At 39.7% G+C, this 70307-nt stretch overlaps 1 pseudogene; it reads right to left on the bottom strand.

Moving 5' to 3' along the window:
• Positions 1-26760: 26760 nt before the first annotated feature.
• Positions 26761-55598, bottom strand: LOC118721700 (annotated as a pseudogene).
• Between the last annotated feature and the right edge of the window lie 14709 nt (positions 55599-70307).

Below are 70307 nucleotides of genomic sequence, written 5' to 3'. Positions count from 1 at the left end.
TTATTAGATAGGATGTCAGAGAATAATGTGATAACCTATTTCCAATAGCGTGTTAGAGAGGAACCACTAAGAAGGTGCTATCGAAGCAAGATCATATAAAATAAGAAACCAGTCCCATGGAGAGGGATGTGCTAGGCTCCTGGGACAGGGATGAGTTTGATGTGCTCCAACTGGTGATTTAGAGTACAGAGAGCAGCAGGAAATGAGTTGGAAGAAAAAGTTGAGGACCAGCTCCTGATGGGCCTTAGAAATGTGTTTTACTGGGAGGCCTCCAAAGAATTTTAAGCAGAGTGTGTCATGACACATTTTAAAAATCTCTCTGCCAGGCAGAAGATGCATTGTAAGAGTGAAAGCATGGAGATGCATGGCAGCTCCCAAATGAGAGTGGTAGCAATGGAGAGAAGATGGGATATGAGATTTTTGAAGTGGACCATACAGATGGGTAGGATACGGTGAAAGGGGAGAAGGATTAGGTCCAGATTTCTGTTTCCATTGACAATGTTTTTTTCTTTTTCAACTGTACAGCAGGAAAAATAATCATTAAAAATAATAATGTACAACACACACACACAGTAGAACAATCACATCCCATTTTTCAGGGACAATCTCTTTGATAGTTAAAGATATATTTGATAGTTGACTAAATATTTAACCTACTAAATAGTTGAATATATATACATTTTGGTGCTGGTGTATGTATAGTGAAAAGGAATGTTATTTGAAACAAAAACCAACTACCTCCCTTCCTTGGGCATCTTAAGTAAAGTGTTTTGCTTTAAAAAAAAAAAAATCACCAGTGGGTCTTTTTGTGAGCATCCCCCCAGAGGGCGGAAGGGAAACAACAGGAGAGGTGAATTACCAGGCATAAATGTGAGAGGCCTGCATACACATGGGGAGCCTGGGAGAGAGGTTTAGAAAATGAAAGATGGGGAACACCCACAGAGGGGGCATCCAGCAGGGGCCTGTGGAAATCCTTGGCATGTGGGATATTACCTGTGGTGGAGTGGTCAAGAAGCTTAAGGATGCAATGACTTATGTTCCTGTATGGTCTCAGTTTTGCCATGCTGCTGCCTACGTTTTTATTAGACTTCTGTTGCACACAACGGCTTTAAGTTGGTAGTGCTTTAGGCAATAAAAAGAAGATTGATGTTTAGTGTAGGCAGCAGTGTTTGAAGAGAGCAAGTACCAGAGTTGAGTCTGGTAGTCAGAGAGTTAGGCTGCAGAATGGTCTAGTGGAGGGGAATAGACTTCATTGTCTTTGCTTGTCCTATGGGTGGAACTTGGGTATATGTGCCATTTCATTTGGATAATTAAAAAACTTTCATTCCAAAAGGCTGATATCCTGGCAACAGAATCCAATTGTCTGTGTAATACATGAAATGTGTTCAACTGTACAGTTATCTGTAAATATGCTGGAGATGCATGAGAAAGCTGTATCTATAACTGTCTTTACCAATCTATATCTGAACACATTTCTGGAACATTCCTTAATAGGTCTCTAGAGATGGAATAAAATTCTCATGATAAATTTTGGGACTGTGAGTTATAGTTCCTTAATTATTTAAAATGCACTGGTATCCCCTGCATGATATGGCAGTACCCATAAGGAGCAGGGAGACTGAGATTTTAGGGTCTTGGGTGTCCCACAAGTACAAGTTGGCAAAATGGATGGCTTTTAAATTTAGGTTTTTAAATAACAGCTTCAGCATTTAATGATTCTGCATTTGAAAGGTCACTAGAAACCAAGAGTTTTAACAATGTGGAAACTGAAAAAATTTTTTTAATCAATTTCCATTCAAACCAAGATCCCTTCTTGCATTTTTTTTTCCCTTTGGTTATGGGTTAGAGAAGGTTGTGGGGAACAAGGCGGTTATTGTTTTTGTGAAACTTTGGTTTTTAACTCTGACCTTTATCTTATAGTAGAAGGTAGATGGTCTGTATTAAATGAAAGAAACCTGAAGTGAGGGAGCAGAGAAACAGTAGTTGGGGAAGCTGAGAGAAGGCCTTTCAGAGAGGGAGAGTTACTTAGCAATATATAAACTCAAAGCAAGACAATAGGGTGACTTACAGTTGTATCCTAAAGATCAGTTGTTTAGGGGCATTTCATAAACTTGAGAAATCTATTTGTCTTCCCAGCCTTGATCAATAGCACCCTTTCTCCTAGCTGAATTTATAACTCCTCTTGCTCACCATTTGGTTTAGGAAAACACTGGCATATTCAGATGTCTTCAAGAAAAAGAAACAGCTTCAAGTTCATTCTCAGCTACATTTTTCAAACATGGCTATTTCCATAAGACTCATGTCGTAAGAAGGTGGGAGGAATAGAGGAAGAGAGCTGTCATGCTTTAGATAAAATTCACCCTATTGTATTTGCCAGGTTTATAATATGCATCAGTTATAAAAGTGAGTTCTCTCCTAGGTTCTGTAGTTGACCTTGGAAAATTTCTGAAGAACCTAGGTGATTTTTGTAATGAAGTAGCCAGGGGCATTGTGAGGACTAAACTACTTAAAAGCTTTTCTGTAACATTAACTTGATACATCACTGTTGCATCTAACCTTTGTAGATTATGACCTAGGTTGTGACCTTGCAAATTTATTCAAGGGGATTATCCCAGCTAATTTTTGGTTTTTATGATTGTTCTTGTTTTGTTTGCAATTCGATTTGTCACTCTCTAGGGAGCTACAAAGAACATAATTGCCTTGGCGCAGCAAATTCTTCATGAAAGCTATGATATGGCAATTTTTCAGAAAGGAAAACCAAGTGACCAAATGAACAATCTGTTTTTCCCTTTCCTTCGATCTCTAACAAAAGATTCCACATCAAGCCTTCAGAAGGTGCTACCCCTAATGCCAGCTGGGGAATTCTTTGGTTCTTTCCAACATTTATGGTTTACCAAGAACTGTTCTCACTCTGGGCTGTAATTAGACAATCTATAATGCCATGCTTGCTCAAAAATTGTCTGCTCACTGTCTTATTTGCCTGCCAAATTATCCCGGAGTAGCCTAGAAGTGGAGAGCTCCTTGAGTATATTTTATTTATATATATATATATAAATGAAATATACATATATATATATATATATATTTATTTTCATTGTCCATCTAGGGCTTAGCACTCACTGCTGTGCCTGCTACAATGTATAAGGAAGACTACCTAGGATGCCCAGGAAGATTACTTTTGGATTCATCTAAGGATGGTGCTCCTCAAATGCGTTGTGCTTTGGGAACATTTTCCTGGTTCTGTAGTAGAGAACACTGACTTGAGATACCAGACCTTTTTTGGAGATAGACTCAGATCTGGGGCAGAGACTCTGAAATAGTGGGGTAGGGAAGTTACAGTTATAATAGTGGGGCTTATAGCTGCCTTGTAAGGGCTTATCTCTGGTAGGGGAAATGGCCCACTGCCAAGTGATCACACTTGTGTGGAGCAGAGCAACAACCTTAATGATGGAGCCCACAGTGAGAGAGGTCAGCATCCATTTAGAAGTACAGAAGATGCTGGGATGCCTCGGAAAGGATAAAAGTTGGGGGCTTTGAGCCCATGTCAACAAAGTTCAGGGGCTGAGGATATCCAGGACTCCGATTGTTCCTCACCTTGTGTAGAGGGAGCCTGGGTTACAACCAGATGACCACAATGGTCCTAGACCCCTTTGGTCAAACACTTGACACTTGATGAACAAATAGAAATAGCAATCAACTTTCTTAACAAGCATATGGGTTCACTCACCCTTTAAGTGAGAGCAAATAATTTGATAGTTCCCAAGGGAAAGTCATGCTCAGATGCCATTTTCCCATGAGGGAGCAAGTGTGGGGCAAGGGAGCAAGCTTGTGTTTGAGCAAGTGTGTTCTCTATGTGAAAGGCCTCTTCTGATGAGATGAGATGTGCTGTTGGGGTTTGCGTAGGGACAACCCACAGATGAGAGGCACCTCGCTGAGCTTTGTGTCTGAGTGGGCCGAGCAGCTAGGGGAGGCTGCAAGGAGCCCAGTAGGCCTTAGAACATCAGTTCTAGACCCAGGTGATTGGTTGGCTGGCTTCCCACCAGCTGCTCTGTCTCAACCTTTGAAAGTGTTCTCACACCAAATCCTGTTTATGTGAAAAGTCTGATCAAACACCCCCACAGTTGCACAGTGCTTTAATTACGTACTGGAAGGGTATCCTCTCAGCCCCGCCCATGACTCAGTACTCAGAGAAGAACTTTCTCTTTTGATCTTTTCACCTACTTAAGTCGTCCAGGAACTTCAGGGTTTACCTGGAGCAAAGAGGGACCCAGCACATTTTCAGTACTAGGTTTAGAGAGAAATGGACTCTGGTATACCAGCACTTGCCTACAACCACTATTATTGCTGCCAAAGATCAGTCCTGCATCGTATCTACCTCAGCAGTGATGCTGCTGGTGGTCCAGAGTCCTCCACTATCTGCAGTGGTTCTTCACCTACACTCAGTCCCTGTGGTTATGGATTTACATACATAGACATCCTGGAGCACAAGGTGACCAACACTGAGAAGTTAATTGCAAAGATCAGAGTCAATATTGCCCATCTTTTTGGTGATCATTACCATCTAAGTGGCACAGTCTTTTAAAGTTCAACATGTCTTGAATATGCTTGTGCTATAAAAATAGGGCTTCATTGTGGCAAGACAAAATGTAACCCTTCATAAATCCATTTTATTCTCCTCCTGGTCACATAGGAGAGCTTCTAGGTGGGGCCTGTGATGACATCTGCACAGAGAACATGGGCCCATGTCCAAATCTTTCCCATGCCTTTCCATAAAATATTTCCTGTGAGTTCTTCCTTGTGCTTTTTTCCTTATCCACATGGCTGGAAGTAAGGGATTCTAAAGTTGTCTCACATATAGATCCTGTCATGTAAGAAGTCTTACAAGATGGCAGAGCCATTGTTTAGAGGAAAGCCATCCAGGAAAATAGCTAATCTGCACTGGACCTTGTGAGCATGAGAGATAAGTTTTTATTTTGTGAATTCTTGAGATTTGGGTTTCTATCTGTTATTGCAGAAGAGCCTGTCCACCCTTAACTAATATACTTACTACTTATGGCAATATGCTCTCCCTGGACAACACAATTCAAGCTATCTTTGCACAACCAAGAGGGACCTTTTACATGTGTCCACTCTGAACAAAAAGGTTTGCTTCAAGTAGACCTGGTTACTGACTCCTAGACATTACAGAGGTTGTCATTTCTGTTACTGCACATGTATCAGTCAGTTTAGCTAAGTTATGTTGTGGTAATGAAAGGCTCAAGTTTCATTTCCTCCACTGGTCAAGTGAGACTGTGCTCCACACCATCTTCACTGTGGGACCCAGATGATAGTGTAGCCTCAATCTGGGCATTTCTAGGCTCATGGAAGAGGGAAATAGAACCCAGAAAACCACATGCTGGCTTTTAAAGCTGCTCTAAGTGACAAATACCACTCTGTTTATAATTAATGGACCAAAGCAAGTCACATGGTTAAACCTGGTGTCAAGGAGGGTCACATGTAACCCTGTAGAGACAGATACTACAGGAAGGGGAACTGAAATAATATTAGAAGAATAGTAATATCACACATAAAAAATCCTCAAAGGACATTCTTCTTAATTCCTGTTTTGACAGGGATCCTGCTATTTTAAAAAGGTACATGATAAGATGTTGGTGGAACCGTGATTAGTTTAAATTCTTTGAAAACAGTCCCACGTCTATTAATTTTCAAGTGAATTGTGAGGGCCTGCCATGTAGTAGGTGCAGGAGCATCACTAAGCTCATTGAAATGGCCCTTCAGGATGGCTCACAACCTTTTCTACCCATAAGCCTCAACTTGTGGCACTACCTCAGCGATGCTAAGGTGACTATGTTTGCATTTTATTTATTAGTAGAAAACTTGAAAGTGTGATGATTTCTGAAATTGGTAACAGAAACTTTAGGTGGATTCTAGTGGAAGACTCTTTTCTTCCCCACTCCATATTTATCAGTGGCCCATATGGAAAGGAAGTCCCACTAACCCTTCCATCCTTTCTGGGAAGTACCTGAGGGGGTTTCTGTGTTTCTTCCCACCTCTTACATGCTCCTCTCCAGGGGACAAGGAATAGCTAATCTTATGAGTGAGAGTATGATGTCCTCTGAGCTGAGTCCTGTATCTTAGAGAGTATGGTTTGTTTTAAAATCAGGGCCAATACTTCATGCTGTTTCTCTTGCAGTGACCATGGCATAGGTAGGTAAGGACAGTGTGCTCCCTCTTCTTCCTCCTTTTGTATAAGAGTTGAAGCTGGGCCAGGGCCGGAGTTTTCTTTCTGAAAGCAGGCCTGATGCCACTTGCACTCTACTGGGCTTTCTTGGCCTCTCTGTACTGCTGTTGGGCCTGTGGGCTAAGAATTCATGTTGTCTTTTTGCAGACTTGACTGTCCCAAACTCTGAATTTAGGAAAGTCCAAGTTGAGTGTTTTAGCAGGGTTCTCTGTAATATGGGAGTTATTTGAACTTCATTAGTAAATATTTGTCCCTATTTGGCTCATTTTGGATTTACTCTATAGTTAAAACCAGAGGAGAGTTGTGAACAGTGATCAGCCCATTCTGATCTGCAGCATTATGGATATAATGCCGGGTAACAAAGAGGACCTTTTAAGCATGGCACTAAAGTCAGAATCCACAGAGAGAAAGATGGCTATGTTATCTTTTAAATTAATAGCTAGAAAATAAATATCCCTGATATTCAAACCATTCTAAAAATAATACAAAAGAGAGAGAGAGAGAGAGAGAGAGAGAGAGAGAGAGAGAGAGAGAGAGAGAGAGAGAGAGAGAGAGATGGTCAAAAGAGTATTTTTTGTATGGGAAGGACATGGCCATGTTTATAGAAAATAGATTGAGGGATAGTTTTGTGGAGCAAACACAAGTGAATGACCATTGGAGTCCAGACCAAACTAAAATTTAAGGAGCCTTTCTTAGCCGGCTGGCGACTGCTCTGGCTTTCTCCTCACAGGGAGTCCAGAGAGCAGCCCTGACACTTTGTGCAAGACTGCTTTTAAACACATTTACCACATCTTGTTTTTGCAGAGCAAGCAATTTAAGACAAAACAGTTTTTCTTAAGTAATTTCAGGGTCATGTTATTGATGACCATGTTATTTACAGGGTCATCCTGTTCTTCAGAAAGCTAATAGTGTTCTATCTTGCAAGGCTATTTTGTGAGGTACAGCTTGGATTCAAGGCTAAGTCAACTAGGAGGAAGCATGCTCAAAAATTTCTACACTTTATAACAATAGTAGCAAGAGAATTTTAATATTCAATGGAATGAGGTCCCCACGGAGGGAGAAGAAACAGAAAGAGGAAGTTCTCCCCATTCCAGAGACTTGAGGAAAGGAAAGCAGGGAGTGCCATTGTAGACAATGGATAAGAGGTTGAGAAAGCACACGGGAACTCCAGTTCCTCAGACAAGAGCACATGCTTACTGTTTATCTTTGGTGCTAAAACAAAAGGTGCTGTCACCCAAATGCCCTCCCTGAAGAGCTCATGTCTGATCTTGCTTATGGAAAAGACCTTCCCTTATCATTATTACTACCATGGTCAAGGAGTCCTATGTAGGCTCTTTTGCCTTTAATCATCTGGTTTCCTTCAGATCTCTGCCTGGGAAACAGAGACTTGTCTTATATATTTATGTCTCCCCATTACTTTTCACAGAGTGGTGGCTATAAGTATTGCAGAGTGATTAGTGAGTCACAGCAACATTACAATCTGCCAACAATTGAGAAGTCAATGAATTGCATTATTATACCTTGACAGATCCTACTACCAGGGTATAATTACACAATTCAGTTTGTATACTTTCAGTGATGTCTTTTTTTTTTTTTAAATAAATCTTTATTATTACAGTTGTTCTTTTTTCCACCCATAGCTCCTCTCCACCCACTTCCAACCCCACCCTCTACCCTCCCTCCCTCTGTCCTCATCCATAGGTCTACGATTTTAGTCCAGTCTCTTCCCCCACTCCCCACACCTCTTTCTCCCTGAGAATTGTCAGTCTACACCCTTTCTATGCCCCTGATTCTATTATATTCACTAGTTTATTCTGTTCATAAGATTTTTTTATTCACTTGATTTTTAGATTCACTTGTTGATAGATATGTATTTGTTGTTCATGATTTTTATCTTTACCTTTTTCTTCTTCCTCTTCTTAAAGAATAATATACCTTTAAGCATTTAATATAATGCTGATTTGGTGGAGATGGACTCCTTTAGCTTTTTCTTACCTGTGAAGCTCTTTATCTGACTTTCAATTCTGAATGATAGCCTTGCTGGGTAAAGTAATCTTGGTTGTAGATTCTTTCTATTCATCACTTTGAGTATTTCTTGCCACACCCTTCTGACCTGCATAGTTTCTGTTGAGAAATCAGCTGACAGTCATATGGGTACTCCCTTGTAGGTAACTAACTGTTTTTCTCTTGCTGCTATTCTCTCTTTGTCTTTTGCTCTTGGCAGTTCAATTATGATGTGTCTTGGTGTAGTCCTCTTTGGATTCCCTTTGTTTGGGGTTCTCTGTGCTTCCTGGACTTGTAAGTCTATTTCTTTCACCAGGTGGGAGAAGTTTTCTGTCATTATTTCTTCAAATAGGTTTTCAGTGTCTTTCTTTCTCTCTTCTTCTGCATCCCCATAATTTGGATGTTGGTAGCTTGAAGTTGTCCCAGAGGCTCCTTACACTATCTTCATATTTTTGGATTCTTTTTTATTTTCTGGTTGAGTGTTTTTTGCTGCTTTGTATTTCAAATCTTTGACTTAATTCTTAAAATCCTCTAGTCTACTGTTGAATTTCTGTATATTATTCTTTATTTCAGTCAGTGTATGCTTAATTTCTAATTGGTCCTTTTTCATATTCTCCAGGGTCTCACTAAATTTATCGGCAGTTTCTATTATGTTGAAGTATGATCCTTCTATTCCCACCTTGCTGAGAGTTTTTATCAAGAAGGATGTTGGATTTTGTCAGATGCCTTTTCTTCATCAATTGATATGATTGTGTGATTTTTATATCTCAATTTGTTTATGTGATGTATCATGTTTATTGATTTGTGGATAATATCAGTGGATTCTAGAAGATTCTTAAAAAACCTTGTAACCATGGTTTTGTACTCTATATCCATTAGTTTGATTTCCTCCATTTCTGTCATTTGTGGCCTTTTTTTTTTTTTTTTTTTTTTCTCTGCATTTTGGCTACTTCCCTGTGTTGATAGAGTGGTTTTGTGTGCTAGGTGTCCTATAGAGCCCAGTAGCTCAGCCTCCCCAATTACCTGAGGTGGACACTCTTGGTACACACCTTTGTGGGCTGGGTGCACAATCTTGTTGTAGTTAAGCCTTGATTGTTGTTGGTATCACTGGGAGGAATTGGCCTCCAGGCCAATTGGCTGTGAGAATCAGCTGTAACTATGATGGGAGGACTTATGTGCTGGAGACATTCTTATGGAGCAAGACTTGCTTCAGTGGGACTTGGGTGCTCACTGAGTCTGCCCCTTGAGTGTGTCCCTATTGATCTGAGGAGTTGTTATCAGGATGGTCCCACTCTGACCACGGGGTGCACTGGCTCTTGGATCTCCAAGGAGGTGCAAATTTAGCTCTGCCTGAGGCCACCCAGCAGGAGCTATGGATAAATCTGCAGATACCTCTTCTTTGTTTGGGGTTTGGAGGTTCCCAGATGAGGCCCAGCTGTGAAGCAGTGCAAGCTGCTGTGGAGCCTTGGGCCTTCTTTGGAAGTTCTGGGGCTCTCTGACCCAGCTGCAGTTTTTAGGTAATTTTATATTGCAAAGGGCCAGGCCATCCATATGCAAAAGCCTCTGTGCATAGCTGCAGTGGGGTTCTAAATTGGGTGGGGTTGGGTATTAGGGAATCAACAGTGTGGAGAAAACAGCAATGGCTGACCTTCAGCCATGCCCTAAGAGGCCATGGGTTTCAGTGTCCCGAGGTAATCACTGCAAGCACCTCTGAGACAAAGCTGCTCTGGTGTTCCAGCCTGATGCCAGACAGACCAGTCCTCCTCCCACCCCCACCCCCTCTGTATGAGTCTGGGTCACCAGAGTCTTGCCTAAAATTGTAGTTCAGAAAAGTCAGGAACTTGTGTTTCCCTCCCAATTGAAAAAGACAACCGTGTACTCAGTTGCCAGCCCTTTCCGTGTGTGTGCCTCTGTACCTCTGCACTTCTGCACCTCCTCTGAGTCTCAGTGTGCTTTTCTCTTTTCTTCTAGTTGTAGAATTTCTACTTAGCCAGCCTTCCTGTGGTTATGGATGATATCAATTTTGTCTTTTAGTTGTAGTTTTGAAGTGGTTGTGCAAGGCAGCAATTTCAGGTGTTTACCTGTGCCACCATCTTGGTTTCTCCTCAGTGATGTCTTATACTGAGAATTCTCCATATCTGTTTCTCTCCATTCAGTTTTCATTTTCCATGCCATCTCAGTGGATGGTACCCTCCTTTTCTTTGCCTAGTTGTCGTCCCAAAGTATGTTGTTTTTATAGTTCTGTGTGGAAAGCATTTATTAGAGTGGGAGGTGAATAATTAAAGTTCAGTAAATGATAGCTATTATTACCATGCAAAGTTTTATATTTTTTAATTACCTGGATACAGCTGGCTCTAGTTTCTGAGATCCTCCACATTTTCTTTCCCAACTCTTTTTCTTTAATAACTATTTAATTCTTTTCATGTTCTCTCCTCCTTAATATTTTAATAATCAAATCTCTTATTTATACTTATGTATTTACTATACTTATTTGCTTAATATTAAAATTTATACTTAGACTTTTTTCCTTTCCAGTGTTTCTCTTAACTTCCATCTTATTTCACTGTAAGCTGTTCATGTCCAAAGTAACACACTTTTCTTTTTTCTTTTTTTTTAATTTATTATGGTCTCACATAATTGTCCTTATTCCCCTATTCCCATCCCAAACCCCTCCCTAGATATGCCCTCCCCTAACCCCCGTTGTCCATGGCCACTGGCTAGGCCCATATGTATCCACACAAGTCCTTTGGTTGATCTCTTTCCCTTACCCCCATCCTCCCTTACTTTCCCTCTGAGGTTTGAGAGTCTGATCGCTGGTTCTCTTTCTCTGGGTCTGTTTATGTTGTTCATTATTTCCTCTAGATGTGTGAGATCATGTAATCCAAGAAATACCCTTGTAAGAGCCTAAACTGCAACAAGCCATAATGGTCATGCTGAGAAGCAAATGAATCAGTCTGTAGTGAGTTCCTTTCTGGGCCAACAGTTCTTTTGAGTCCCAATTTCAATGCCAGATAGTTCCTTATGTGTACATGCCAGCCATGATATTTCAGATCTGGTTGGTAGACAAATGGTGGTAATGCAGATCCGTCCATCTCTGGTTTGGTCCTGGGCATCCTTCAGCAACCCGCAGCTGCTGTCTGCTGGTATGCTGAGATGTCGTCAGCATCTTCCATCTCTGATTTGTGTCTCTTCTGTCTTCATTGCTAGTGTGCTTCTGTCTATTCCTCTCTGTTACAGGATTCCACATGGTCTCAGAGTTGTTTTCTGAAAATATACAAACATATTCTCTACCAAAAGTTAATAAAGGGATATTTTCTTTAAATTTGATTTGGGATTCTTTTCCATCCCCCCCCCCCCCCCAAATGATTTTCCCCTGGCTTGTTTTGTCACCATGTGTGTATTTTCATGGGTATCTTGCTATTAGTGTTTGGAATGAAGGTTAATTTTCTAAAGCACAAATTTTTTTATATGTAAATTATTCTCAGGACATTTTTCCTTACATGATATTCTTCCACTGTCACCCCCTTTTTTACAAAGTAACACACTTTTATTCATTTCTCTTCCAACCTTCAGTTGCCAACTGGAAGCCTGAGTTTCACCTTAGCCCTGCCATGTAATCAACAAATATTTATTTGTTGGGCACTTATTATGCATCAACTATTCCAGGTACTAAAGATACAAACATGGTAATTAAAATCGTCAAAGTCTTTATGGAGTTTATGTTCTAGTGAAATATTAGGTAATAAGTTTGCAAATATTAGTTTCTTAGGTGACAGTAGAAAACTAACTGATTTATAAGGAATGTGTGGCTTGGGCTGGATGATTGAGCAAAAACTATTTGAGGAGCAAAGGTTATAGATAAGACAGCTCTATCTGAAATGCCACACTAAAGAGGGAAAGGAAGTTAATGGGGCCATATAACAAGGCAAGTCCATTGCAATTCACAAGGGGAAGACCCCATATTGCTTGTGTGAATGACATGGATAGATTTTCCAGTTGCAACTGTTTTGGTTGATTTCCCTGCTATTGTCTGAAAGCAGTCTATTTGAGTTATTGCTGCTGTCTAGGGACCTGGGTCTCTGCTTTCTTGAGGTATCAGTTGCAGAGGAAGACAGCCACAAAGCATACTCTGTGATTGGGAGTTTCTGTGTGTAGGTTGTCACTGTGTAGATGAAAGCAGTTCCTCCCTCATGGATGGCACACACCTCACTCTGTTTCAGAAGAACAAGTTGATTGGGAAAATAATTGATTCAGTTTATGGAACATCCAGTGTTTAGTGCCTATGATCAGCAAGAAAGGCCAGTTAGTTTCATGCATAGACCTCGAATTTAAGAGGAGACAGTATTTGGTATTGTCTCACCCAATAGAAATGGATGAGATTGCCCAGGAATAGAGTGCTACATTTTCTTTTAGTCCTCATCCAAGGATGTGTTCATTGATTGTAGGGAGAGGAGAGGGGAGAGAGATAGATAAAGAGAAATAGAAAGAAATGTATGTGTGAGAGAGAAATATCGATCACTTGACTCCTGTACATGCCCCAATTAGGGATCAATCTGCAACCTAGGTATGTGCCCTGACCAGGAATTGAATCCACAACCTTTTGTGTCCTGCATGACATTCCAACCAATTGAATGACCTCGTGAGGGCAGTGTGCTGCATTTTTAATATTTAAAGCGAGTGGCAGATGGGAAGGAAGAGAGACCGAAAGTACTGAATTGAAGAAAGTTGGAAGGGTCACTGGATTGGTGGATATGACAAGTATGAAACAAGTATAGGGCAGGCAGCTGAGTGAGTGAATTTGCAAGTTTTAATGATTTGATTTTAAATCTGGAGCAATTTTGAGTGACACAGCTGTGGAAACATTTGTTCTTCTAGAGTCAGTCACAGCTTTGCATAGGGTTCCTTTTTGAAGGCATATTAGTTGTGAGGATGTAGCCACTCAGATTTCTGTGGGTGTCCATTGCATTGTATCTGGGGTCATTTTTGTTGGTGTGAAAATTTACTGGGGCAACTAGTGGAGGTCTTTGATATGAGGGTCTATGCTCCAAGAGTTGTCTCAGTGCAATTTCCATGCACTATTAAGCAGGGAATAAATGAATATCAGTGACAAGGTTGGAGCCCAGTGAGGGGTCAGAAGTCACTCCAAAATTACTAAACCAAGGAGGTAAACTGGGAGGAGTAGCAGGTTACATGAGCATGCTCATATATGAAGTGGGTGAAAAATGAGGTCTAGTTATTAGGATGAAAGAAGTAGTCTGGTTATTTGTTGTATAGCATATGGTTGGTTTGGTATTAACACTGTGCTTCCTTTTTTGCAGAAAATAAACCAAAACATTGGTGTATTGCAGAATTAACTCTTAGCTGCTTCTAACCAGCAATGTGATTTTGCGCAATCTCTTAAAGTGTACAGCACTGTGTCTTCTATCTATAAAAATTAAGCTGTTGGGTTGGATGATCTCTGAAATTTTTCCCATTCCTATCTCCTTTATCCCCCTCAATCCACAGTGTGCCCTTTGGAACCTCAAATCACACTGAAACACCCACCATTTTCATGCAGGGCCAGCCTTGCATATTTGTTTTCTTTCTAACATTTAGGATTAGTAACTGCAGCTATTTGGAAAGGGACAACTTATTTTCTGTTGAATTTAATGAATGACCTAACTCAGTGGTCGGCAAACTCATTAGTCACCAGAGCCAAATGTCAACAATACAATGATTGAAATTTCTTTTGAGAGCCAAATTTTTAAAACTTAAACTTCTTCTAACGCCATTTCTTCAAAATAGACTTGCCCAGGCCATCTATTTTGAGGAAGAGCCACACTCAAGGGGCCAAAGAACCGCATGTAGCTCACTAGCCACAGTTTGCTGACCATGGACCTAACTTGTCTAGAATGGAAGATGATTGCACTGCTTATATTTTGTTTTGTTACCATTGCAATATGGACTCCATTGCAATATTTGTCAGTTGGTTTTGTACCTCTTCACAGTGGCCGAGAGACGAACCTGATGTCTGCTGAGAAGAGAGGAGGAGGCTAAAAGGAAGGCAAGAAATGAAGATGCGGATAGTACAAGATTATAGCAGTGGAGGACCTAGGGGGAGAGACTGTCATGGTGGTGCAGAGAAGGTCTAAAGACTTAACTTCCTGTTAAGAATCCAGCTTATGACTCTGCTTAGGACGTGGCTCCAGGAACAGCACTGTGCGGCCCCTTCGTAATGGTGAGCTGTATTAACAGTCTCATTTCTCTGATGGAAACGTCACACCCAGCAGACGTATTTTGTGAACATTTCCTGGTGGGAACAGGTCTCATCAAAGTGAGGGATTCCAAATAGTCTGGCAAAGAGGGTTGTACAGGAGGGCTAGTTACTTTTATTGGAGAGGCTGAGGTAGGACTTGGATGAGACTTTGAAAGACGTAGACTTTGTTTGACTTTAAAAATAGGGGAGTTGGCTTGAATCACGCTAACTAGTTTCCTCTCATTTATTTTTACCACAATGTTGACATGTATCAAAAAGCTGTTTTTTCTTTCTTTCCATTAGCTGGCTCAATATTGAAACCATATCCTCTTGGGAGGGGGAGTAGAACCATAAGCCAACTTAAAACATGACTGAAGGCCGTGATGGTTCTTTTTTTTTTTTTTTTTTTTTTAAAATATATTTTATTGATTTTGTACAGAGAGGAAGAGAGAGGGGTAGAGAGTTAGAAACATCGATGAGAGAGAGTCATCACCGATCAGCTGCCTCTTGCACATCCCCCACTGGGGATATGCCCGCAACCAAGGTACATGCCCTTGACTGGAATCGAGCCCGGAACCTTTCAGTCCCCAAGCCGACGCTCTATCCATTGAGCCAAACTGGTTTCGGCTCGTGATGGTTCTTAATGGCCATCTTATAATAGGTATTTCTCTACATGATCCAAACACACAATGCAACTCTCACTCAATACTTTATGCTAACCAAGTCACTATGTGGAAGAAAATTATGGATTTACTTCCCATTCTTCCTATTACACCATCCCTTTATTCTAAGAAGCCGAGTTGCATGTGAGGTAGTCAGGATAGCTTCCCCCTAATTTGTTATCTCTGAATCACATCTTATTTAAAAGAAGCAACTTCAAATTTAGACATCTACATGTAGAAACTAATAGCTTTCCGTGCTACCTTTATACATGTCATGGATGCAGATATAATAATCTCAGAAGTGCCTTCTGACTCTACGATTCTTAGATTCTGTGATTCTTTGGTGATTTTAAGGGGACTTTATTCTAGAAATGAAATGACTGGGAAATGAACATAATCTTCAAGGGTAGAGAGATCAGAGAAAAGAGGGATGTTGGCTTCACAGCCTTGGAAGATGCAGTGACTGGGAATATAGTTTAGAGTGTAGCTTGAATAGGGTTTTTCAGAATCTGGTGCCTTCTCCAGTTTTATTATTTTCCATCTATTCAGCATCATATCTAGTAAATTGTTAATAATTAGTGCTGTGTACTATCATTAAAAATAGCCAGAAGAAAACTTTTCTTCCATGTGGAAGTGGTTAATGAAATGGAAGAACTTAGTGACAGTTTTGCAAGAAATGACTGTTGGGTCAAGTTTGGCTACTTGAAAGTTATCCAAAAGGCATGAGAAAGATTAATTTAATTTCCATGTGTATCCATCAGAGAATGGGAAAAATTACTTAATCCCAGATAAATTCAGTACAGTTTGACAGTATAGTCATGAGCTAAATTTCATGTTGTATACACACTTTTCCATTTAATAATTTATGCCAGTAATTTAATAAATTACTTTAAGATTGGTACAGTGGGTTAGTAATCAGAATATCTGAAATTTGAATAAATAAGACGGATACAACAAAGTGTCTACAACTATCATAAAGACAGTTTTTAAGAAAATTGTTTATTTTACTCAGCTACTTAAAAGCCATTACTGTTCTCAAAATTAAAAAAAAAAAAATCCCTTCCACTCCCTCCTCTACTTTTTTTCTGGCTTTTCTTATGCCTGAATCTAAAATGGGTCAGTGACAACTTGGGCAATAGTCTTTCTGGACACAAAAACATTGTGCCTTCAAGTATGGAAGCCAATCCTAGTGCAGTGGGAATGGAATCCAACTTGGACTTCAAAATGCTGAAGGAAGTCCTAGAGTTGCCCCTTACTGGTTTGTGACTGTAGGTGAAACAGTTCACTTTTCTGAGTTTCATTTCATCATCTGTAAAACAAGGCAATCATACTACCTCCACAAAGTTCTTATGAGGATTATAGAAGGTGTTTGTGAAAAATACTTTACACAGTAGTTTGCTGCTCAGTTCTTAATCAATCACATTTAGAAACTGAACTAGACATGTAGTCACTCATGGGTCTTCTACAGTAGAGCTCACATTTACAAATTCTCCTGAAATGCTCTGGATTGCCTGACATGACAAAGTTCTCTTATGTGTAAATACTAGCTGTGGGTGCAATCACTTGTTAAGATCTACTTACTTTCTTTGTTAGTATTTTCTGGTTAAACCTGGAAGGGAAAATTTTTCTATCTTCCTGGCAGCATTTTTTTCCTGTTATTTTGATGGTTTTTCTCATACCTGTCAGATACTTTTTCCCCTAAGAGCTGACATTTATGCTAATGTGGCAATAAGATGATGCAGAGACTAGAGCTCTGCCAGGTAGAAAACTCAGGTTCTCAGGCTGCCATGGTATTTGAGACAACAGGCTCTGTGGCAGCTGATGGGGCTTATAGGCACTGTAGAATAAGACTGAACTACTGGAAAACCTAATACAACACTATTTACCAAGAGTATAAAGTATCTGCGGAGGCATTAGAAACTACTACATTTATTGCTCCTAGTCATCCCCTAAGATCTCAGTTATCAAGAAAAAGATTGCCGAAACAGGTTTGGCTCAGTGGATAGAGCATCAGCCTGTGGACTGAGAGGTCCCAGGTTCGGTTCCGGTCAAGGGCATGTACCTTGGTTTCCAGCACATCCCCAGTAAGGGGTGTGCAAGAGGCAGCTGGTCGATGATTCTCTCTCATCAATGTTTCCAACTCTCTATTCCTCTCTCTTCCTCTCTGTAAGAAATCAATAAAATATATTAAAAAAAAGAAAAAAGAAAAAGATCAAGGTCAGAGCCCAGATGGTGCGTGCACTTGTCAGGCAGAAGCTCTGGCACCAGAATAGAGACATCAAGGAAACTTTGCTTAAGTGGGAAGAGGCCAAGCTATGCATCTAGAAAAAGGGGTACCACCCTGAGATGCATTCCAGATTTTTTTTTATCTGAAGGTTCTCAGGACAGATCAGTCTCAGTTGCCAACACTGATAACCTACTTGTCAGTTAATACAACTTTTGTATTGGCTTTCCCTTTTCCTTGTCTTATTTTCTTCACTTTTTGGAGATCATTTCCCAAATAAACTCCCTGTACCCAACTGCTGCTTTTGTTTTCATAACCCAGACTGAGACAAAACTGTTAAAAAATAACTCTGTGAGATGAAAATCCAACAAAAAAATGTGTTGCTACTGCTTGAAAACAAAAAGATACACATTTTTGTAGGAAGAGAAACTATAAACAAGGCAAAAACCAAATAAACCCAACAATTGTTTCTTTCTTTCTCTCTCTCCTCTCTCTCTCCATTTCCTCCTCCCCCCCAACCCCCCCCCCGCCATACACATATCCTATACTCAGATTGATCTAAACAAATGGAAAATAACTTGATTAAAAGGAACTTTCTGAAACACAAAGCCAAAAAATAGAAATTATAAATAAGATGGAGATAATAAGTTAAAAGTAGTTGTAAACCATAGTCAAGGATAACACTGAGGAAAAGAAATAAGATGTATTGGAATCTGGGGAGATTAATGTAACCAGAATGTGCTAACATAATTAGACTTTGATTTGTATAATGAGGTAATGTATTAGGTCTAGTAATAATAAATGTCGTTTCCTAATACTTTTTAAAATCGAATTTATTTAAACAATACAACAAAATTTAATCAACAATATAGTTGCCGTTGTTTTCTACTACTTGTGCCCAACGCTCAGGAAGCATTTTAATCCCTCTGTTGTAAAATTCTTGTGATTTTGATGCAAAAAATTCGGTCAATGCATTTTTGAGGCATTCTTCATTATTAAATTTTTTTCCAGGAAGAAAGTTTTGCAAAGAACGAAACAAATGGTAATCGGAAGGGGCAATATCAGGAGACTATGCAGGTTGAGGGAGAACTTCCCATTCCAACTGGCGCAGTTTTTCAGCAGTGATTCTTGCAGTATGCGGTCGTGCGTTATCGTGGTGAAGAATTACGCCCTTCCGATTAATCAGCGCGGGTTCTTTTTCTCTTAAAGCTTGGGCTAACCTTTCCAATTGGGCACTATACACTGCACTTGTAATGGTTTGGTTAGATGGTAAAAGTTCATAATGAAGAATTCCTTTAAAATTCCACCAAACACACAACATCACTTTTTTCGCATGCAAGTCAGGTTTTGGCGTGGGCTGCGGAGCCTCATTTTTGTCCAACCATTGAGGCCGGCTTTTCAAATTAACATACAGCACCCATTCTTCATCTCCGGTAACAATTTGCTCTAAAAACGGCAAACGGTTTTGACGAGAGAGGAGCGAACTGCAAATTGTGACTCTGATTATGGTTGTTGTCGGTCAACTCATGAGGAACCCATTTTCCAAACTTTTGGACTTTGCCAAGTGCACGCAATTGATTGGAAATTGTTTTTTGTGAACAATTTAAAGTTGTCGCAAGCTCTTGTTGGGTAATTTGAGGATTTTGCACCAAAAGAGCTTGAAGAGCTTCTTGATCAAAATTGGACACACGGCCTGGACCACTCTTGTCATCTAATGAAAAATTTCCCTTGCGAAATTTCTCAAACCAACGCTGGCATTTTCTGGCGCTAACTGCATCTTGACCAAGAGCACTACAGATGTTTTTTGCAGCCTCACTTGCTTTTCTTCCTAATTGGAACTCGTAAAGCATGCAGTGCCGAATATGCTCTTCATCCGCCATCTTCTTAGCCCTAGTTTTGCAACAAAAACCAAACCAAACACAAACTTTTTCAAGCAAAACTTGTTAATTGCACTTCACACATTCTGTAGATACCACGTGTTTGAAGGTAATGTCAATACAAGTCAACGCCAAGCAAGATTTTAAACGAATGTTTAAAAACGACATTAATTATTACTAGACCCGATAGAACAAATGTTTCAGGGTCTTTGATCTTTAAGGGAATCATTCCTTGAATTTACCTGAACTGGCACAAATGCAGCTTCTTTAATACACACACACATACACCACACAAGCCACATACAACACATATCCCCCACACTACACACATACACCACACAGACAACAGTCACACATACACACAAAACACCATACATATACCACAGATCCCACACACTCCACACACACATACCATACAGACCACACACATATTCATACACACCACACACACACACACACACACACACACACACACACTATATTCTTGCATCTTACATGATTGACCCTTTCTTCCTTAAAAAGAATACCTGAAAAATCTTTATTTTTCCTAGGGAATTACAGAATAATGACTTGGCCTGATTACTTATATACCTGGGAAAAATGTATCCCCCTTAACTCCCCCTCATTTTCTCTTTCTGTCCCCATGTCAGGAGCAGAAGGGCAGGGAAATCTGTTGCAGGGAACAGGAGGGAAGGGAAAGAGGACCAAAGCTGACCTAGCACATATCCCCTCTTTTCACAGTGACTACTAGCAAGACTGCCTACATAATTATAGGGCTCCCTACTTTAAATTCATTAAGAATTTCAAGACAGTGACATTAGAGCATTAAACCAGGCACAGGGCTCTCTGTAGCTATACAGGCTGCAGACTGCAGAGCTGATTCTGGAACCAGCCCTGGGGTGGCACAGGGTGAGCATCTGAAGCTCCTTCTGTTTTGGTCTGAGCCACCTTGTCTGTTCCTTCCATCTTTGAACCTGATAAGCTACCTGCGTTCGCTCCAATGGCTCCCTGGGAACTGGGAGCCTGGGAATGAGGTGTCAGAGACATCCCCATCCCCACTTCTGAGGGGAGGTGGAGAGGAATTGGGTTAGAATGATCTTACCCAATCAATTTATCAGTTCTTAGGAAATCCTCAGAATTGTTGGAGAGGTTAACCACAGCACGCACACACACAAAATTACATTAACACTGGTTATGGAGGATATTTTTGGGCAGGACTGTGTGTGGGTGGTGTGGCCTGTAATGTTGCAAAATGTTTACTTTTATGGTCTAAGTATCAGTCAATTCTTATGCTTAACAAAACATTAATCTTTTAAGAGGACTAATTCACCCCTTAGAGAAGTGAAATTTGGCCTCCCTTCTCTTTTTGTTAGATACCACTCCTATTATGTTGAGGGGTTTAGGAGGAAGATGGAATGAGTGTAGAAAATAAACTTAAGTCTTCAGGAGCCAACACTGCCTATTAAAGTGTTACTTGCTATTTTTATCCATTCTATCTAATAAAAGAGTAATATACAAATTTACCATCATTTCACTATACCCACAAGCCTTGCCCACCAGCCATTAGGAGAGAGTATGCAAATTAACCCAACCAAGATGGCTGTGGCTTTGATTTTTTCAGCAATGGAGGAAGCCAAGCTTTCTGCACACCTGGCGGGCCCTGGCTTCCACTCAAGGCTACAAAGTTTCAATTATAGAAGATAAATAAATCCCAACAAAAATGATGGTAGCCATGGATCTGGAGAGAGCAGGAGGCTTGAATTGCCCCCAGTGATGGAGGAAGTCAAGCTTTTTGCAGCCCTGGCCTGCCTTGGCCTCCGCTTAAGGCTACAAAGTTTCAAATATAGAAGATAAATAAATCCCAGATCTCAGGGCTTCCACTTGGGTTGCCAGGGGCATGGACAGCCTGAAAACCAGCACAGGCCCCTCGCCCAGGCCACCCCACGCCCAAAGGGAACCCCCACCCTGATCTGGAACACCCTTCAGGGCAAACTAGCTGGCCCCCACCCCTGCACCAGGCCTCTATCCTATCTAATAAAAGAATAATATGCAGATTGACCATCACTGCAACACACAGGATGGCTGCACCTATGTGGACACAGGATGGCTGCCCCTATGTGTACACAAGATGGCCGCCACAAGATGGCCATCAGGTGAGGGCAGTTGGGAAGGTCCAGGCCTGCAAGGGAGGGCAGTTGGGAGCGATCAAGCCTGCAGGCGAGGGCAGTTGAGGGGGACCAGGTCTGCAGAGGAGGGAAGTTGGAGGTGACCAGACCTGCAGGGGAGGGAAGTTAGGGTGACCAGGCCTGCAGCAGAGGGCATTTAGGGGCAATCAGGCTGACAGGGGAGCAGCTGGCATTAATCAGGGTGTCAGGGGAGTGGTTAGGGGGTGATCAAGCTGGCAGGTAGAAATGGTTAGGAGCAATCAGGAAGGCAGGCAGGCGAGCAGTTGGGAGCCAGCAGTCCTGGATTGTGAGAGGGATGTCCAAATGCCCGTTTAGGCCCCATCCGGTCTGGTAGGATCGGGCCTAAATGGGCAGTCAGACATCCCTCTAGGAGTCCCAGATTGAAGAGGTTGCAGGCTGGACTGAGGAATAACCCCTCCTACCCCCTAGTTATATATAAAATAATATCCATTTTATCCTTATATAAATTTGGTGATGGGCTTTAATTCTTTGGGAGACTGTCACATTACTCCATCCACCAAAATATTCCTGTTCAGTGGCTGGAGGTGGGAGGAAGGGCCCCAGGGGATGTAGTCACAAAGACACTTAGAAGGGATATGGGGGTCCATGGGGGAGAGAGAAGGAGGTTATGAGAAAAGCTGCTAGCTTTAGAAGGAACAAGGTGGTTAGGGTGAGTAGAGGAGAGGTTGCAGAAGAGGACAATGTGATAGGGGACTGGGGAGAGTGGGAGAGAGAATGGGAAGAAGAAAGCCTAGGTTGAAAGCATCTGAAGTTAAGCTGTGGGTTAGGAAGGCCCAGGGAAGGAGGGGAATCCCAGAGTTTGAGAACCTGTTACAGCCACCCTTTCCCCTCTTAGGATAGAAAACCCCAAGAGGCCTTAGAGAGGCCCCTGATCCCTGTAGATCCCCAGCCTGGAGCTCACTCCTCCTCCCTGGGTTGGTCCCTTCTCCGGAGGATGCAGTGTTCATATGCAAAGCAAGAGGCGCAGCCCAGAGCTTTCTGATTGCAGTGAGAGAGGGGGAGGGGAAAGGCCAGAGAGGAAGGAAAGCCCAGCTAGAGAGGAGAAAGGAGGGAAAGGAGGGTGCTCAGAGTATTGCACTGGACTGTGTGGATCAAAGTGAAGGGTGGCCATTTTTGCCAGTTGTACATTTTCTAATTAGCTTTTCAATAACAATTTTAATCAGATATTTAAATACCACCAAGTATACTTTTAAAGTGTACAATTCAGTGGTTTTTAGTAGACTTATAGAGCTTTGTAACTGTCACCGCTATCTGATTCCAGAATATTTTTATTGCCTTCAAAGTAATGACCTATTAGCAGTCACTTCCCATTCTCTCGTTGCCCTCAGTTCCTGGAAACCACACATTTGCCTTATTTGTTGAAAAAAACTTATTCTGCCTTATTTTGTTGTTTCAATTTACAAGTCTTGTGCTTCTTTTGTTAAATATATTCTTTCCCCTTAGTTGTCATTATACCTTTGTAAAAAAAAATCAGTTGATCACAAATGTAAAAGTTTATTTCTGGACACTTAACTTTATTTCATTGATTTATATGTCTATTCTAATGCAAATACACTGCCTTGGTTACTGTAGATTTGTAGGAAGTTTTGAAATTATGAAGTGTGAGTCCTCCAGCTTTGTTCTTCTTTTTGTCTTCTTTTTGATGATTGCATTGGCTAGTCTAGTTCATTTTCATTTCCACATGAATTTCCTGAATTAATTTATTCATTTCTGTAAAAAAGCTGTGTTTTTGATAGATATTGTATTGAATCTTTAGATCAGTTAAGGAATCTGTAGATCAACTTGGTTATCAAGAGTCCATTTCTGTCCTTTGTACTGAATTAAATCTTCTGATCCATGAACATGGGCTCCTTTCTACTGTGTCTTTCAACAATGTTTTATTGTTTCAATGTACAAGTCTTGCACTTTTGTTAAATATACTTATAACAGTTTACTCTTTTGATACTACTATAAATAGAATTATTTCTTAATTTCTTTTTCAGATTCTTTATTGTTAGTGTATAGAAATGCAGTTGATATTTGTATATTTATCTTGTATCCTGCAAATTTTTTGAACTTGTTTATAAATTCTAGTAACTTTAAAAAAAATATATCTATTTTTTATTCTTTACAGAGAGGAAAGGAGAGAGATAGAAAGTTAGAAACATCAATCAGCTGCCTCCTGGCACACCTCCTAGTGGGTATGTGCCCACAATCAAGGTACATCCCCTTCACTGGAATCGAACCTGGGACCTTTTAGTTCACAGGCTCTATCCACTGAGCCAAACAAGTTTGGGCAAATTCTGGTAGCTTTTTCAGGGGCTCCTTAGGATTACCTATAAACAAGATTATGTCACCTGCAAATAGACAGCTTTACTCTTTCCTTTCTAATTTGGGTTCCTATTATTTCTTTTTCTTTTCCAATTGCCAGGATAGAACCTCTAGTGTAAGGCAGGGTAGAAGTGGTGAGAGCACATCTTTGTTTTGTTCCTGATTGTAGGTATAAAGCACTCAACATTTTACCATTAATTATAATGTTACCTGTGGATTTTTTATGGACTTTTAAAAAATATATGTTTTTATTGATTTTTTTTTTTTTTTTTTTTTTTTTTTTTTTTTTTTTTTTAGAGAGAAAGGAAGGGAGAGGGATAGAAAGACAGAAACATGGATGAGAGAGAAACATCAAGTGGCTGTCTCCTGCATGCCCCCTACTGAAGATCCAGTCCAAAACGCAGGCATATTGCCATGACCTGGAATCGAACAGGAGATCTTCTGGTTCATGGATAAATGCTCAACCATTGAGCCACACTGGCTGGGCCTTGGATGTTTTTGTTTGTTTATTTGTTTGTTTATTATTGTTTTTATCAGATCAAGGAAGTTCTATTTATAGTGTGTTGAATATTTTGATTAGGAATGGGTTTTGGATTTTTTCAAATGTGTTTTCTGTATGAAGTGACATGATCATCTAGTTTTTGCCTTAATTTTATTAATATGAAATAATACATTATTATGCTAAACTAACCTTGAGTACATAAATACCACTTGCATTGGTATGTAATTCTCTTTATTTGTTGTCGAAGTTGTTTTGCTAGCATTATGTTGAATATTTTTGAATTTCTATTACTGAAGGATATTAGTCCAATTTTTTTCTTCTTGTGATGTTTTATTCTGGATTTGCTTTCAGGGTTACATAGCCTTAAAGAACGAGATGGAAACTGTTTCCTCTTTTTCTATCTTTAAGGAAGAGTTTATGAATGTTTGGTATTAATCATTCCTTAAACCTTTTGTGAATTTCACCAGTAAAGCCATCTTGGCTTGGATCATTCATGTTATCAATTTCTTCTGAGTCAATCTCTGTAGTTTCTATATTTCTAAGAATTTATCCATTTCATTTACGTTATCTAATGTGTAAGCTTATAATTGTTTCCTTATTATCTTTTTACTTCTCTACATTTGATAGTGATATTTTTTCTTTAATTCCTTATTTTAATAATTTAATCTTGTCTTTTTTTTTCTTTGTTAGTCTAGCTAAATGTTTGCCAATTTTGTTGGTCTTTTCAAAGAGTCAGCTTTTGGTTTCATTGAGTTTTTCCTAATCTTTTTCCTAGTTATTTTTCTAGTCTCTATTTTGCTTATTTATATTCTGATTTTTACTATTTTATTTCTTTGGTGTGCTTTGGATATAATTTGCTTTAACTTTCCTAGTTTCTTAAGGTGGAAAGTTAGAATACTGATGCTTTATTATTTTAATTTAGACATTTGCATCTATAAATTTCCCCCAGGCACTACTTCAGCTGCATTCCATAAGTGTTAGTATATTGTTTTTCATTTTCACTCCATCTTCAACTATTCTCTAATTACCTTTGTATTTCCTTTTTTTGACCCATTATTTATTTAGGAAAGCATTGTTTAATTTCTACATATTGTCATTTTTTTTTTCAAATTTCCTTCTATTATTGGTTTCTAATTTTAGTCTATTATGGTCTGAACACATACTTGGTATGATTTAAACCTGTTAAATTTATTGATACTTGGTGTGTTTTTTTTTCTTTTTTTTTTTCTTTTTACCAATCTTATGGTGTATCCTATAGACTGCTCTATGTTTGCTTGAGAAAAGTATGTATTTTCTTCTGTTGATGGTAAGGTGGAGAAGGAGTATTCTATAGATATTTGATAGGTCTACATGGTTTATAGTTTTATTCAAGATTTCTAATTTCTTGTTGTTTGTATCTGTTGCTATACCCATTACTGAAAGGTGGGTATTGAAGACTTGCAGTAGCTATCTTTCTTTTATTTAAATTGCATTGGGCACATTCTTAAATTATTTTATAACCTTTTATCCATTCAGAAAATCTGTATATCAACAAACACAGGAACTTGGCTATTGGAATCATAAGTGATGTATTTTGAAGAGATTATATTTGCAACTAGGTGCAAATATTTATGAAGAATATTAATATCTTATTAATTATAATTTTTAAAGAAATACTTTGATCTCTCTTTACTTCTAGAAAAAAGTTAAAACAAGTATCTCAGTGTTCATTTTATGGGTGAGATTGTCCCACTTAGTGTATTTCCTATGTGTCTCCAAATTATAGTTGTTTTACCTTGCAACTTTCTTGAACATAAATTAAATGTATATGTAACTGTGGATGCTTATTAATACCTTCACTTAAACCTCCCATGCCAGAGTCATTAATTTGCTAAAAGAAAAGTGCTAAAGTAGCTCTTTGCCTGCAATCAGTTCTGAGATGGATTAGTTTGGTAGCATCTAGATTCTTCTTTCAATCTCTATGGCCCTCTGAAGATACACAGGCTCTGATGGTAACCTGGCAACCTAGGTGAACACCCAGCCAAGTGCAAGTGTTTGAAGATGCAGTTTGGCTGCCATTGTGGTGGTGAAAAGAAATAATTCAGTCACATGTAATTCAGTAAAAGAATAAAAACCAATTTAACTGGAAATTCAAAGTGATACCACATATGGGAGTCATGAATGTAGTTACATAACTGGGCACATGATTTTGTGTCTGTGTGTTTTTAACAGTCTTCTCCACGTGATGCTGAGGCATGTGTAACCATCAGAACGTATCTAGGAATATGTTTTTAATTTGAGTTGGGGAGGTGGCAGGGACTGGAGATGTGAAGCTGCTACAGGTTTGTGGTGGATGACTCTGTATTAACTGTAACAGGCAACCAGGCTTAATTTCTTCTGTAATATTTCTTTCCTCTCTGATAAGGTAAATATGGACAAACTCTGGAAAGTTATACAGAGTCTGTCTTAGGCTGTAAGTTTGTGATTTAGCTCCATTTGTCATGGATCTTTTTTAGATTCTATTGTACTGTAAGTAGAGACATGAATTTACCATGTAGGGCTGCCGAAGAAAGGGAGTCATGTCACCCTTCTAGAGATATTTTCTTATAATATCTGACCTCTTGAAGACATTATGGAGTCTCTTTGAAAGCTGTTCAAGTACAGAATACAGATTTTTCAGCTGGAAATATTTTGGATAAACCAAATCTCTGGGACAAAGTGGATAAAAGCCTCATTACACAGCTTCTAACCTGGGACATCTGTGAAAGTTTCTCCAAGGCAGATAAATAGAAATTGAGTCCTAAGTCCTTAAGATGCATTAATACCTTAAAACAACACTCTCGATCTTTATCTTCTTCCAACCTATGAGGCCAGACATGTGTATATGTTTTTGTTGATCATCAACTCCACCCAAAGTGTCTAATGGATTTTGTTTATTTTTCCCATGATGGGAAATTATCTTTAATTATCTGATAGGTTAAACATTAAAAATTTTTTAAATTATAGTTGACATGCAATATTAGTTTTAGGTGTATAACATAGTAATTCAACATTTATATAACTTTTGAGTTTACCCATTTAACACCATGCAATATTGTAATTACAATGCTATCGACTGTATTTCCTATGCTGTACATATTTTCAGTTATTCATTAGCTACCCAGGTTTTCTTTTGTGAAGCATCCCAGGGTCTGGACTCTGTCTCAACATTCTTTAGTACATTCTCAGCACCTCTCTCTTCCTGTTGGAAAGGGAGAACCAGGAATGGAGCACCACTGCCTTTTCCTTTAAGGCTTTGTATCTTCTGTAAATGGGTTGTTTTTATGCTTCAGCCTGAATCTGCTCACATTGGGAAATCTGATAAAAAAGTTAGTTGGGTCTGATATGGTTTCCAGATTATTAGGTCTATGATCAGCAATCAGCTTCATAAATTTCCCAAAGGAAGTAAGAAATTACTCCATGTTAAAAACGGAGTTGAATGCCACCACATTAGCTACCAGGCATGAGATACATTAGCCATATCTATATTGGGAATCTCTTCCTAGATATTTCTTGACAGCATATACCAATTGCTTTACATGGAAGTGTTTCTTGGCATGTATTTTAATTTTTTGGTGAATATTAGACATTTAAAATAATATAAAGTAGCAATTATGGAAATTAGACTCCCTTATCCTTTAGTTTTTAGTTGTTATTTTGTTTCTGTTTGTTGCTGCTGCTGCAATTTGCTTATTAACTTTACTGACTTAATTATATAAAGCCTGTATTCTTTGTTGTGTGAGGTCAACGATGTCTCTGTTACTTAGCTTAATAATCAACTAAGATTTAGATGTAAATTTTCTTTTTTTAAAATATTTTATTGATTTTTTACAGAGCAGAAGAGAGAGGGATAGTTAGAAATATCGATGAAAGAGAATCACCAATCAGCTGCCTCTTGCACACCCCCTACTGTGAATGTGCCCACAACCAAGGTACATGCCCTTGACCGGATTCGAACCTGGGACCTTTCAGTCCCCAAGCCGACGCTCTATCCACTGAGCCAAGCTGGTTTCAGCTAGATGTAACATTTTTTACATTCATTGAATCAATATGTCTCTTACCCTTCACTGAGAGGTTCTGTGTGTGTCTTGGGGCAGGCCTTAAGCACTCTGGAACTTTTCAACTCTGCCATAGCCCTTTCTTCCTGCTTATGCAGAGCTTCCAGTGGAGAATTGAGAGATTAGAACTTTTAAAAAATGTCTTTCTTTGACATGCACATAGCCCTCAAATGTGAGTGTCTTTCTAGACCCTTAGGAACATGTTGGAAATTTTCAAAGCCCCCTACTGATACTTAATTCCCCAGATTTTCTGACCAGCTTCTTATTTGCTCCAGCTGGTATCACTGCCACAGACCCCTGCAATGTTAAACAATTAACAGTTACCAGATTGTTTTCAGCAAATGCCCCAAGAATAGTGCTTTCATTGTGAAATGAGCACATTGAGTCAGGTAAAATAATAACAAACCTTGGGAGTCAGATGGATGTTTTTTAAAATATGTTTTTATTGGTGAACCCAAGATGGCAGCATCGGTAAACACCCAAACTGCTGCCTTGCATAAAATTTCAAAACTATAATTAAAAGACAAAACATTTATCACCCAGAGCCACAGGAGGGCTGGCTGACCAGAAGTTCTACAACTAGAATGAAAAAGAAAAGAGCACTTAGGGCACAAATGCTGAAAAGCTGAGGCACAGGGGCTCGCGATCTGGGCTGGCGGTGGGTGTTGCTTTCTTCAACCTGAAGGGAGACAAGCTCCCAATTTCTCTGAAATCCAGTTTTGGGGGAGATCCGTGGGACCCAAACTCCTTCAGGAAGAAGCCAGACTGTCTGCCATTGGGTTGGAAAGTGTGGGTGGCTTGCTTGCAGAGCTGCCCGCAGGAACAATTACTAGCTGCACTGGGGCACCAGACGCGGTTGAGGCATGGGGTTGGCTGGCTGCCAGCCATTGCTGTTTGCCAATCCCTAGCCTGGTAACACCCTGAGACCCCGCCCCGCACAACCTACAGACCCACCCAAGCTCCAAGCAGTGGCTTTTGCATATGAATGCTTTTCCAATGGCAGCTTAATCTAGCAAACTTGCAACCTGGTACAGATAGCTCCAAAACCTCCAAATCCCAAGCAAAGAGGAGAAAACTGTAGTTCTCTCTGTAGTTCCTGCAGGATGGCCTCAGACAGTAGCTGACCTGCACCCCATTGGAGATCCAGAAGCCAGTGTACATAATGGTCAGTGTGAGACATCAGATTTCAACTCTTCACATCCATAAGTGACACATTCAAGAGGCAGACTCAGTGAGCACCAAAGCCCCACTGAAACAAGTCCATAAGCATGTCTCCAGCGCAGCAGTTCTTCCATTATAAACACAGCAGGGCCCACAGCCAATTTGCCTAGAGGACAATTCCTTCCAGTGTACCAAAAGCAATCAAGGCTTATTACACCAAGACTTTGCACTCAGCCCACAAAAGGGTGTCCAAGAGCATCCACCTCAGGTGATTGGGGAGGCTGAGCTACTGGCCCCTATAGGTCACCTACCACACAAAGCCGCTCCATCAACATGGGGAAGCAGCCAAAATGCAGAGACACAGAAACATGTCATGAATGAAAGAAATGGAGGAAAGCAAACTATGGGATGACATAGAGTTCAAAACCACATTTATAAGGTTACTCAAGAATCTTCTAAAAACTGCTGAGAAACTTGATGAGAACTTCAAGGACCTTAATGAGAATGCCAAAAAAATGGAAAAGGACCAGTCAGAAATTAACTATACACTGTCTGAAATAAAGAATATACAGAAACTCAACTATAGATCAACGTACCCCAAGAATCAAACCAAAGATCTGAAATATGAGGAAACAAAAAACACCTAACCAGAAAAACAAAAACAAAAAAGGATCCAAAATTATGAAGATAGTGTAAGGAGCCTCTGGGACAACTTTAAGCATACCAACATCCAAATTTTTGGGGGGCCAGAAGAAGAGAGAGAGCAAAATATTGAAAACCTATTAGAAGAAATAATAGGTTTCTTCCTCCACCTGGTGTAAGAAATAGACTTACAAGTTCAGGAAGTACACAGAACCCCAAACAAGAGGAACCCAAAGAGGACCACACCAAGACACATAATTAAAATGCCAAGAGCATAAGACAAAGAAAGAATCTTGAAAGCACCAAGAGTAAAACAGTTACCTACAAGGGAGTACCCATATAATTGTCAGCTGATTTCTCAACAGAAACTATGCAGGCCAGAAGGCAGTGGCAAGAAATACTCAGTGATGAACAGCAAGAACCTACAACCAAGATTATTCAGCAAAGCTACATTCAGAATTGAAGGTCAGATAAAGAGCTTCACAGACATGAAAAAGCTAAAGGAGTTCATCACCACCAAACCAGGATTACATGAAATGCTGATGGGTATTCTTTAAGGAGAGGAAGATGAAAAGGCAAAGATAAAAATTATGAACAACAAAAAGATAGCAAATACATACAAGTGAATCTAAAAATCAAGTGAATAAAAAGTCTGAAGAACAGAATGGAGTGGTGAATATAATGGAATCAGGGACATAGAAAGAGAGTAGACTGACAGTTCTCAGGGGGAAGGGGGTTTGAGGGGTGTGGGAAGAGATTGGACAAAAGTCTTACACATATGGATGAAGACAATGGAGGGGGGTAAAAGAATGGGGTGGGGTGGGGAATCAGGTGGAGGGGAGCCATGGGGGGAAAAAAGAGGAACACTGTAATTAAAAAAAAATAAAAATAAATAAAATATGTTTTTATTGATTTCAGAGAGAGGAAGGAAGAGAAGAGAGATAGAAACATTCACAGAAGCAAAACATTGATCAGCTGTCTCCTGCACATCCCCTACTGGAGAAGGAGCCTGCAAGCTGGGCATGCGCCCTGACCAGGAATCGAATCAGCAATCTCCTGGTGCATGGAGTGACACTTATCCTATATAATAAAAGGGTAATATGCAAATGGACCTAATGGCAGAACAACTGGTTGTTATGATGTGCACTTACCATCAGGGGGCAGGTTCTCAGTGCAGGAGCTGACCCCTGGTGGTCAGTGCACTCACACAGGGGAGCACTGCTCAGCCACAAGCTGGACTGACAGCTGGTGAGTGCAACAGTGTTGGTGGAGCCTCTCCCACCTTTGCGGCAGTGCTAAGGATGTTGGACTGTAGCTCCGGCCCCAGGAGTGGGGCCTAAGCCACAGTCGGACATACTCCCAAGGGCTTCCGGACTGCTAAAGGACACAGGCTGGGCTGAAGGACACCCTTCCCCAAAGGCTGGATAATAGTGTATATAGGTTATAATAGTGGTGATTCTCTGGTGATGGGTGTCCCTTCTAACCTACCAGGGCTTATGTGTGTTCCTTAAGATAAAGTTTGCAGGTGAAGAAAAGGAGCTTGAAACCAGGAGATTTTGCTATGCATTAATTTGGTCTATAAAATCTCTAGAAGAAACCCAAAAGGATTTTAGATAAAATCCAAGGATATGAGTAGTGGAAATTTACAAATTACAGCATTTTCCTTCTAAATAAGAATGTAGAAGCCAAACTTTATATAATTTGAGGAGGGCAAAAGAGTAAGAGTAACACAAAGAAAAGAACAAGGAAGTGCAATTGTAGAAGGAGCAAAGGTTACCAAAAGGGAGGGAGGTGGGAAGAAGATGGAAAGAAGAAAGTAAGAACAAATATGAGTAATTCCATAAGAAAAGCACGTACAAAAGTCAAATTGGGTGAGTAAGAATGAGTGTTTGAAGTAAAGATGAACAAACAGGAGAATGGGGAATATACAGGATAGGAGGAAAAAGGGGGCCTTGAAAAGGCTAGAAAGGAGAAAAGTGTAATAGTATTCCATTGTGAAGGAAAGGTTGAGGCAACTCTAGGTCAAATGATGGTAAGGGTGAAGATGAGGGAGATGGGAAGGAACAATCACTGGGAGTTGGCTACATGCTAGAGATCCCTGATTTGAAGTGCCAAGGAGTTCATGAAAACACACAAAAAATCACAAAGCAAGAAAACCTACAGATTCTTCCCAAAGCTCATTCATGGGGATCATCTCTGCATCTCTATTTATATAAAGGTAAAAACCTTGACCAAGCTATAAGTGATTTGTTACATATCTTACCTCCTAGGGGAAGACTACTTTAGTTTCATTCAATAGCAAGAAATGATTTAACACATATTTATTTTATTATATGCCCCATACATACTCTTAAGTACTGTGGATCTGTTCAGTGAGTAATAGGAGGATAGAGTCCATCTTTGTCTTCTAATTCATATCTCTCTGCTTGTGTATTCAGTTTGGGGACGAGGAAGGGAATTGTGGCGGTACTGGTGGTGGTGAAGATGACAGGATTATTGACTGCATGGTATGAATGAGGCCCACACTTGACAAAATTCCAATAGCAGCTAGAGCTTTGCTATCCTTCAAGTCCCAGGTTTGGTTTGCCATGTTTGGGGTGCATGAGGCCAGAGCTGTGTTGACTCAAAGCAGCAGCAGAAGGGGACATGCAAGTAGCACCCTCCTTGATTGTGGCTGCCCTTGATGTTTGTTTAAATGAGATAAAGTATTTTTGTTGTTGTTGTTGTAGTAGTTGTTGTTGTTGTTGTTGTGTGTGTGTGTGTGTGTGTTTAAAAAAAAAAAACTTATGCTAAGTGAAATAAGCCAGACAGAAAAAAATGAAGAACCATATGATTTTACTCAGGTGTGGTATATAAAACTGAAAGCAACAAATGAACAAATAAGAAAAACAAACAAAAACTCATAAGAATAGACACAGTATAGTGGTTACCAGAGAAAAGGGGAGTAAGGATAGTAAAGGATAAAGGGGATCAAATATATGGTGATGGAAGATTTTACTTTGGGTGGTAAACACACAATGCAATACACAGATGATGTATCATAGAATTGTACACTTAAAACCTATATAATCTTATTAATCATTGTCACCCCAATAAATTTATTTTATAGAACCACCTTAGCATGATCCTGGCACCATGGGATGCTTAATTACGGTGCCTGTGACAGTACCCCAGGGCCTTTGTGGTGTGACTTCCACCACCCCTATGTACTCGGTGGGCCTTCTCCCTCCCAAGCCTTAGCTGAGGAATCACCCAACTGTAAGAGATTTGTTTTCTCTGACATTTGTTATTTGTTGCTGGCTCACTGTTTCAGTGGGGGATATCACACTAACATTTGTAGGGGCAGCAGACCATGCACTTTTTGGCACTATTACTCATCTCTCTCATGAAGAATGTCACCCAGTGTCACTTCCCCTATTTTTTGTTTCTTTTTTCTCTCCCCCCCCCCCCCATGTCTATCAGAGCTGCCCAAGTCCGCACTGTCACTCATGCAGCAAGTGGCAGACTAAGTAAGAAAGTGAGCAGGGGCCATCTTGCCGTCTGTCCCCTTCTTTTCTGTGCTTCTGTGTCCATGTGAGCCTTAGCCTGCCATATCTATGAGTCTGACAGACTCATTTTGTACATCAGCTTTGTGGTGGGAACCCTCACTTATTCTAGATCATCTGATAACATTGGTTGGCCATAGGGCTCTGGCAGGAGACCTCTTTCATAAAAATATCTGTTGGCTTCAGTTTTTGCTGTTATTCTGTGAAACTAAGGCCCAGGGTAAAGTCTTAGTGTGTGTGTGTGTGTGTGCGTGTCTGTCTGTCTCTCTCTCTCTCTCTCTCTCTCTCTCTCTCTCTCTCTCTCTCAGGGTTTGTTATCCTCCACAACATTTTAATACAACAGATAGAGGGCTTTCTTTTCTAAACAAAAATGTGAGCTTGCATTGAAACTATGTTTTCTCATTTGATTAAGAGGAGTTTTGAAAACACCATTCATTTCCTGCCTGCATGCAGTGCTACCTAAGCCTCAGTGCTGCAGACCCACTGTCCCCACAGGTCAGGTGGCCTCTGTGGTAGACTATGTCCAAGCTACATTGGAATAAAGAAGATTGCACAGTTTTCTCTGAAATTCTCTCAACACATGTGCATGATGGAGCCCTCCCATGCACCAGCCATAGGGTGGATCTTGCAGACATGGAGCCTCCATGCCTATAGGACCCCCAGTTTTTCTTTGTGGTAACTTTTGGGCCTGGGGTGCCGAGAAGCACATTTTTGGAAAGGCTGTCTAACTCAAAGAAGTTCATATCTATTATTTAGAACCCCAGTAAGTTCTCCAGAAGTTCACATCTATTGTATTATTTAAAACCCTGCTATGTTTTTCTATGTTCTATTCATGGAGCGTTGTTTGGCAGGCTTCCTGCCTGATTTTTATAAAGTTCAGGTTGGGCCTGCTCATCGAGGCAGCATGGAAGGCAGGTGAAGGGTGCTAATATGTCCCCAACTGTCACTCTGGACCTCTATTTCCCCTTGTAATCCTAAGCTGTCAGATGTCTGAGAGCAAATATGAGAGGCACAGAAGCATGGGGGCTAAGGAACCAATCTCAGGAATACCTGGTCCAAGTTAAAAAATACCTGCCTCAAATAAGAGCTATGTCCCTGGACAAATGATCCCTGTCAGCCTCAGTTTGGCCTCAAAGGGTTGTTTGCCAGGATTAAATGAGATAAAACATTTTAAAATTGAGCACTATGCTTAGCATATAGGCAGTGTTCAATAAATACCAGTTACTATTATAGAGTGTCACCTTCCTAAGAATAGTCTTTGACTGCACTCCTTGGCTCAATTGGGACCGTTATCACTTTCATTTTCTCTTTTTTCCTCTTCTTCCTCTATGTCATCATCACAATTTACTGACTACTTGTTACACCAAGAGAGAGGTGCAGGAGGAGCATTAATTTGCATTGTGTCACATTGTCCCTACCTCACTCCTTAAAGTTTTTGCTCAATTGTTTTCTTATGACTTAAGCCATTTTAATACTGTTATTTAAAATTGCAATCTGGCCGGAACCGGTTTGGCTCAGTGGATAGAGCGTCGGCCTGCGGACTGAAAGGTCCCGGGTTCGATTCCGGGCAAGGGCATGTACCTGGTTGTGGGCACATCCCCAGTAGGGGATGTGCAAGAGGCAGCTGATCGATGATTCTCTCTCATCGATGTTTCTAACTCTCTATCCCTCTCTCTTCCTCTCTGTGAATAAATCAATAAAATATATTTAAAAAAAATAAAAAATAAATAAAATTGCAATCTGTTATAGGGGAAGATGGCTGCTGACAGGAAGGCAGACTGCAAGATATTGCGTGAGTGAGAGAATGAAGGGACAGTATATGGACCCATGGGGAGTGTTCGTTTGTGAATTGAGGGACAGCTATACTCCAGGGAACTGTGGGATATTGGTGGATGGGGTTCCTCTGACCAGGCAGCCTCCACTGCTGCTGGGATCCCTCCCAGAGCAACCAGCTCTGAAGTGGAAACTGCATCATCTTGAAGGGAAAAGTGGATATTGTCAGAAATCTGAAATTCCTGGGAATATACAACAACTGCACCCAGCAAACAGCTGTGAACCCTATAATACTGGCCTCCAAGTGGCACGAGTACACGGATTCAAAGGATCTCAGCGCCTCCTCATGGAAAGATCAGCTTTTTCCTGGGATAAAGAGAGAGAGAACTATATACCAGACACCCAGAGAAGAGAGATCATGGGGAGACAAAGAAATAACCCACATATGAAAGAAAAGCAGGCATCACCAGAAAAGGATGTAAATGAAATGGAGGCTAGCAACCTGTCAGAGAATTCAGAGAAATGGTCATAAGGTGGATGAAAAGAATGGAAAACAAATTCGACAATGTGTAAGAACAAAGAGGAAATGAAGAAGAACCAAGGAGAAATGCTGCTGTAAAAAACTTAATAAAAAGCATCAAGTGTAGACTAGAAGAAGCAGAGGACCACATCAGTGAGCTAGAAGACAAGATAGGAAAAAATAGCCAAGTAGAGCAGCTTCTAGACAAACAAAAAGCAGGAGGAGAGCCTAAGGGAACTTTGAGACAACACGGAACAAAACAATATCCGCATGATAGGTGTGCCAGAAGGAGAGAAAACTGAGCAAGGAATAGAAAACCTGTTTGAAGAAATAATGACAAAAAACTTCCCTGATATAGGGAAGAAAAAACTCATACAAATCCAAGAAGTTCACAGAGTCCCAAGCAAAACGAACCCCAAAAGACCAATGCCAAGGCATATTATAATTAAATTGGCAAGCACCAATGGCAAAGTAAGAATCTGAAAGGCAGCCAGAGAGAGACAGAAAATTAACTAAAAAGGATTTCCCATTAGACTAGCAACTGATTTCTCAACAGAAACACATCAGGCAAGAAGGGAATGGAATGAAATATACAAAGTCATGCAAAGGAAGGGTCTAAATCCAAGAACACTGTACCCAATAAAAATTGAGGGTGAAATCAGGAGCTTCACAGACAAAAAAGGACTAAGGGAGTTTATTACCACCAAACAAGCAATACAAGAAATGCTAAAGGATCTGCTATAAAAAGAAGAAATAGGAAGCGAAGTAGGAACACAAGGGTAAAGAATAAAACTGGGGACAAACAAGTACCTATCAATAATAACTTTAAATGTACCTGGTTTAAATGCCCCAATCAAAAGAGATAGGGTAACTGAGTGAATAAGAAAACATGACCCATGTATCTTCTGTCTACAGGAAACCAACCTCAGAAAAAAGGAAACACACATACTGAGGGTGAAGGAATGGAAAAATGTTTTTCAGGCGAATGAAAATGAAAAAAAAAAAAAAAGTGAAAAAAAAAGCTGATGCAGCAATAATTATATCTGACAAATTAGATCTCAAAATGAAGGACATAACAAGAGATAAGGAGGGGCACTTCATAATATTAAAGGGAGCAATCCAACAAGAAGAAATAACTGGTAAACATACATGCATCCAATACAGGAGCACCCAAATACATAAAAATAATTTCTGGAGGATATCAAGGGAGATATTAACAGCAATACAATCATAGCAGGGGACTTTAATATCCCACTATCTCTATTGGACAAATCCTCTAAAGAAACATCAATCCTATATGACTCACTAGATCAGATTAAATTAATTGGCATATTCAGAAAATTTCACCTCAAAGCCACAGAATATACATTCTTCTCAAGTGCACATGGATCATTTTCAAAGATAGGCAAAGTCTCTTCAAACTCAAGAAGATGGAAATCATATTAAGACTCTTCTCAGATCACAGTGGCATAAAACTGGAAACCAACTACAATAAAAACAATCCAAAAAAAAAAAAAATCAAACACATGGAGACTAAATAGCATGCTTTTAAACAATGACTAGGTTGCCAGAGAGAGCAAAGAAGAAATGAAAAACATCTTGGCAACAAATGACAATGAAAACACAATAACCCAAATCTATGGGACACAGCGAAAGCAGTCCAGAGAGGCAAGTTCATAGCTCTACAAGCCTACTCCAAAAAACAAGAAACAATGGTAATAAATTACCTAACCCTACAACTCAAAGAGTTAGAAAGAGAGCAACAAGAAAAGCCAAGTGTAAGCAGAACGTAGGAAATAATAAAGATCAGAGTGGAGATAAACAACATAGAGACAAAAACAAACAAACAAAAAAGACAATACAAAACATCAACAAAATCAAGAGCTGGCTCTTTGAAAGGATAAACAAGATTGATGAACCTTTAGCCAGGCTCACCAAGAAGCAAAGAGAGAGGACCCAAATAAACAAATCAGAAATGAAAGAGAAGAAATAACAGACCCCACAGAAATACAAAGGATTGTTAAAAAATACTATGAGCAACTCTATTCCAACAAACTGGGCAACCTGGAGGAAAAGGACATATTCCTAGAAAAAGACAACCTTCCAAAAAAGAATCTAAAATAGAATCTAAACATCTCAATAGGCTGAAAGAAATTGAAGCAGTCATCAAAAAGCTTCCAGCAAACAAAAGCCCCGGGCCAGACAGCTTCACAGGGGAGTTTTACCAAACATTCAAGGAAGAACTAAAAGCTATCATCCTCAGACTATTCCAAAATATTTAAGAGGAAGGAACACTTCAAAGCTCATTCTATGAAGTCAGCATCACCCTACTACCAAAACCAGATAAAGACAACACAATGAAAGAGAATTACAGGCCAATATCCCTCATGAACATAGATGCCAAAATCCTCAACAAAATTCTAGCAAAAAGGATCCAGTACTATATCAGAAAGATCACACACTCTGACTAAGTAGGATTTATCCCAGGAATGCAAGGATGGTACAATATCTATAAGTCAATAATCATGATACATCACAGAAACAAATTGAGAGATAAAAATCACATAGTCATATCAATTGGTGCAGAAATAGCATTTGACAAAATCCAACACCCATTTTTGATAAAAGCTCTCTGCAAGGTGGGAATAGAAGGATCATACCTCAACATAATAAAAGACATATATGACAAATACTCAGCCAACATCATACCCAATGGGCAAAACTAAAACAATTTCCCCTACAAACAGGAAAAAGACAGGAATGCCCACTCTCACCACTCCTGTTTGAGATAGAACTGGAAGTACTAACCATTGTGATTAGATAAGAAGAAGAAATAAAAGGCACCCAGATTGGAAAAGAAGTAATATACTGTCCTTATTTACAGATGTCATAATATTGTACATAAAAACCAGTAAGACTCCATCAAAAAACTAATAGATTTAATAAGTGAATTCAGCAAAGTAGCAGGATACAAAATTAATGCCAAGAAATCTATGGCATTTCTATACACCAATAGTGAACTTGCAGAAAGAGAGACTAAAACAATTCCATTTCCATTGCACCAAAAAAAATTAAGATACCTAGAAATAAACTTAACTAAGTAGGTAAAAGACCTATACACAGAAAAGTACAGGACACTGAAAAAAGAGATAGAGGAAGACATAAACAGATGAAAGAACATACCATGTTCATGGATTGGTAGAATCAACATAATTAGAACGTCCGTACTACCCAAAGCAATCTATAGATTCAGTGCACTCCCATTAAAATATCAATGACATATTTCACAGACCTAGAAAGAACTCTCCAAATATTCATCTGGAATAAAAAAGACTCAGAATAGTCACAGCAATCCTGAGAAAAGAACAAAGTAGGTGGGATCTCAATACCAGATTTCAAGCTGTATTACAAAGCCACCGTACAGCTTGGTACTGGCACAAGAATGGACATAGAGACCAATGGAATAGAATAGAGAACCCAGATATCAACCCAAACCACTATGCTCAATTAATATTTGACAAAGGAGTAATGAACATTCAGTTGAGTCAATACAGTCTCTCCAATAAATAGTCTTGGGAAAATTGGACAAACACATGCAAAAAAACAAACAAACAAACAAAAAAACCTGAAACTAGACCACCATCTTAAACCATACACAAAAATAAACTCAAAATGGCTAATGGACCTAAATATAAGACAGGAAACCATACAAATACTAGAGGAATCCACAGGCAGCGAAATCTCAGGCATATGCTGAAGCAATTTCTTCACAGATACTGCTCCTAGAGCAATGGAAACTAAAGGAAAAATAAACAAATGGGACTACATCAAAATAAAAAAGCTTTTGCACAGCAAAAGAAACCATCAACAAAAAAGAAATCCCACTGTATGGGAGAACATATTTGCAAATATTATCACTGGTAAAGGTTTAATCTCCAACATTTACAGGGAACTTATAGATCTTTATAATAAAAGGAAGATAAATGATCCAATAAAAAAGTGGGCAATGGACCTAAATAGAATCTTTTCAAAAGAAGACAGAAGGAAAGCCAAGAGACATATGAAAACATACAAAAAGTCACTAATTATCTGAGAGATGCAAATCAAAATGACAATGTGGTACCATCTCACACCTGTTAGAATGGCAATCATCAACAAATCAACAAATGACAAATGCTGGAGAGGATGCGGAGAAAAAGGAACCCTCGTGCTCTGCCCGTGGGAATGCAGACTGGTGCAGCCACTGAGGAGAACAGTATAGAGTTTTCTCAAAAAACTAAAAATGGAACACCCATTTGACTCAGTAATCCCACTTCTAGGAATGTATCCAAGAAATTAGAAACACCAGTCAGAAAGGATAGATACACATCCCTATGTTCATAGCAATGCAATTCACCATAGCTAAGATTTGTAAGCAGCCTAAATGTCCATTGTCAGATGAGTGTATTAAAAAACCGTGGTACATCTGCAGCATGGAATACTATGCTGCTAACAAAAAGAAGGAATTCTTACCATCTGTAGCATCTTGGATGGAACTGGAGAGCATTATGCTAAGTGAAATATGCTAGCCAATGAAAGAAAAATACCACATGATCTCACTCATTTATGGAAAATAAAAATCATTATAATCTGGTGAACAAAAGATACAGAGGCAGCAAGCATCGAGCAGACTTTCAAATTACAATGGGTAGGCTTGGGAGTATTGGGTGGGATAGGGGGAAGATCAGTTGAAGGACTTGTATGCATGCATATAAGCACAACCAATGGACATAAGATACTGGGAGTTGGGTTGGGATTCCAACTTCCTGCCTGGAGTGTAAGGTAGGAAGTTGGAATTAAGCCAGCTAGAATTCTTGAAGCTCATAGGGCAAGATGGCAAGAGTTTATTGCATTCAGTGTTTACGCTGCACAGTTCCTCATTCATGTTTTTGAATCAGGCACCTGCTGGTCTGCAGAGCAGAATTCCTCATTTACCCCTCTTTCAGAGGATCATAAACTCTCAAATTTCTGCCAAGGTGGGCGAAGAGGAATGGAAAAGCTGAGGGAATCTGGATATTTTAAATGCTTTTGAAGCATTATTCACCCAGCCTTCCTCTCTCACAGCCTTTTCATCCCATCTTCCAGAGAGTTTGGGGCTTCCAGCTCCTGAGCCCTTTGAATATTCTGTATGTTGATCGTGTTGGTTCTTGCCAGCTTTGTCTGCTTTCCATATGCTACTCAGATTTCTTAGACCCAATAAGTAGTTATTACTTGTCCATCCCTTTCCATCTCACAGATTGTGATATTCTGGTCTTGTCTTCTGTTCTCCCTTTCTTGTGGAATTGTTACTTTTGAAAGCTTCCTTTTCTATAGTTCTGGTTTTAGGGAAGAATGAAAATCTCTCTATTTAAATGAGAGATTTAAATGATTAGTAAATGAGAAGTTTATAAAGCACTTATGTCATGAGATCCTCCTAAATGATATGATGACCATTACTGATACTAATCTTATTCATGTTTCTTTCAGAGGGAGTCCAAGTGTTCTAGCTTTGCTGATTTAGGATGCTCCCTTTCCAAATGATTTATTGAAATCATGGGCAGATCAAAAGATGCACGTGGATGGTCTGGCTAAAGACACCACCTTGGACAAAGGTTGTCTAATCTTTGTCAGCTTTGCTCTGCTTTAACTGACATTTGTTGAAAGTCCCACAGTTAGCCGCAACCAGTTTGGCTCAGCAGTAGAGGTTCGGCCTGTGGACTGAAAGGTCCCAAGTTCGATTCCAGTCAAGGGCATGTACATTGGTTGCAGGCACTTCCCAGGTAGGGGGTGTGCAAAAGGCAGCTGGTCTATGTTTCTCTCTCATCGACGTTTCTAGCTCTCTATCTCTCTCCCTTCCTCTCTGTAAAAAAATCAATAAAATATATATTAAAAAAAAAAGTAAGTCCCATAGTTAGTGACTGTTTTGGTTAAATGAGCTTAAAATAAAAAGTAAAGGAATTTCTGTAAATATAACCTCCCCCTTTTTTTACTCACAGCTAAATCTGTGGGCCAAATATAAAAACTAGTTTGATATTTTTAATTTAAAGCATTTGGAAGGGATTGGAAGTGCTAAAATATTAAGAAAGATTATTATTGGGTTATAGGATTTTGAGTGATTTTTATATACTCCTCTTCCCAAAAATCTCCAAGTTTTCTTTATGACATCTGTCCTTTTAATTTACTGGAAAAAATTGTAAAGAGAATAGCAAAAGAATGGAAAGATAATAGAACTGATTTTTATATCTTAAAATTATAAACACATTCTACTAACCACTTAGATTATATCCTCAGTAGACATGTTTTTTATTTTGACATTTCATTTGAGCTTACATACATTAAAAAACATAATATGAAATAGCTCTACTTATACTAAATATTCTTTTAAAAATATATTTTATTGATATTTTTACAGAGAGGAAGGGAGAGGGATAGAGAGTTAGAAATATTGATGAGAGAGAAACATTGACCAGAGGTACATGCCCTTGACCAGAATCAAACCTGGGACCTTTCAGTCCACAGGCCGACGCTCTATCCACTGAGCAAAACCGGTTTTGGCTATACTAAATATTCTGTTAACATTATGGCAATATGGGTGTTGCTAAAAATTAGTTTAGGAACAACAATCTGTATGTATTGTTGCATTTCATCAACATTTTGCACTTAAAACAGAATCTAATAGGAACACTAACCTTGAGTTTAAATGAAAATGTACAAATTTTATAGGTGATAACATTTTGTTGTCTGTCTTTTATAAATGTAATCCCTCCTCTATGCACAGGATATCCACATGCAAGTTAAAGTAAAAAGACAATTTGAAAAATTTGGCAAGTCACCTCTGCTATCTTTATCTCTTCCCCATGGAGAGGGGTGCTAAGTTCTCTTTTTGCTGTAGAATTCTTTTGTGATTCAACCCACAATCCACCAGTGGGAGGAAGCTAAGAGAAATGCTGTTCCCATGGCTGGCCACTTGGGGGTGTAGTGACTCCTTCCAGTAATGGTGGGTGCTGCACTTTCCTGAAAGCACAATATCTATACCCAAAATTGAGTTATTCCAGAAGATGCCTGACCAGTCTGATATGTTTCTGGCAAGAGCAGAAACTTAATAATTTTCCTGCACACAAAAATTTGAGGATTCTGCCAAAGCAGGCAACTATTTCTCTTCTAGTTTGCGATTGAAATAAGTATTGGGTACTGAACTCCATATTGTAAACTATTTTTTCTTGTTCTCTTTGAAACAATGAATTGGATAACAGCCACTAGTTTATTGGCTATCTCTTTCATCACTCTCTTTCGCCTTAGTTAGCTGTTTCTTAGCCCCGCACGCCTTCTAATTGTGCCCTGACTCCATTCTTTCCGTGACTTTGCACCTCATGTCTATAATTCATCCACCCTTCAGCTCATCACAGCTTAGAGCCTATGCAATCTTCCAAAGGTCACTGGCAAACTTCCTATTGCCTAGGCCAAGGATGCCTTCTCTGTCTTTAACACCCCATCTTAAAAACCTCTGGCCTTTACTTCCTTGACTCCTATCTGTTCTGGCAGACCTCCTTCTTCTTTGATCATTCCTTTTTTATCTCTATGGATGTTTCCCTTTCTGAGTATCCACTAACAACAGGTACACCTTAGGATTCTATCCAAGTCTTTATTTCTCTCTGAACATACTTGGCTTCGGGAGTCTTACCAATGTCGTTTTATCTGTCGTGAAATGCTAATGCCAAATTTTTACATTTAGTTTTGACTTACGTGATTTTTAATTTCATATATTCTACTAGAGGCCCAGTGCATGAAATTTGTGCATGTGCAGGGTCCCCAGCAGCTGCAAGCTGCCAGCCAGATGAGGAGGATTTGGCCAGATGGCAGCTATAAGCGGGGAGGAGGGAAAGGAAAGAATGAATTTTTGAGCCATTAGAGAAAAAAGTAACAGATTGATGGCATGTGGTGATAACAAAGAAGGAAGACTAGATGTTTTCAGTGAAACAGCAGAAGTTGGGGAGATAACAAAAAGGGAAATTGGAATGTAAGGATGGTTTGTGGGCAGTAGGTGACTTTGGTTTGCAATCTTTGAATTTGAGATGATGAAACTTCATGATGCTTCATATTTGCTGGGCATACTGAAGAGGTGCTGTGTGCATTTGAGGGGGTGGGCAAGCAAACAAAATCTTAAGGAAAGGGTACATCAGGCAAATGAAACCATGCTGCTGGCTGATAGGTAGACTGAATCAGAATTATTAGCTTAGTGTTGTGAAACTACTGGGGTACATGAAATTCTGAAGAAAGAGATAGGGGCAGAAAAAGGCAAAGGGCCCAAATATGATTTTTGGGAGACTTTCTCTTCAAAGTAAACAAGAGCCATTAAAGACCAATGAATGTGTAGAGTCAACTACATACAGATTTGTTGCTCTGAGCCTAACTAGACTATACTATACCTCAGTTCATGTTTCCAACTAGACCAGAGTTGTTTGAACCAATCAAAAAACAAGTTTCCAATCATGAAAAAACAAGTTTCCAATCATAAAAACATAATTTTTAATGTACATGACCTACAAGTAGCCAGATTATATGAAAACTTTTGGAGGTCAATAAGAGCAGAATGAATATTTCTATAGAAAAATGAGCAGGAGACATAAGCAGGAAATTTCTAAAACAAATAATAAGTCCAAGAAACATACAAGGAAAGTATTCACCTGCACTGGAAATAAGATATAAAATAATATGATATAATTTTGTTTCTTAGCAAGTTGGAAACATTCTACTGTAATTGAAAAACAATACCTAGAGTTAACCAAAGTGTGGGAAACAGGCACTTAGTGGAAAGTAAAATCACATACCTTCTGTGATTTGTCTGACTCAGTGGTTTGAGTCAGTGAGTTTTTCAAATGTAAAAAATAATTGTTTGGCACCAATCTATAAATGTTAATGTTCAACTCAGCTTTGCTTACTAGTTATACAAAGTATAACAAAGTATTTCTAGCTGATTTAATAGTTGTTGACATTATTGCATATGTTGTTCTTAACTTTTTTTTCTGAATATCTGGCATTACAGTTCTCTAATTGTAACTTATTTCTTACATGACGGTCTCGCACATTATCTTCTATTGATTAACTTGTGGCATTTAGTTCTGCTCATTTATAATTGTACTTCTCCTTCAAAATTTTCTGCCAGCCTCATTGTTGTGGAGTCTCATTTGGATGTGGTAGACATCTGGCCACCTTCACTGTTTTGTGGACGTATCTTTTACACCAGACTATCTTATACACCTATTTGACTGCACATAAATTAATACTTTTTATGCTTCTTAAATTTCTTCAAAAACTGAAAAAGTAATCAGTGGTTCAGAAATGCTTAAAACACTATCACAGTCAGAAATGCACTCAATTTTTGCAAGCCTTTTCATGCTCTAAATTAAGTTTCAAATAGATGATTTTACATGTTGTGCAAATTCTAGATCTAGTTTCTAAAAAATAGGAAGGAAATACAGACTTAGAGGCTTGTACAGTTCCTTATAAGTGGTGCATGATACCACCAACTGCCATGGTCAATATTTATAGAGAAATTAGTTAACACTAAAATGCTAGTATTTTCCTTTTCTGGGGTTATCATGTGCCACCCATTGCCTCCTGATCATTGGGAAGTTAACCTAAGTATTTTCTATATAATGATAAATATTTTATATATATGTATACCAGTGGTCAGCAAACTCATTAGTCAACAGAGCCAAATCTCAACAGTACAACTATTGAAATTCCTTTTGAGAGCCAAATTTTTTAAACTTCTTCTAATACCACTTCAAAATAGGCTTGCCCAGGCTGTGGTATTTTGTGAAAGAGCTGCATGTGGCTTGCTTGCCAGCCGAAGTTTGCCGACCACAGATATTCATGTACACACACACACACACACACACAGACACCACACACACACACGGGTAGACAGATGGGTGGATGGATGGATGAATGGATGGATGAATGGCAAGCTGGTATTTGTATTCATTGGGAGATTGGTTAAATAAATTCTAAATACATAATCAATTAAATTATTTTACTTTTCTAACAAATACAAAATGTGGTAAGTCACTGTAGTTATAAGTTCTTTGATATTGCCAATAACTAGGAGGGGAACAGGAGAAGCCCAATTATTAGTCATTTAGACATAGTTGAACTGGTTAAGTGTTCAGGTTCAATTTTAGTTTATACTGAAGTCTCATACTGTTGCCCAGTCTTACTAAACTGGTTTCTTCTCTGTCAGGCAATGACATGTAGTTAGCATCCTGCCAAATGCATCTTGAAAATATGGAGCAGCTTGATTTCACATTAGCATTGGGGAGAGTGGGAGTATGTAGCTTATTTATAAATCTCATTGGAGTAACTTACAAAATATGTTGTTTCTCACAGGTGTGCTGGGAAAAGATTGTGAAACACTGATCTAATGTCACATGGACAATTCACTGGACAACCCTAGCTATAAGAGACCCGAGAGAACTTGTTCCTGACCTATTCTGCCCTTATCATAGGAACAGAGGTAAACATCTTCATTCTATAGTTTATCAGTTTTCTTATTGGTAAAATGACATGTTATTTTTGTTGTGTTTGTCATGTGGATAATGCTGGTATTTGGCCAGAGATTCATGGTTGCAAATACTTGGGTTCTGTGTGGCTACAGCCAATTCCTTGGGATAGTCTTAAAAGAAACATACCTACAGAGGTCCAGGTGAGGGGAAGCACATTCTGCATTTCTATAGAGCTGTTGGTCCAAACCCCAGTGGTATAACTTGTTGGGCTAATTAGATTCATCTTAGTCCTTCCCCTTCCCTTGCCCCATCCATCCTTGGCTTTTGTGCCATTCCATTCTCAAGATCAAAGAAAGCCAATCCAAGGAGGTACAAAGCAGAGAATGTGTTCTTGGTATCTAGCATATCTTAGTTTAAGCTGCAAGTCCCAGGGGAGCATCCTTAGCTATGTAGGGGAAGTCACCTGATGCAGGAGGCTTTCATCTTATATTAAGAGCTTTTAATGCCTGGTACTTGAGGACTGTTAATTTATTTATTTATTTATTTATTTATTTATTTATTTATTTATTTATTTACCATAACCCAAAAAGGATGGGTGGGAGAAGTAGAGAGGGAAGGTCAATATGTAACAACGGTGGAGAGACAGGATGGAGGTGCTATAGGACAGTGGTCAAGGGAGCAGGCTCCAGGGCCAGATTGCTGAGTTGAAATTCTGCATCTGTTACTTCATAACTTAGTCAAGTTATTTAATGACTTTATGCCCCTGTTTTCTGAAATGTGAAGTGGGGATAATACTACATGATCCATGAGAATTAACTTACTTAATAAAGGCAATAATGTTCTTTTGAAATATACTAAGTGCTTAATAAACGTTATCATCATCCAGATATTATATATCACCATTCCACCGTAACCTCAGACAGTCATGTTTCTAACAAATGGTCATCAATGTCCAGAAAACCTAATTTTATCAATGTTCTCAGAGCGGACTCAGATAGACTTGTTTGTCCTAACTATTTACACAGTCAACTGATCTTGAGAATAAGCAGCCAACATACTAATTTATAATGGAAGGTACAAATTGCTAGTGATCTAAAATATTTTGGTCTCAACCTTTGGTCAGTTTTTTTCTGTGTAGATGGTAAGTCAAATTATAATCAGAAGAATGCATAGGAAACATAAAATTAAATTATGAGGGTATTATGTGGGGAACTAACTTTGGTGATCAGATGTCCCAATTATCTCTCAGAACTAATCTGTAGATTGGTAAGTCATAACACCATCTTTGTCACATAGTGCAAAAGACGTAGGGAAAACACAGCGTTTGGGGTTTCTCTTTTCTAGACTCCAAGCAGTATATCCAACTTTCAGTTAGAATAGGTCCAAATTTCAGAGAGAATATACCAAAAAGGTTGAATTTGCAGGTTTATTGGTTGTAATCATATTCTAGTCTTGTTTTCTTGAGTCTCTATCTTATTTTCCCAATTCAGTTTGGAGATTCCTGAATCTGGGGTACGCAATTATAAATAATCCTGTAAAGCAATTCTTTTCAAATGTGAATGTGCATAGAAAGTACCTGGGCATCTTGTTGAAATTGGGATCTGACTCAGTAGGCCTGGGGTGGGGCCCGAGATTCTGCATTTCTGACATGCTCCAGGTAATGCCCATCCTGCTGGTCCACAGGTGCACTGAGTAGCAAATTTGTAGATTATGTGTATGAGTCCGATACCATCTATTGCCTCTACATTTTTTTCTGGTTTTACTGTTAGAGAAAAATAGAATTCTATGTTCTGGAAGTAGAATATGAAGTAGCTTTTATTAGAATATTTGTGAGAGTTCTTGTAAACTATGAAGAGTTATACAGATGAAGTGGCTTGCTGCACGTCATTAACTACCTCTTAATAAATAAATCCTCCTGGTTACATAGATTGTCAGCATTATTTGCATAGCAAAGTAATGCCTATCACTTATACCACATGTGTCAAACACAAGGCCCGCGGGCCAAATCCGTCCCACCAGGCCTTGCAATGTGGCCCGCACCGCGCTGTCATCACTGCACTCCGCTGCGTTTCCATCACAATGACAGTTTATGACTGTTCAGTAAACCATTCGGCCCGCGATTTAGGCTGGATTTTAGATTTTGGCCCCTTCTCTGATTGAGTTCGACACCCCTAACTTATACCATCTGCCCCTTTATTTGATTTGGGCTTTCGTCTGAATTAATTGTTTTGTTTGTGAGGTCTAGCTACTCCTAATGAGCAAATCTTTTTGTTCTTGTTTCTAGTTTCTGAGGGGTGTCTTCCTATCTCTTTGAACAAATTGCCAAAGTGTAGTTTTTTTAATACAACACAATCTCTGTTTCAAGTCAATCTTTCAAACGCATGCATCATATCTGGTAAAAACCTGTTTGAATATTTTCACTTGATGGAATAATAGACAGGCCTACTTGCTTTATTTTACAGATATTATTTTTAGACATTGTTGAATCATCATCATAACTACTATTTTTGAGTTCCAAGCATATGACTTTGTACCATGTACTCTTATGTAATTTATGTACATTTATTTTTTTCTTAGTCATTAAAATAAACCTGGAAAGTGAGGGTTTTGTATTGGTAAGGACAGGATCAATGAATCTGTAATAACAAATTACCTCTCAAATCTCAGTAGCTTAGCAAAACAAACATTTATCAACTGGTCACACAAAGTCCAGGGCTGGTCAGGTAGGATTTTTCATTTTATGAGGCCATCATCTTGACTTGTGCCTGGGTCTTAATATACAAAGGTGACTGAGTGATGATATTGAGAGATCAATGCCATTAAAAGTTTATTGTTAGTTGCAGTTCTCCTTTAAAAGAGAGGCACATCAGACCATGCAGAGCCACATGGGTATCAGAGTTGGTTGGGAGGCAGAAGTAGGAGCAAGGGAAAGCATAGGCCAGTCCAGAGCCTCTATTGTGTTGCCCTTATGGAAAGTAAGGCAGGTTGGGGGAAACAGCTTAGTACTGGCTACTTTGAATAGTGTTGGTGGGCTCTGGACTGCAGGGTTGTACCTGGCTCTGGGTCATTTAGGGCAGGGGAAATATTGGCTTGGTAAGAGAAAATTAGAAAAAGAAGTGGTTGGTGGTATGGTTTTGAGATTGGTTGGAGGGTTTATAATGTGATTTTTGTGCATTCAGGAAAGTTGGATCACAGGGGAGATATAAACAACTTTGGCCTTTAGTTTGGTTCTGGATTAGTTTGGCCCTGGATTAGTTTAATTAATGGATGCCACATAGACAAATATAGGATCTAAGGAAACACAGAACACATTACAATACATGGCATTGAGTTTGCCATAATAGAAAAAGAAAAAGCTAATCTCTCTCTCAAGAATTTCTCTCTCTCCCAATTTTTTGTTTGGAAGGCAACCAAAAAAAATAGATTAAAAAAATTTTTTTTTTTTTTTTTAAATTTTGCCGGGACCGGTTTAGCTCAATGGATAGAGCGTCGGCTTGGGGACGGAAGGGACCCGGGTTCGATTCCGGTCAAGGGCATGTACCTTGGTTGCTGGCATATCCCCAGTAGGGGGTGTGCAAGAGGCAGCTGATCGATGACTCTCTCTCATCGATGTTTCTAACTCTCTATCTCTCTCCCTTCCTCTCTGTACAAAATCAATAAAATATATTAAAAAAAAAAAAAAAGAAAGAAAAAGCTAGAGGTCCCCAAGGGATGCTTTTAAAGGTGGAATATCCCTGTCCATAGCCTAGTTTAATGGCCCCAAGATCACTGCTTGTAAGGTTGAGAAATGCAATCTTCTGTTGATTGGGAAGAGGAAAATAATGTAGGACTTGTTGCAGGTGCACACATTTACCATTTCTCTCACACTATAATTACCTCCCAACTTACAAAAGATAAACTGAGGGTCTGGTAAATTGTGAGTTTTCTAAAGTGCTCATCTTCGAAAAAGAAGAGCCAGTCAGAACTTGAATGTAGGTTTTCCAAAGTCACCATCTTTCCCTGACTCACAAGATCTCTGAATTGAATAACCTTTACCATGACAGGTAAAACAGGCCAACTGATCATATTTTGCATGTTTATAATTGAGAAGGCACTTGGGTATAATGAGTGAAATATATGCAGGAGGCAGAAGCTATAACATAGTTGAACTAAGAATTAAGGAACCAGGTGGGTCTCAGTCTGCCATTCAGAGCTTGAATATAAAGGAAAGTAAATTTTTCATCACACAATTGAAAAAATTGATTTTTCAATTGTGTGATGAAATTTTGAAGATCGACAACCAGGATTTAATCCTCCTGGTAAATGACATTTGGCAATGACCTTCAATTTTTCTCTGAAGAGAAAGATATGAAGAGCACAGGACTATCACTAGCAGGTACTTTTTGGTGAAGTAGACTGCTGAGAGGCTGCCCACCATGCCCAGAGTCACCATACCACATTCTGACCAGTGCTACCATGATAATAACACTGGAGAGTCTCTTCAGCATTGCTGATGGTGAGATCAGGATGGGTACAATCCAACACACTGGTGCAGAAAGTCCCCAGTTTTCACCACAGTGAGTTCCTAGAAATTATGTCATAAAGCATATGAAGAAGACCACAGTTTGTCAAATAAATAATGCTGTACCTCAGATACAGGTTGTCCTGCTGATCAAGAACTAAGTATCAGTTAAGTCAAACATATAACTAGAAGATTTTGAAAACAAGGAGATAATCTAATTTAAAAATAGAAATGTCACATTCTACATTTTATAAAGACAACCCAAATTAGAGTTCACATTGAATCTGAAGAGGATTGCTGTAGAGGTTACAGTGTGGCTATAGCATCTAAATTGTATCTCTACTGTTGTATACATTGTATATAAAGCAATCTGCCCTTTATGGCATTACCAATATTAACTGTTCATTTTCAGAATTATTCTGTGGATCTATTGAGTAGAGGGAGAGGTATACTATGAAAATGTGGGGTGATTTACAATAGGAAAATGACAAGGATTGGTCCTGGACTTAAAGCCAGCTCCACGAAGATTGTTAAATTTTTCTCTAGGCTTGGCAACAATTTATTTGAGACAGATCTTTTATTAGTATGCCCCATCTCCCAAATAAATCATAACAAATGCCCTGCTGAGTAAAATATTTTGGTATTAAAATCCCATCTGCTGCCGAAACCGGTTTGGCTCAGTGGATAGAATGTCGGCCTGCAGACTGAAAGTTCTCCGGTTCGATTCCAGTCAAGGGCATGTACCTTGGTTGCGGGCACATCCCCACTAGCGGAAGTGCAGGCAGCAGCTGATCGATATTTCTTTCTCATCAATGTTTCTGACTCTTTGTCCCTCTCTCTTTCTCTCTGTAAAAAATCAATAAAAAAAAATATTTTTAAAAAACCCCATCTGCCAATGATCCAGCAATTCCACTTCTACATATGTACCCAAGAGAATTGAAAACATATGTCCTTGGACAAAAATGTGTTTATGAATATTCATATTAGCATGATTGGCCAATAGTAAAAAAAATATAGAGAATCATAGATCATAATATTAAAAAAAGGAAATAAATCAAATGTCCATCAACTTATGAGTGGATAACCCAAATGTGGTATAACCATATAATACAATATTATTTGGCCATTAAAAGGAATAAGTACTGATTCATATTACAATATGAACAAACCTTGAAGACTTTATAGTAAGTGAAAGAAATCAGTTCTGAAGGACTGCATATTGTATTATTCCATTTATATGAGGAATTCAGAATAGGCAAATGTATAGAGACAGAAAGCTGATTAGTGGTTGCCAGGACCTGGGAGTTGGGGTAGAGATAGAGGTGATGGCTAAGACATGTATAGCTTCTTTGTGGGCAATGAACATGACCTGAAATTTATTGAAGTAATGGTTGCTCAATAAAGTGAGCCACTGAATTTTATACTTCAAACTAGAGGCCCGATGCACAAAATTCCTCCAAGATAGGCCTTTGCAGCCCCAGCTGCCTCGGCCCTCACTACCAGCTCCAGCTTTGTCTGGAAGGTCGTCTGGATGGTCATTCCGCTTTTCAGCCATTCAGTCGATTTGCATATTATGCTTTTATTATTAAAGATGAGTGAATATGTGGTACATAGGTTATATTTCAATAAACTGTTTTAAAAACAACCAAACCCCATCTGCCAGACAGTTCACTACCTTAAGAAACAGTACAAAAGTCATTTAAATATGATATATTCTGATTTCAGGAACAACAACAAAAAAGGCCTTTGTAACAACGTTTCTTGCACTATAGTGTCAGGAAGGTAAAATAAATAAATAAATTACAGAGCCCCAGATCATCCGAAGTTTAAAGTATTGTTGAGGAAGTAAGAATTATATCAAAGAACTCTCAGAGAAATTGTACTTATTATCCTTATGCGTTTTGTATTTTGGCTGTATTGTTAGGTCAGAAATCCCCCCCCCCCACTATGATGTACTTTTTGGTATATTAATCGCACAGATATTTTTAAGTGCCTGCTATAATCTAGATACTGTCATATAAAGGATACCACTCTTTCAGCCTCGGTCTTTTCACAAAATGTCATAATCCAGTTCAATAAATGTTAATACTGGGACCATAGCTTTCAGAGGGACCATGGGTGCTGGAAAGGGCTTCGTGACAAGGCTCCAGAAACCCCGACTCATTTGGGCATGACTATTCATGGGCTCTGTTGACCCGAGAAAGTCATTTATCTTTGACTTATAGTTTGTTTGTTTTAGAAAATGAGGGAGCTGAAATCTCTCAGGCTTCTTCCAATTCTATATCCTAGTCACCTTGTGTCAGACTTTGATCTAGGTCCTTTTAGGAAGCACTATCCCATTTGCGTTGCTTTTAAGGAAAGAAAATAAATGCATTTTGAAAGAGAAACTAATTTCCTAGTTTGTTACATAAATAATGTACATTTTCCATGGTGATCTAAAACCCTAAGGTTTATGATGAACAGTTACTATCTCACCACCTATTTGCATGTGTGTAAGTCACATGTAGCTGCAAAGTGCAACTTCTCTCTACTCCCAAAAAGTACTGAATTGTACTGTATTATATTCTTTTCCTATTGTACTATATTTATTTATAATATTAAGAAGAAAATTAATAATGAAACTTGAATAATCACCCATAATGTTACTGGTTTCCATATACCTTATTATTGAAGACTCATTTATTTATCTTTTGCCATCTGTTGGCATTTGATCAAAAACCAAAAGATACAAAAATGAGTCATGGCTTTCTGAGTCTTTCTCTCTGTGCCCTTCACCTTTATGGCTGTGAGTGAGAGAGAAGGTGTGTCATACCCAAACCCACTGAGAGCCAGTAACAGGAAATGAAGAGAGCTCCCCAAAGCCCCAGCAAAGAATGTGTATTTGTTGTGGTGACCAGCTTGGAAAATGAAAGTTTGATGCTGTTTTTCTGTGATAATTATATTGATCTTCTAATGTTATATTCCTTCAGAGAAGAGGAAAAGGCAGGAACAGAGAATTTTGTATAGCACACATTCCCTGAGACAATGAGTATGCCTTGTACTCTTGTGAATGCTGGCTTTTAGTGCCATTGAACAAAACACTATTATGGGTTTAACGTTTTTGTGTTTCCTCCAAAATTCATATGTTGAAGTTCTAAACCCCAATGGAGGTGGGTCTTTGGGAGATGGTTAGGTTTAGGTTAGGTCATGAGGGTGGGACCCTCGTGATGCAATTAGTGCCCTTATAAGAAGAGGAAATGAGATTCTCTCTCCATGAGCACACAAGAAAAGGCCCTGTGAGCACACAGCAAGAAGGTAGCTGTCTGCAAGCCAAGAAGAGGGCTTTTCAAGAACAGAATCTGTCAGTACCTTGATCTTGGACTTCCAACATCCAGAAATGGGAGAAATAAAACTCTGTAGTGTAAGCCACCCAGTCTATGGTATTTGTTTTAACAGCTACTAAAAATGATGTTTGCTGTTTGTGAATGAGCTGCTCTGGCATCTTAAATTCCCCAGGATATATAGACCCAAAGTAAACAATATTACTTCTTTTTCTGGGACTGGTATAAACGTATTATCCCTGTTCTTGCCATTCATCTGCTGTGCTGAAATAATCTGCTAGCAACTGAGCTAAGAATGGAGCATACCTGTCACAAAGGGGAGAGCAGGGGACTTCCCCCTGTAAGGGTGGCTCTAACCTACAACAGCTGACAAGACTTCCCTGATGGAACCAGGGAACAGTCCCACAGCACATGCAAATAGTATTCCAAAAGCATTTTTAAAATCTTGAATCCTAGTTATTAAAATTTGGTAGGAAAACTAGTGTAATTCCTTTTTATACATGAAGAGGCAAGAAGATTAATGACTTCCAAAGTCCCACAGCCATTAACAGAGTTTGTACCTTGATCTAGTGAAGTTAAATTTGGTATTTTCCCCAAAAAAGGTTATTTTGAATATGTCAGATAATAGTTTCATATCTGTTTAGGAATTTGAAATACTGATTGGTGGTATATTTTTAAGTGAAGAGATACTGTCAAAGAAAATTAGTGTTAATACAGTACATATTTTTTATTACCTACAGAGTTTTTTTTTAAATATATATATATTTTTTTTACAGAGAGGAAGAGAGAAGGACAGAGAGTTAGAAACATCGATGAGAGAGAATCATAGATCAGCTGCCTCTTGCACACTCCCAGTGGGGATGTGCTTGCAACCAAAGTACATGCCCTTGACTGGAATCGAACCTGGGACCTTTCAGTCTGCAGGCCGATGCTCTATCCATTGAGCCAAACCATTGAGTCATTGTACAGGTCCACTATCTTGGCAGAGATCTGCCTTGCTTCCAACAGAGAGTTGATTTCCGCAGTCTTATCTAGGGCTTTCCAGAGGATGTTGCACTCGGCCTCTGCATCAGCTTTGGCAGTTGTATAGAGGCCATGCAGCTTTGTCCAGTAATAGGGAGAGATCTTGTTCTCTGTCTGCATCCTCTCATGGGACTTCTGGATGTTCACTAAGTTGTGCTCACTCCGTGAACGCTCTTCCTGTGTTTGTTTGATCAGCTGATGGAGCTCTGTGAGAAGTTCTGTGATGCGGGAATCAGCCAATACGAGGGCCATGGTACATAAGACATCGATACCCAGGCGGGGGAGTGGAGGAGATAAGCATGGCATGCTGGAAGTTTCGAGGGAGGGTGTAGGCGTGTCCCTCGAATGCTTTTCAAAGTCTGTAGATAATAACTCGCTTGAGTTTGAAGATTCGAGGCACCTCTAGAACCATGCTCTTATCCTTTTAAGAGCTGAGTAGCAGCGTGGAGCTGGAACTCATTCTTCTGGCATAACTGAAATCACACAGCAACTCTCTACTTCTCCCCAGCATCTGGCAACCACCATCTTACTCTCTGTTTCTATGAGTTTGACTATTTTAGATACTTCACATAAGTGGATTCATGCAGTATTTGTTCGTTTGTGACTGGCATATTTCACTAAGCATAATGTCCTCCAGGCTCATCCATGTTGTCAGATATGGCAGGATTTCCTTCTTTTTAAAGGATGGCTAATATTCAATTGAATACATATGTATATATGTATATATATCCTATATAATAAACAGGTAATATGCAAATTGACCCTTACACTGTAATAGGGGAGGGGCCGTGGGGGCGGGGGTGGCAGATGCTTCCTGCAGCTTCTGCCGGGGGTGGGGGGGGGGGTGTTGGCCCTCTTGCATGCTGTGGAGCGGGGCCCAGCGGCCACTGCATATGACCGTGAGGGTGGGCATCAGGGCAGCACTCCAGGACTCAGGGCCATTGCACCAGCCATGCCGGCAGGACTCCGGGACTCAGGGTAGTCCCATGACACGGGGTTGCGGGGGGAGGAGAGAGAAGTAGGGGTCCTGTGCATAATGGATCACTAGTATATATCATAAAAGTATAATATGCAAATCGACCTATTGGCAGAACAGCAGAACAACAGTCCAGATGACTACACTATGACACACTAGCACCAGGCCAGCCAAGGCAGGTGCGATGCAATTGGCCGAGGAGCCCCACCATCACCTGCAGAGGGAGGGCCAGGCCACCAGCAGCAGGGTGATCAATTGTGGGGGCTCTGTGATTGCTTCAAAGAGGAAGGCCTGGCCACCCTCTGCGGGGCTATTGCTCAGGGTGTTTGCTTCCTAAAATGCAATCTCCTTCCCTAGTCACTCATCTGCATTCTTTCCACCTATCAAGTCTCTGCGTAAGTCATATTTGAAGCTATAGAGCATATGTGTCAAACACAAGGCCCGCGGGCCAAATCCTTCCCGCCAGGCCTTGCAATGTGGCCCGCACCGCGCTGTCATCACTGCACTCCGCCACGTTTCCATCACAATGACAGTTTATGACTGTTCAGTAAACCATTCGGCCCGCAATTTAGGCTGGATTTTAGATTTTGGCCCCTTCTCTGATTGAGTTCGACACCCCTACTATAGAGGCACAAAGCTGCTGCCTGTCCATTATCCTCCTGTATGAAACCATTGGCATTGCATTTGCCCCCTGGTCACTGAGGCCTTGCCACTTCTGGTCAAATGCTCCAGCCTTGGACAAGTCCCGGCTGTCCCCGGGGCAATCCCCCCCACCTGGAACTGATGTGGTTTGAACTCCCACACAGAGTTGCTGTTCTGCTCCACTCTGGATTTTACTGTAACTCGCTTAGCAGCCGAGGTGCTGAAGGTGAATAACACGGCTGTGGGTTTGCTTTAATCATGTTCAAAGTGTTCCAAAACTGTTTAGCATTTCCTGCCCCTGAAAATAGTGTTAGTCTCTCTCTCTCTCTCTCTCTCTCTCTCTCTCTCTCTCTCTCTCTCTCTCTCTCTCCCTCCCTCCCTCCCTCCCTCCCTCCCTCCCTCCCTCTCTCCCCCCCCCCCTCTCTCTCTCTCTCTCTCTCTCTCTCTCTCTCTCTCTCTCTCTCTCTCTCTCTCTCTCTCTCGTTATTGCCTGCTCTTCCTGGCTTCACTCACAAAGGTCCTTGTTTCTTGTGAGCACTTATGATATTCCAGGTGCCATGTCTTTGTTTTCCTTTCCTGATGCTGCAACTCCCTCAACCCCCAAGTTTCCTGTCTTTCTTCCTTTTGTCATCACTGTACCATTTTCCCTCTAGCATTCAGATCTTGGCGTCATTCCTTTTATTATTTAAGTATCAAGGTGACCCACTTTCTATAGTCTTGTAAACAGCCATGGGACACATGAACAGTGGAAGCCGCTGATGAAGTTCATGGGGGAATTCTTGAGAAGAGTGAGGGGTCTGTGCCAGGCAGGGGAAGCCATGTGAGCAGGGCATGGCTGTGGAAATTTCATAGGAAATTAAGGACTCCTAGAGAGGAGGGCTCATGTTGGGAAGATGTGGAAGATCAGCCTGGCTATAGAATTGGAAGGGCAGTCCTAGTATATCTAGGCAAATTCTAGAGGGTCACGAATGTCCAGCTACTGAGCTTTAGATCTTATTACCTAGGTGCTTAGAAGTTCCATGTCATTGATGTATTCAGAGCATTCATTTTGGAGTGGTATGAGTCATAAATGGCAGAGAAGGAAATACATGAGAAGGAGACTCCAGCCCCCCACTCTCCCACCCTCTTTGCTTGAGCAGAAGATGATCCACAAGGACTTTTCTCAGACCCTCATTCCTGACAGTTCCAGCTGCCTTCCTCTTCCCTCTTCGCCTATATTTCTAGAATTTAAACTTTGTATTATTGTTTACATACTATTTTTTATCTAACCTGTTTTTCTTATGTAATTCCTTAGTCTTCAATTTTGGTTAATTTGTAAACCCATTTCTTTTTTACCTTTAAATATTTTACCACCATGGAATGTTTAAATCTAAATTTCTTATAGCTTTTCTTCTACATTTTAAGTTTCTTATATCATTCTGTTTTGGCTTTTAAAAATTTATAAGGTACATTATTTATTTATATTTTTAATACTCACCCAAGAATATGTTTCCATTGATTTTCAGAGATAGAAAAAGGAAGGGAGGGAGAAAAAGAGGGAGGGGGGAAGGAGAGAGAGAGAGAGAGAGAGAGAGAGAGAGAGAGAGAGAGAGAGAGAGAGAGAGAGAGAGAGAGAGAGAGAGAGAGAGAAACATCTATTAGTTGCCTCCAGTACATGCCCCAAACTTGGATTGAAAATGCTACCTAGGTATGTGTCCTGATCAGATATCGAACTCACCGCCTTGTTAGTGTGTGAGATGACACTTCAACCAGCTGATCCACCCAGCCAAGACCATATTTTTATTTTTAAAATCAACTTAGTAACAAGGTCTTTTGTAAGAGGGGTTTTTGAGGGTACTGCCTTTTAAGTTTAATTCTTAGCTATTTTTGATGGGACATTTATTTTGTTTTCAGGTCCAGGCTTTTCAGACTTTTTTTCTTCTTCAAATTTTAATAATTTTTCTCACTTTAAGTTTTAATGGTTTTTCTCAGACTTTGTTATTCCTATTGCTCTTATATTTATCCTAATTCATTTATTCATTTTTGCATAAGCCCTACTATGTGTACAGTGGTTTTGATATTGTTCACTCCTTTTGTGAGTAAATGTAAGTCTTAAAAATCTAGGCCTTCTGATATTCATAGTTATATGTTATGGATAAAAATAAAATAGGAAAATACAGATAGTGAGTAGAGGGAGGATCTGCCTATGAGGTGATGTTTAAATAAAGGGCTGAATACAATGATAGAATCAGCCATATAGGTATCTGGTGTAAGAAGCTTTGAGGCAATTGAATAGCATGTGCCAAGGCCTTGAGTTAGGAGGACATCTGGTTATCTCAAAGAACTGCAAGGAGACAGAGTCTGGAGTGAGAACAACAGCAGGAGAGTAGTATTCCATAAGTTCGGAGAGGAGTGGTGGGGCATAGTAGTCCTTGTAGGAACTTTGCACGAGATTGATAAACCCTACTTTAGAGAAGGGAAATGCTCTGATTTATGTTTGTACAGGAGCACTTCAGTTGCTCTTTTGAAAACAGACGTAAAAGGTCAAGGAAAGAAGAAGAAGGCAATAAATAACCTGGGCAAGTGGGTAAAAGGAGGGCACTCGGGTCCACAAGGGCCTGGTTCAGGTTCCTCTCCAAGGCCAGGGCAGCTTCCCTGGTGCCCTGAGTTCTGCCCACTCACCTTGGGGAGGCCTCTGCACATCCTGGGGGAGAGTGTGGTCACAGTGCTGAATTTGCAACTTTAAGAAATGCTCAGAGCCCCTGTGCTTCTTCACCAATTCGAGGAAGAAGCGGCCCACACCCTCCAGAACCACATCGCCTAGAGAGAGAAAACAAGATACATTTATCTCTACAAGCTGATTAAATCTAAAATAACCTGGGCAAGACACCAAGGGCACAGCTGGGTTAGGGTGGAGTCCATGAGGGTGGTACGAAATGGTAAGATTCTTAATACAGAATTTGATGATGCATTGAATGTGGGGTCTGAGAGAGAAGTTAAGGAACCAGAAAGACACAGTTGCCCAATTCTGAAATGGAGCAAATTGGATTAGCAGAGGGGGTCAGATTTGGTCATATTAGTTTGCAATACTTGACAGAACCTGAGATGCAACTAAGTAGCTGCAATTTGGTAATCCTGTTTCATTTAAAATATAAATTTGTATGTGTGAATCTTTACCATAAAAGCAGTATTGAAAACCATGACACTGGATGAGATCACCTAGGACAGTGCTTTTCAAACTTTCTGGACCACAGGCGGCAGTAAGAAATGCATGTCACAATACACACACACACACACACACACACACGGATTCAAAACTTTTATGAAACAAACTTGATCATTACCACATAGGTTGTAGTCTGCCATTTTCAAATATATATATATATATTTTAATCTCATTAAAAACACTGGTCATGATCCTCTAAATTGATTTTACAATCCACTAATGGGTTGCACCCACATTTTAAAAGGCCCTGACTTAGGAAATGAATATAAGCAGGGAAGAGAAGAGGTTTGAGGACTGAGTCCTGGTAACCAACTAAGATTTAGAGCAGCAATTTTCAACCTTTTTCATCTCATAGAACACATAAACTAATTACTAAAATTCTGCAGCACAACAAAAAATGTATTTTCTGCCCATCTGATAAAAAAGGTATAATTTTGATAAATATTACATGATCTCACTCATTTATGGAAAATAATGAATAATAAAAACAGATCCAGAGACAGAGAAGCATCTTTCAAACCGTCAAACCTCAGAGGGAAGGTAGGGGAGGGTGGAGGTAAGGGGAAGAGATCAACCAAAGGACTTGTACTTATGCATATAAGCCTAACCAATGAACCACAGACAATGGGCGGGGCGGGGTGTGTGTGTTTGAGGGCATGACTGGGGGTTTGGGGGGCAATGGGACTAGAAGGACACATATGTAATACCTTAATAAAAAATAAATTAATTTAAAAATAGGTATAATTTCGATTCATTCACACAGAATGGCTATTGTGTTGGCTGTTCTCATTTTTATTTTTTTATTTTTTTATTTTTTTTATTTGACTGTCTCAGGGAAAAGAGATCAGTGCCCCTGACTAAATAGTCAGGTATTTTATGTTATAAAAATTCTTTCAGCACTCCTAATGAAAATTGCTGGTTTAAAGTTCAGAAAATGAGGAGCCAGCACAGGAATTGAGAAGGCATGGTCAAGAAAGTGGGTGGAGAACCAGTTATCTTGAACACCTTGAGGTCTGCATGCCTGCCCCCTCACCCCACCCTTGGCCCCACCCTGGAGTCCTCTCTTATCTCACCTCTCCTGACTACTCTCCTCTCTCTACCACTTCATTTCATGGATGATCATGGACCCATCCTCTTCGTTGGCCAAAGGCTACTTTGTTTACTAGTAATTGACTTCTATTGTATTGTATATTTGCGCCTAGCACAGTGGGATTACTCCACAATGCAAAAATAAGGTATAACTCACTATTACATACCGTGTTTCCCCGAAAATAAGACATCCTCCAAAAATAAGACCTAGTGCATGGAAAGATAAGACATCCCCTGAAAATAAGACCTAGAGCAACTTTGGGAGAAAAAATCAATATAAGACACTGTCTTATTTTCAGGGAAACAGGGTAGTTCCTTGCCAATCTGCAGCATAGCAAATTTCTCACCGGCCTTTTTTCTTGTTTCAGCTTAGACCTCAGACCACAACTTCTCTCAGTCCGCCTACCCCTCTTTTCTCAGGCCTTGTTTTCGCCTCCTTTTCCATGTGTCCCACCAGGAGAGAATGCCAAAATCCTGTTTGTCTGTTAAATGGAGAAATTCAGCTGTCTTTGGAACCATTTTTTCTTCCAGACTAAACATGGGGTCTATTTTTACGTAAGTAAAGGTTTATTAGAATGTTTCTCCAAACAAATAAGTCTCCCCGCACACCCCCATACCTCCCACCCCCAGGTTAATCTGCACTTCTCTTGGAAACCAACCTGAATGCTTGTAACTTTCAAGAACACCATTTTCCCTACTTCCGGCTTCATATGTGTATTGCTCTGTACCATAAGTACTTTTCTGGTCATTGTACCTCAAGAATGAAGTTTTAAAAAAGTCCTAGCCTTACAGCAATTTGATGGATTGCCACTGTTGATAATGCCATTTCTATGCTATTTTGTAATTTTAATTTTGAAGTTAATTATGCAACTTTATTTTAGTATCAAAATGAGGGTATAAACTAAGTGTACTGATAACCAAATATGGAAAAATACACTTTACTAAAATGCAAACCCACTTAAAACTTTAATATATATATATATATATATATATATATATATATATATATTTTATTGATTTTTTACAGAGCGGAAGAGAGAGGGAGAGAGAGTTAGAAACATCGATGAGAGAGAATCATCAATCAGCTGCCTCTTGCACACCCCCTACAGGGGATGTACCTGCAACCAAGGTACATGCCCTTGACCAGGATCGAACCTAGGACCTTTTAGTCCGCAGGCTGACGCTCTATCCACTGAGCCAAATCGGTTTCGGCATAAAACTTAAAAAATTTAATGTAATAGATAACAAATTAGATTTATTAAAAGCAGGAAATCTGACATCCTGTCAACATTAAATTAAGGAAACATAAGTTTGTTGTCAGAGATACAACTTTCAGGACTATAATAAAGAAAGTTGTTATTAAAAGTTTCTTGTAGGCCCTGGCCAGTGTGACTCAGTAGTTTGGAGTGTTGTCCAGTAGACAGAAAAGTTGCCAGTTCAATTCCCAGTCAGGGCACAACCTAGGTTGTGGATTTGGGATTGTATGGAAAGCAACCTATTGATTTTCTCTTATATATGGATGTTTCTCATTCCCTCCTTCCCCCTATCCTTTTCCCCTCTCTCTAAAATCAGTAAAACATAACCTCCTGTGAGGATTAAAAAATAATTTAATAAATGATTATAAAATGATTATGTTTTATAGAGCTTGTGTCAAAGGAATCTATAATTGGACAGTACATTGTGAAATAACGTCATAGGCTGGGCCTTTAGTTTGTACATGGTTTGAGTCTAAGGTTGCATCAGCATAAAAAAAGTAAAGTGATTGGGGAAAATGTTTTTGTTTAGAATAGGGGTTGGTCTGGCTTGCTGCCGCCTGTTTTGTAAATTAAGGTTTATTTACATACAGGCACAGCACTTATTTAGTATTATTTACAGTTGTTTGTAATAGCAGAGTTGAGCAATTTCAGCAGAAACTATATGGCCACTCCTCGCCCCTCAAGACTTAAATATTTACTGCTCTGCCTACTGGCTTTGCTTCAGAAGGTCAAAGGCTGTTGCTACGCAATTTTCAGTCTTATTATTAGATTTTTTCCCAGATACAGATATGAAAATTAATTATGATCTTATTATGATATTTTGATGATAGAAATATAATTATGAAAATCTTCAATTTGATGTTCTTTCAGATATGATAAATAAACAATATGTATGGTCTTTTTTTTCTTCTTCTTTTTTTTCCAAGCATACTTGGGAAGATATTTTGGCAAACCACTGAGACACAAAATATATGCATTTAAAAAACCCTCTTTGTAAAAACTGGAAACTAATAGTAACTACTAGATTTAACTGAATGAGATATATTTTCAGTAATTTTAAATATATATATATTTTATTGATTTTTTTTTTTTTACAAAGAGGAAGGCAGAGGGAGAGAGAGTTAGAAACATCGATGAGAGAGAAACATTGATCAGCTGCCTGCTGCACACCCTCTACTGGGGACGTGCCCGCAACCAAGGTACATGCCCTTGACAATAATCCAACCTGGGACCCTTCAGTCACAGGCCAACACTCTATCCACTGAGCCAAACCGGTCAGGGCTATTTTCAGTAATTTAGTTTACATATTTTGATAGTCTGTTTGACATGTAAGTTATAATGAAGTATTCATGTTTCAATGGTACAAGAGGAGACATCAGAGTAATTATGCAATGATTTGCCAAAAGGTAGGCAAATAAGTTTATTCTATTCCAATACAAGATATCTGAGATTAATGCCAGATCTCAAAAGAATATATTAATAAATAATATACCACTATTTTAAAGAGATATTTTAGAATTTCTTAACTCAGAAATTCAGTTTGGTATTAGCACTTATATGAGTCAGTGTTCTGGGACTTTTGGAGAAAAAATGTCAAGACTCTTAGTCTTCAGTCCCCATTCTCATAGTGGATAGCCTTGCCTGTAGGAAAGTGATATTTATTTAATTTTTTTTAATATTTATTTAATTTTCATGATCCTTTTACCTTGAAACTTCATTATATCTGTTTATATCTTTAATTCCCTTCTTACTACTCTCAGTTAGTGGTATTTATTTAAAAACTAGAGGCCCAGAGCATGAAATTTGTGCAGGGGCAGGGGTGTCCCTCAGCCCAGCCCAGTGGATCAGGCCTAAACAGGCAGTCAAACATCCATCTCACAATCCAGGACTGCTGGCTCTCAACTGTTTCCCTGCCTGCTTTCCTGATTGCCCCTAATCTTTTCTGCCTGCCAGCCTGATCTACGCCCTAACTACTCCCTGCCAGCCTGATTGATGCCTAACTGCTCCCCTGCCAGCCGGTTTGCCCCTAACTGCCCCCCTCTTCGGGCCTGGGCCCCTCCAACTGCCCTTCCCTGCAGGTCTGGTCGCCCCCAACTCTCCTCCTCTGCCGGCTCGGTCACCCCTAATTTCCCTCCCCTGCAGGCTTGATTGTCTACAACTGCCCTCTCTTGCAGGCCTGTTCCCTCCCAACTGCCCTCGCCTGCTGGCCATCTTGTGGTGTCCATCTTGTGTCCACATGGGGGCAGGATCTTTGACCACATGGGGGCAGCCATCTTGTGTGTTGGAATGATGGTCAATCTGCATATTATTCTTTTATTAGAAAGAATAGAGGCCTGGTGCAGGGGTGGAGGCCGGCCGGTTTGCCCTGAAGGATGTCCCGGATCAGGGTGGGGTTCTCTTGGTCTGTGGGGCAGCCTGGGTGAGGTACCTGTGGTGGTTTGCAGGCTGGCCATGCCCCTGGCAATCCAAGCAGAGACCCTAGTATCTGGGGTTTATTTATCTTCCACAATTGAAACTTTGTAGTCTGGAGCAAAGCCAAGCCTCCTGCTTGCTCTGTGGCAGCAGCTATTTCTGTTGGGACTTATGTATCTTCTATAATTGAAACTTTGTAGCCTTAAGCAGAGGCCTGGTTCTTTCAGAGTGTGTGGAAAGCTTGGCTTCCTCCATTGCCGGGGACAACTGTAGCCTCCTGCTCTTTCCAACTCCTCTGTGGCTGCCACTATTTCTGTTTGGATTTATGTATCTTCTGTCATTGAAACTTTGTAGCCTTGAGTGGAAGCCTAGGCCTGCCGGGGCAGGTGGAAAGCTTGGCTTCCTCCAGTGCTGGGAAACCCAATCCTCCCTCCTGCTCTCTCTGACTGTAGCCATCTTCGTTGGGTTTATTTGCATATATTCTTCTGATTGGCTGGTGGGCATGGCTTGTGGGTGTAGCAGAGTGATGGTTAATTTGCATATTACTCTTTTATTAGATAGGATTTTGCCAAATGATAATTTTGCTTCTTATACATTAAATTCCTTCTTCTATCTCCTCCAGGACTAGGATTCATCAGTCATTGCCTCACCATTTTATGTTTTCAGTCTCTCCTTCTCTAATAGTTAAATCTTTAAAGCCTAAACATGTTCATATCTCTCCAATATTTATACCATGTACTAGTAACTACAACTCTCACTGCATTAAAATAGGCCCTCTTATAACTGGCCATGGGTACCATCTCTCTGGAAGGCAATTTGATAGTATGTAAATACTTTTTTTAATACTTTTTTTTCTTTGTTAATTTTTTTGGTAAATACTATTAAAATACTTATTCTCTTAGTGACTTCCCTCCCTCCCCCAACACACACACTTTTTTCTATTTAGAAATATAACTTACAGGGGATTAGACATTTTGCTATTAAATACAATTGTACCTCTTCCCAAAGCCTAAATGTCAATATGTAATTTGTTTATTTTATTTTATTATTAAATATATTGGAGTGACATTGGTTAATAAAATTATACAGGTTTCAGATGCACAATTGTATAATATATTGTTTTTGTATTGTGTTATGTGTTCACCACCCCAAATCAAGTCTTCCATTATCATTTATCCTTCCTTTAACTTTGTTGTGTCCCCCACCCCCTTTTATCTTGGATTCATCATACTGTTGTCTATATCTATGAGGTATTTTTTCTTAATCCCTTCACCTTGTTTTTCTTCTTAATCCCCCTTGCCCTTCCAACAGCTGTCAGTCTATTCTCTGTATCTATTCGTCTATTTCTATTTTATTTATTAGTTTATTTTGTTTATTAGATTCTCCATATGAGTGAAATCACATGGCATTTATCTTTCTCTGACTGGCTTATTTCACTTAGCAGAGTAGTCTTCAGGTCCATCCATGCTATCAAAAAAGGTAAGATATTCTTCATTTTTATGGCCAAGCAGTATTCCATTGTGTAAATGTACCACAGCTTTTTATCTACTCATCTGTTGATAGGTACTTGGGCTGCTTTCAAATTTTGGCTATTGTAAATAATGCTACAATGAACATAGGAGTACATATATTCTTTTGAATTAGTGTTTTGGATTTTGGTGAATATATTCCCAGGAATTGCTGGGTTATAAGACATATATATATATTAGAGGCCTGGTGCACAAAATTTGTGCACAAGGTTGGGGGGGAGGGGCTGTCCCTTAGCCCAGCCTGCACACTCTAAAATCTGGGATCCCTCTCACAATCCAGGACTGCTGGCTCCCAAATGCTCGCCTGCCTACCTGCCTGATTTCCCCTAATTGCTTCTGCCTGCCAGCCTGATCACCCCCTAACCATTCCCCTGCCAGCCTGATTGCCCCTAACTGCCCTCCCCTCCAGCCTGGTCTTCCCTAACTGCCCTCCCCTGCTGGCCTGGTCATTCCCAACTACCATTTCTTGCTGGATATCTTGTGACCATCTTGTGTCCATATGGGGGCAGCCTTCTTTGACCACATGGGGATGGCCATTTTGTGTGTTGGAGTGATGCTCAATTTGCATATTATCTCTTTATTATATAGGATATAAACACAAATAGATTTTTTTTTATTTTATTGATTTTTTTTTTTTTACAGAGAGGAAGGGAGAGAGATAGAGAGTCAGAAACATTGATAAGAGAGGAACATTGATCAGCTGCCTCCTGCACACCCCCTACTGGGGATGTGCCTGCAACCAAGGTACATGCCCTTGACCAGAATCGAACCTGGGACCTTTCAGTTCGCAGGCTGACACTCTATCCATTGAGCCAAACCAGTTTTGGCACACACAAATAGATTTATAAACTTTGGGAGGTGAGCACACAATATAATATACAGATGAGGTATAATAGAATTATGAACCTTATTAACCAATGTTACCTCAATACACTCAATAAAAATAAAAAATAAAAGACTATAAAAGTAAACCAAAATGCAAAAAATAGTTTTTACTCAGTACTGGCATTATGGGGGGATTTTTTTTGTTTGTTTTGTTATTATATCTAAGTTCTTTTTCAAGCCTTCAGTTGTCTTGGGTGGTAGAAGTGTACCCCTAGCATTCCTGAAGCTGTAACTAACTTCCAGAATATTCCACAGTATAAGGCAGTGGGCTCTGGAACCAACTAGCTCTCAGTCATCATCTATCTATACTGGCATAAAAATCAAGTATCTTTTCCTGTCTAGCCTCTGGGTGTCTGTCCATATAGTTCATTGCACTGCTTTCCGATCTTGCTTCAAAGCCTCTTTGAGTCCAGTTTTCTCTCTGCTAATCCTATGGTCCTCTTGGGTGTTCCTTGGCCACCCAGGATACATGAAATTTTATAAGGTTGTGTAAATGCCAAATGTCCATGTAGACATGCCCCCTTCACTGTTCTTATGCTAGGTGTTGGAACTTCCCAGAATTTGACATTTTTTCAGGTTACAAATAGGAAGCCAGGCACAGGCATCTTCTCCTCTGGGATTTCTCAAGCTCTCCTAGATTTTATGTCTTGTTCCCATTCCCTCAATTCTGAACTGGACACAGCTCCTGGGGCAGGCCCTGTCTCAGGAATACACCAGTATGGCAAATCCTTTATTTTTTTCTTCATTTTCTCCAAGTCTGGAGGCTTCTCTATTGTGGGGAAATTGATTCTTATATACCACACATCCTTCCACATTTTGTAGTTGTGGCACAAAATAGGTGTGTTGAGTTCTGTGAGGTAAAATGTCCTCACATCTCAAAATTTTAGTCTCTTACAAATGACAAATCTTTGGGTTTGAAACCCCAAATAATTTTCTCTTCATTTCTAAACTATTCTCCTTCCTTTGAGAAAACGAACATGTTGCCTTTAGTTTAAGTGACGAAAAAACATGGCTAAAAGGCGGTGGGTGTGGGGGGGGGGGGTGGAGGGAGGGGGAAGGGAGAGGTGTAAACTGTATAGATAGTCTATCAAAATATCATCTTTATATTTATTTTTAAATTTTTAAAAAATACACATAACATGATTTATATACATATGTACAATGTTTTACTTTGATGCATTTGTAGATTGTCACACTATTGCCATTGTAATATTTATCATCTACACCACATGTGTCAAACACAAGGCCCGCGGGCCAAATCCGTCCTGCCAGGCCTTGCAATGTGGCCCGCACCGCGCTGTCATCACTGCACTTCGCTGCGTTTCCATCACAATGACAGTTTATGACTGTTCAGTAAACCATTCGGCCCGCGATTTAGGCTGGATTTTAGATTTTGGCCCCTTCTCTGATTGAGTTCGACACCCCTAATCTACACTAATAAAAGATTAACATGAGAATGGACTGTACCTTTGCAACACCCACCTGCCAATCAGGAGTGAGTATGCAAATTAACCCAACAAATATGGTAGTTAATTCACATACATAGGCACCGAGCAGCCTGGGATGGGTGGGATATTTGTGTTATCATCATGGTGACGACCCAGGTGTTGCACACCATCCCAGCTGCTCCGGGCCTCTGGGCAATGTGGGAAGGTGGAATGACAGGCTCAGCTGGAACAGAAAGGTGGCTCTGGTCAGAGTAAAGGCCCATTCTTGCACGAATCTTCATGCATTGGGCTTCTAGTATTACATAATTATAGTACACTATTATTGTCTGTATTCATTGTACTGTGCATTAGACCTTTATGGCTTATTTACTACTTGTTGGCAAGTTTGCATTCTTACACAACATTAATCTTAGCCCCCAATGCTCTCGTAACCACCATTTCTCTCTCTCCCCTCTCCCCTCTCTCTCTCTCTTTATGAATGTGACTTCTTTTAGATTCCACACATAAGTCAGATCATACAGTATTTCTCTTTGCATCTGATATCTCAGTATATTGGGCTCCAGATCTGTTGCTGTTGTCACAAATGACAGAATATCCTCCTTTCTCATGGCTGAATCATATTGCAAACTTTCTTTTTAAAGCAAATTTTACTTTCTTAATCAGAACATAAAAATACACATTAAGCAAACACACAAACAGCTGTCCTTGGACCCTTTTTCCCATGTGGATTCTGCCACTTCTCTTGCCTTTATAGCAGACTATTCTACAACAGAATGTTCTCTTAACTTCCCGTTATTTTTAAACCACTTCTGCCAAATATAATGGACTCTTTAATGCTTGTTTTACGCACTTCCTTTTCATGCTGACGTTGTCGATTCCTCTCCTGTGACACCCTTCTTCCTCCTAGACTCTAAAATACCACTGCATTTGGCCTGGGCATCTCTGTCTCTGTCTCTGTTTACTCTCTTTGATGGTGCTTCTTCTTTCTCTGCTCACGAGTTGGCATTCACCAGGGCTGAGCTGACTTTCTTATCACTCTGCAAGCTTCACCCTGCTCAATATGATTTTGTCAACCGTGGCACCAGTGCCCTACTCCTTGGTAAATCTAGTTCTATAGTTGTGATCTCACTTCTGAGCTCTAGAACATAGCATCTCATATTCATCATGCCCAAAACTCACCTCATCTTTCTGCTTAATTTGCTTTTCCCCCTACATTTCTTCTCTCTACAAATGGCATTGCCATGTATGCAGTCTTGAAAGACAAAGATGCTGCAGTGTCTACATGTTCCTCTCTTACTTTTATTTCCTCCCTAATTGGCTTTTGACCACCTTGTAACTGTCCTTCCTCCCACTGAACTGCCCTCATTCAGCACAGGTTTTCTCTTCCTGCACGGTGCTGCCAGCTTCTCACTAGTCTCTCTGCCCACAGTCTTCCATGGCTTCAGTCTTTCTCTATCCGATATCTCTCTAAGCCAGTGGTTCTCAATCTTTCTAATGCCGTGACCCTTTAATACAGTTC

Source organism: Pipistrellus kuhlii, unplaced genomic scaffold (assembly GCF_014108245.1).
Source record: "Pipistrellus kuhlii isolate mPipKuh1 unplaced genomic scaffold, mPipKuh1.p scaffold_m20_p_18, whole genome shotgun sequence".
NCBI lineage: Eukaryota > Metazoa > Chordata > Mammalia > Chiroptera > Vespertilionidae > Pipistrellus > Pipistrellus kuhlii.
The sequence above is the reverse complement of the archived record's forward strand: the minus strand, read 5'-3'. Positions and strand labels throughout refer to the sequence as shown.